Raw genomic sequence first — 67,182 nt, 5'->3', positions numbered from 1 at the left:
GAGGCATTGATGGGGCTGAAGTTGGCAGGGCGGAAGCCGAAGAGCGGAGAGGGTGAGGGTGATGGGGCGGGCGAGAAGGGTGACTGCGTGGAGACGGGGGAAAAGGAGGGTGTGCCCGAGCGCGAGCTGCCCAAGGATACCAGCATCACAGCCGCCTCACACTCATCGAACTCAAAGCGTGACAGATCAGCAGGGGCCACCAGGCGTGGGCGTGAGTCTCCGCGGGCTGCCACGCTGCTGGCCTCGCTGTCTCGAGACGTCTCATCACCCCAATCAAACTCAGTGCTGCCCTCACGGGCTGCCACGCCGGCTGGCCGCCCAGCCCCACCAGGGCCACTATCCGCCAGGCCCTCCATCTCTTTGGTTCGCATGGACAGGTGGCGTGAGCAGTAGCCCCGTCGCTGCGACTCCTTCATACAGCCATCTCGTGAGCACAGCCGTCGCCACTGCTTGCCATTGAATTTCTTGCGGATTCCATTGGGTGTGCAGACCACATCGCCCTTCTTGTATTTCTGCTGGGCGGCTGTCAGTGGTGTGCGGGCCCGGGCAGCTGGTGCGGTCCCCTTCTCCAGAGAGGCCACGCTGCTGCTACGGCTGCCACCCTGGCTCCCCTCCTGGCAGGGTGAGGGTTGCTCGCCAGGGCGGCCTGGGCCTGCAAAGGCTGGGGACTTGGGTGGCGGTGACAAGAGCTGGGGTGGGGGCAGTGGGAGCAGGGCCTGGGTGCCCAGGGCTGGCGGGTGCTTCTCCTCACCCTCCTCACAAGCCCCCAGGTTGCCACCAAAGCTGATCTTAGAGACCTCAGCATCCTCAGGCTGCTTGGGGTCCAGGGCAGCAGGGCAGGGTGGCAAGGTGGCCCCTGGCTCGGCCTGCTCCTCTTCGGGGCCCGTGGGGGGCTTCCTCGGCAGGGCCTCAGGTTCCCAGGGGGGCCGCAACAGGCGCAGGCTGGAGCGGGCTACCCACACGGCCTCCTCAGGCTCACGGTGTGGCGGTTGTAGGAGCTGTGGTAGGCTGGCTGGGGGGCCTGGCTGGGAGCTGGGGCCAGGGCTGAGGCGGACCTTGTAGGCAGCTGGCTTGGTGGTCATCACCTCCACCACCACACCCTCACGGTAGGCAGCGACACCGGGCTCCACACAGGTACAGACGGCTGTGCCCACCACCAGCGCGCCTGGTGGTGGCGTGGCATCCAAAACCACATCCACACCACTGCCAGGTGCCCCCTCATAGAATGTCAGGGCCCGGTCCCCAGGGAACTGCACACCCAGGTCCTGGCTTCTGCGCACCTGGCGCACCACAGCTGGCAGGAAGAGGCCATCCCCACGCCGAGCAAGCACCCGCTGGGACCGCAGCTGCCGCAGGTCATAGCCGCCACTGGTGCCACTGGGGGGCCAGGGGCCTGGCCCACAAGCTTCGGCTGGCTCATCCTCCAGGTCAGCTGAGTGCTCGCTGGCTGTGTCAGTGGAGGAGGAGCGGGTGGAGGTGGGTGGCCGTGGAGGCACACCCAGGGTGCTGGCCTCCTCGGGGGTCCGCGCCCGTTCTTCAGGGGCCCCAGCAGTCCCACTGCTGCCACTGCCAGCCCCATGCTCCTCCACATACTTCTTCTTGGGCGCTCGAGACTTGAACGTGGCCGTCTTTCGGCTGAGTGAGGGCTCCCAGCGGCCTGCTTCCCCCTCTACCTTGGGGTCCTCAGCTGGGCCTGGGGCCGGGTCATCAGAGTGCAGTTCCGGGGGCAGCCCCTCAGCCCCGGGGCCTCGCTCGGTCTCCTCCTCCTCACCCTCCTCAGCCTCCTCTGGGCTTGGCTGTTGCTGCTGCTGCGCTTCATCGTCCTCCTCCTCTGGCTTGTCACCCTCGCCAGCCCCTCGCCGCCTCAGGGCCTTGGCCCTGGTGGCTGGTGGAGACTTGCCACCACTGCCAGGACCTGGGAGGCCAGCGCACGCCTTCCTCATTGGCTTCATCTTTTGTCCACCTGCAGGGTGGGAAGGCAGACAGGGATCATCGGGAGCAACTCAGGAACCCCCCCAGACTCAGCATCCCCCAAGACTTCCCACTTGCTAAGGGCACCGCCTCAACTCCATGATCCCCAAGGCCTCCTTCCTGGCTGTCACCATCTCATGTGGGCTCCTGGCCAGATGCAGACACAGACTGGCATCCATGTCCCCTGAGCTATATACTCTGGCTCCTTGGGGACCCTCACATACATCTGCTCCCTCTGCAGAGGACACAGCAGGCACACGCACACACTCTGACTGCCCTGGGGGAAGTGAGAAGCAGTAACAGTTCACACATATGGAGCACTCACTTTGTGCCAAGCGTGGGGCTAAACTTGCCTTTATAAACCCATTTTGTCCTCCCAACAGCCCTAAGAGGCAGGTACTACTATCAGCCCCACTCTGTAGTAGAAAAAACTGAGGCACAGAGGGATCAAGCAACTTGTCCAAATTCATCCAGCAAGGAAATGGCAGAGCTAGGGTCTGAACCCAGGCAACCCGGCTCTAGAGGCTGTGCTCCTAACCATTTCAGTGTGTCGCCTGTCACATGATCCAGAGGGCACGCTTCCTTGCACTGTCACCGTCCAGAGAGCACATGCAGTCACACACACACACATGCACAGGCACACATGCACACAAAGGGAGGTGACTGGGCTGTGATGTGAGCCTCTCTCTACCTCCCCCCACCACTCTGGGCAGCCTGGCATGGCCAGGCATTGTGGGAAGGAGTGGGCAGCTGAGAGTCCCGAGGGACGGCTGCCCACTCTGCTCTGCACCCCGGGCCTGCCAGGTATAGCCATCTCCCCAGATCCTGGCAGGGAGCAGGCAGGGGCACGTCTGGGGCAAGAGCTCATACCCAGCGCTGCCACGGGGCCATGCATGAGCACACGCACGCGCGCACACACACACACACACACACACCGGCACACACACGTCATCACACAGTGGGACACAGAGCTACACCCCAGGGTTCCGCTGTCCCACTGGATGGGAGTGTGCCCCTCCCCCCACAGCACCCAGCGTGATACCCACAAGCCCAGCCCCCCCTTCTGGCCTGCATGCATCCCCGCCCTGGCTGGGCTGGCTCTGGCAGGGTGGCTGAGCTGGCTGGGCCCCCTGGCCCCCAAATATGCCCTCTGACTCCAGGTGGGGGTAAGTGGGAGAAGGTCAAAGAAAGCAGGACAGCCCAGCAAGCCAACCTCACCCACTTCCTGAACAGTCATTACTGCCCGCCCCCTTTCAAGCTGCCCTGAGAAAAGAAAAAGGAAAAAACTTTACTCTGAAGTGACTAAGAGAACCTGAGAGGCCAAAAGGGAGCCTTTGGGAGGGTTGAGGGGCCCAGGACCATAAGCCAAACACAATCAGAGGCACCCCTGACTCAGTCTTTAGGGTCCCACGGGACTCCTGACCTTATGCTCTCCCACTTGGGGCCTGCTACTCCCGTGGACCCTGCAGTCTCAGGCTGCCCCTTCTCTGGGCCAATCCTGGGATCCTCATAGGCAGAGCCTGGAGGGCCCGGGGCTTCTCACACTGGGGCAGGCACCCAAGTGCCCAGGAGTTGGGCGGCCACCACCACCTTCTCCCCACTGACCCGCTGGGCTACCATCCTGAGGACTGAGATCCGGCCCCAGTCCTGCCCAAACGCAAACCTTTGCACACCCCCCCACCCAGGGCCTACAACCACACGGCCTGACACCCTGGACCCTGCTGCCTGGCCCAGCCTCTTCACCCCAGAAGCCAAGCCTCTTTCTTTCCCCTGGGGCCTACTCTCTTCCTGTCCAGCCCACTCTGGATAACTCCCACAAAAGGCCCTGTGGGCCCTCACCTCCCTCAGAATCTGAGCAGCAACTTCTGAAGCCCAGGCCAGCCCAGGCCCTGGGTCTTCAGGGTCTCATGCCCTCTGCTCCCACCAGCCCTCCTGGCACCAGCTTCTCTGCCACTCTCTCTCCCATCCTGTCACCACCTCTATCTCTACCTCTCTCCTCACAGGCCCTAGGCCCCCTCCTCAGTCACTCCCTCCTTGTCACCCTCATCTATCTCTGTCACCTCTTCCTCCCAGTCACTCTCCTGTCAGCCATCTCCGGACCTGTCACCTTCTCTCCCCATCACCTCTCCTTGTCACCCCCTCCAACTCTGTCCCCTCCCTCTCCCTGTCACTCTGATCTAGTCCTGTCACTCCTCCATTCCTGTTACCCATTCTCTGCCCACCACCCCTCCCCGTCATCTATTTTTTGTCACCCTTCCTCCCAACCACTTCCTCCACTCTGTGCCCCCTTCCCACCATCCAACCCACCCCTTTCCCCCTTTTCCCCCTCCCCGTCCCTGCCACCTGTCCCCTCTCGGCCCCCAGCACCCCAAATCCCCCCTGCCCGTGTCAGCGCTGGCCCCGCCCCTCACCTCGGGCTCGGCGGGGTTTCGGGGCGGGGGGCCGTGGCCCCGGCTCGGTCCGGTCCGGTCCCTCCCCGCCCCCCCTCCGGCTCTCCCTCTCGATTCTCCCTTTTTTTTTACTCCAACACACAAAATGGTGAATGGACCTGCAACAGCTGGAGCAGCCAGCCAATCACCGGCCACAACCCCGCTGACCGGCGCCGTCCTAGACCAATAGATATTCGCAGCCTGGTCGGCTCCGCCGCTCGACGACGAGCGACGCTCGCCACAACCAATCGCGCCCACCCGGCAGCGCTAGGGGGAGGGGCCAAAGTCCAAGACCGGCCTCCCTCTGGGACCGACATCAACCTGAGCCTACGACCGCCCGATCTGCCTACAACAAGTGATGGACACCACCATTGGCCAATTGCAGGCCGTCTTAGTGCCCAATGACAAATACAGTACCCAGTCGCCTTGCACTCTAGGCCGGAACCCAGCCCCTGTGAGGGACAGTAGCCAATGAAACGCAAGAAGGTGGGGCTAAGAGACAGACTGTCCAATGAGCAGGCTTAGAAGGCGTGGCCTGAGCGTTTGTTGACCGGCTAGTCGCAATTCCTGCTGGGAACGGTAGTCTTTTTACGTCCCCGGGCCATAGTCGACAGTACAAGGCAGACTACAACTCCCATGTGACAGAGTGCCTGGAGCACCAAAGAACCCGGGCGAGGAGAAAAAGTCGAAAAAGGCAGTTCCTCGCGAGTCTCACTGGAACCAGGAGCATCTTAGACCCAGGGGCCCCAACTCACCCGGATTCCCGGCTCTGGCGTCGCCAGTGACTCCTCTCAGTGGCGGCGGTAGCGGCACGAGGGGGAGGTGCGAGGAGCAGCCAACCGCCACCCGTGAGCCCTGCAGCCAATCAGCAGCGGCCGGGGCGGCGCAATGACCTCACCGGGTTCTACTCTCTTACCCCTCCCCCACGTGGTTGTTCCTGCCGGTAGCCGGGAGTAGAGAAGTTTGGGGTGGGGGGAAGGGGAGGAGAACGAGTGATGTCACCTTTCCCCCGCTTGATTGGCTGTCGGGTGGCCGGGCCTATGACCAATCAACAGCCTCGGAAAGTCTGGCGCGGCCCCGCGGAAAGCCCTGTTGCCACCGGGAGGGGAGAGAACGTACGCGTGTGGGGTGGCGCGCGCTGCAGTGTAGTCAACGCGCGCGGCCTGGGGCTTGGGGGCCCTGGGGACAAGTCACCTCCCCCGCGAGTTTAACATTTAGGGCGGTGCAGTTTCCAGACAGCCCCCTAGGCATGGGGGTGTTACGACTGGGGAAATGCAGCGCTTTGTGGGGCTTCACGCTGCATTCCTTGGAGAGCTACACTTTGTGGGTGTTCACACCTGGCGGGAGCGAGATTTTTTTTAAGTCTTGGGGAGGGATTCACACTGGAGGTAGGGAGGAGAGGGATGTGCCCTGTCAATAGTAGATTCCTGCTGCCCAGATATGGGGTTTACACCAAGTGTGAACATGCCTGCTGAGCGTTCATACTCTCCACATTGGATTTGCCCTGGATAGAGGGTGATGGGGAGCAGTAAACACTGGCTGTAGCAGAGGTTTCTGCTGCTTGTGATGGGTTCCCAGTATCCACACGAGATTCACACTTGGTGTGCAGAATATGCACCCAGCCTATTGCAGGTCCATACTGTCCGTAACATTCACACTATCCATGAGAGTGTGTTGTGACATGTGGCCAGTTCACCGGCGGGGACCCGGGGCGGGGGTGGGGCGGGGGGTTGGGGCCTGGGAAGAAACATCAGTTGTGCAGTGGGGTTCACTGAGTATGAAGGAGATTCACATGATCCACTGTCCACAGAAGATTTGCCTTGATTATGGGGGAAATTTCGCTGTCTACCAGGAGTTCACAGTGGGAAGGAATCTTATACTATTACTTAGGCTATTGTATTATGACTTATACTATCATACTATTATTACTATTTTAATGTTCTAGGAGAGAGTTTGCTCTTCCATATGGAGTGGACCCTGAGTTGAGGGAAATTTTACAGGGCAGTTTATACTGGGCACATTGAGTAGTTGCTGGGTCTGAGGAAAGTTTACACTCATCAGAGACTTCCCACTGCCCACTTAGGTAGACCCTTGTTGAGTGGTTCATGCTGTCACCAAAGAGGTTCACAGCAGCCATAGAAAGTTCCCCACGCATGGAGATGTGCACTGTCAGTGTTAACTTCGTCATGGGTGTGAAAGAGATTATACTGTCCCTGGGGAGGCACATACTGGGCAGCAGTTCACATTGCCCATGGGAGCTTTTGCTGTATTGGGGGGAGATTTCCATTGATTAGGATGGTGTTTTGTGTTCCACAGTCAGTTCACATCAGGTGTGAAGGAGAATTAGACTGTCAGCAGGGCGGTCTGTACGCTCCACAAAGGAGCTCACTCTGCCCAGAGAGCACTCTGCTGTAGTGAAAGGGGGTCTCTGCTGTCCGTTCAGGAATGTCTCTGGCTGTAGTGTGTTTATAATGTTCACAGAGGGGTCCCTACTGCTTATTCAAGTTACACCATGCCTATAGGAGACCCGTCCGTGGGAGTTCACACTGTCCGAAGTCTGTTTCCCCTGTCATTGTGGAAAGGTGTGCACAGGGAACTGTACCCTGCCCCTGGGAGAATTACATAAAATGTTACACAGTTCATTACAATTACATTGTCATGTGGAGTGGAGGGTGACGTTGCAGGAAACAAAATAACACAGGCTTAGCCAGGCTGCTGGGGTCAAATCCCCACCCAGCTGTGTGACCTTGGGCAAATCACTTAATCCTTCTGTGCCTTGATTTCTACATCTGTAAGGGGATAATGTTTTGTTTTTGTTTTTTTTTGGTGAGGAAGATTGGCCCTGAGCTAACACCTGCTGCCAATCTTCCTCTTTTTGATTGAGGAAGAGTGGGCCTGGGCTAACATCTGTGCACATCTTCCTCTATTTTGTATGTGGGACACGGCCACAGCATGGCTTGATGAGTGGTGTAGGTCCGTGCCTGGAATCCAAACCTGCAAACCCCGGTGCTGCTGAAGCAGTGTGCGCTGAACTTAACCACTGCGCCACTGGGCTGGCCCCAGGATAATTTTTTTTTAACCCTATGGCATAAGGTTGTTACGAAGTTGTAATGAGTTAACATATGCAAAGCATTTAGGACAATGTCTCTAGCAGAGTAAACCCTCAAAAATGTTAGCTAGTGTTGTGATCACTATTATTCAGAAGGAGTTTATCACTCCCTGAAGGGTTAATGCTGTCACAATCCTACTGGTAACCTTGTCCATAGTTTGTATGTGTGGTGGTGGTGGTGATGCTTTTTGGAAGGATTTCAGGGTTCAGCATATCTGTGGGGCATTTGTCAATCCATCAAGTCTAGTGCTTCATGTCCCAGCTGGAATGATTTTCAGCTGTGTAGCCGTGGGCCTGCCACCTCTCTAAGTCTCACTCACCTTGTCTGAAAAACGGGGATCATTAGAGTACCTACCTCATAAAGTTGAGGTGAGGATGAAATGAGATGTTGAATGCAGGGCCTTGTGTATAGTAAGTGCTCAATAAATGGGAGTGCTGATTTTTATGTGCCCTGTCCTGCACTGGGCCCCGGGAAATCCCTGCCATTCAGGAATTCACCATTTCTTGGCCTTTATTTGGGGCCTCATTGTCCATGACAGGTTACACCACCCTTCAGAGAGTCATACTGGGGGCTGGCCCAGTGGCATAGCAATTAAGTTCAGGTACTCTGCTTCTGCGGCCCAGGGTTCATGGGTTCGGATCCCGGGCACAGACCAACGCACCACTTATCAAGCCATGCTGTGGCGGTGTCCCATATAAAGTGGAGGAAGATGGGCACAGATGTTAGCCCAGGGCCAGTCTTCCTCAGCAAAAAGAGGAGGATTGGCAACAGATGTTAGCTCAGGGCTAATCTTCCTCACAAAAAAAAAAGGGGGGGGGGAGTCATACTGTCCTAATGTGTGTGTGTGTGGAAGAGGAGTTGAGTAACTTTTAATGGGAGAATTAAGACTTTTGCTGGGGAAGAGGGGATAATATAATCTTATGAAGGTTACAAAGGCCTAAAGGGTTTAAATGGAACATGAAGTTTCTCCCTGTCTATGGCAAAGGGCTACATCATCCATGACTTAATAAAACTGACATAGTGACATTGGGGTTTATTGCACCCATTGTTGAATCTACACTGTTCACCGAGTAGTCCACCCAGGCAGGTGGCACTGTCCACGTGGGGGCACGATGTCCATGAATGATACTGCATGGAGCCATGTTCCGTATGGGGCTACACTGTTCACCTGAAGAGTCACACTGCTTATGGAAGGGACCTTGTTTATATGCTTGTCTACACTGCACATGTGGGGTTTACCCAGGTCGTGGGAGTTGACCCTGTGGATACGGGAATTCACACAATGTTAACACATTATGCTGCCTCTGTGGGGCATTAGTGGGGCACACTAATGAGGGAATATGCCGTTTGTGTGGGGGCGCACATTGTTTATTTGCTGTCTCACCATCTATATGGGGTTCACACTATTTATGAGGGTTACACTGCCTATATGGGGTTTACACTATTTATGTGGGTTGCTCTGTTATATGGGGTTCACACAGTTTATGAAAGTTGCCCTGTCTGTATGGGGCTCATATCATGTATGAGGGTCACCCTGTCTGTATGAGGTTTATGAGGGTCATGCTGCCTATATTGGGGTTCACACTGTTTTTGAGGGTTGCACTATTTGGGGTTTACACTGTCCATGTGAGAATCACACTGTATGTGGGGTTTATATCAGTTATGGACATTGTACTGTCTGTGTGGGCTCCAATTGTGGGGTTATACCAGCTGTTTATGGACTCAGTTCACTTCAGCAAATACATATTACCAGCCTGTTCTATGACAGACCCCGGTCTAGGCACTGGTCATAAGGCAGTGAAGAAAACAGACCAAATTCCTGTCTTTGTGGAGCTGACATTCAGTAGGACACGCACACCCTGTATGGGAGTTTCCTGTTTATGGGATTCACATCAGGGTTCGTACTCTTTAGGGGGTTGTGCTGGCATCAGCTGTCCCTGAGGTTTTCTCTGTGTGTACGGGGCTACATTTGTTGGTATTACATCAGGTATATGGGGGTTCACTGTCCAAAGATGAGTTCATTCATTCATTATAGATTGCCAGGCACTGTGCCAGGCTCTGGGGATACTGTAGGTGACAAAACAGGCAAAAATCCCTGCCCTCTGAAAGCTGACATTATAGAGGAAGATTCAGACAACAAACACATACGTTATGGAAATATACGTCAGACAAGGATAAGTGCTATGGAGAAGAATAGTGCATAGAAGGGTCATAGGGATCCAGGAAGGTCAGGCAGGGTCTTATTGGGAAGGTGGTTTTTGAGTAAAAACCTGAAGGGGATGAGGGACAGAGCTATGCAGATTTCTGGGGGAAAAGCCTTCCAGGCAGATGGAACAGCAGGGACAAAATCCCTGAGGCAGGAATATTCCTGGCATGCTCAATAAATAGCAAAGAGGGGGCCCGGCCCAGTGGCGTAGTGGTTAAAGTTCTGTGCTCCACTTCAGAGGCCCAAGTTGGCAGGTTCAGATCCCAGGTGCAGACCTACACCACTCATCAGAGGCCGTGCTGTGGTGGCATCCCACATACAAAATAGAGGAAGACTGGCACAGATGTTAGCTCAGAGCAAATCATCCTCATGCAACAAAAGAGGAAGATTGGCAACAGACATTAGCTCAGAGAGAACCTTCCTCACCAAAGAAAAAAAAAACAAAGAGGCTGGAGTATAGCTGGAGAGGAAATGAAGGGAAAAGTGGGAGGTGAGGTCAGGGAGGAAGGGCCTGTGGGCCACTGCAAGGAGTCAGCCCCCCTGGCTGCAGTGGGGCACAGACTGTAGGAGCCTGTGGCAGCAGGGAGACCAGTGAGCAGCCCCCAGACCAGGGGTGTGGCAGTGATGGTGAAGAGTAGCTGATTCTGAAACAGCTGAAGGTAGAGCTCATGGGAGTTCCCTTCAGACTGGATGTCCGATGAGAGAAAGGAGTCAAGGATGACTCCAAGGCATTCAGCCTAAGCCACCAGCAAAATGGAGTTGCAATTTCCTGAGATGGGGAAGACCAGGGAGGGGGACAATTTGAGGGAGCTCAGGAAGACCATTTTGACTTGACAAACTCAAGAAATCCAAATGGAGACACTGGTGAGGCAGTTTGATGTGTGAGACTGGAGTTCAGTGGAGAGTCCTAGGCTGGAGATGGACATTTGGGTGTAATCAGCATAGAGATGGTGTGTGAAACCATAGGACTGGAGCTGGCCCTGTGGCGCAGCGGTTAAGTGTGCGCGCTCCGCTTTAGCGGCCAAGAGTTCGCGGGTTCAGATCCCGGGTGCGCACTGGCGCATCGCTTGTCAAGCCATGCTGTGGCGGCGTCCCATATAAAGTAGAGGAAGATGGGCATGGATGTTAGCCCAGGGCCAATCTTCCTCAGCAAAAAAGAGGAGGATTGGCATTGGATGTTAGCTCAGCGCTGATCTTGCAGATGATCAAGGGAATGAGTGAAGGTGGAAGAGAGAAGAGGACCAGGGCCTGAGCCTGGGGCCCTTCAGCATTTCAATTCAGAGACATGAGGAAGAGCAATACTTTAGTGGGGTTACATTTTCTGTTTGGGGGTGGTCATACCCCATTTAGGTGGCTACACTCTCTATAGGATGGGTCATGCTATTTCTAAGGGAACTACAATGTTCATAGAGTAGTCATGGTTCATTATTGCTCATAAGGGTGATGGATGGGTTGTGATTATAATTTTTATTGTCCACACAGTTTCCTTTCCAGGAGTGAAGTCTGTGAAGTGTTGTGGCTTCTGTGGGGACAAGTTCTGTCCATGCCTTAGCCTGACAACAATAGGATAAATGTTATCTGTGTCAGGACAGTAAACTGGAACAAGAACTACTAGGTCCATGGGAGTAGGGGTGTCCTCACTGTTCAGAGTTGTTTTCTCTGTGGAGCGTTACACTGTTCATTGCGGGCACGTCTTAGGTCTGTGAGAAGCTATGCCTTTCACCAGCCCCAGGGCAATTTGTGGAGGCTTTCCATAGTCAACTGGGTGGTGGTGGTGGAAGGGGAGTGGTCCCCTTGTTCATTGGTGTTGACATGGCCTTGGTTAGATGGCATGTCTTCAAGGAATGACCAGTGGTGATGAAGTTTCTATCACAAGTTCACAATATCTGGGTATTTCATACAGTAACGGTGGGGTTCACTTTCCCTGGGGGTGGGTCTCAGTGTTCACGAGGCAACTGAACTATCCAAGAGGGTCCACGCTTCAGTGGTAGAGTCACACGGACTCCTGAAGAGTTACAATATCCGTGGACAGGTTTTCACAAACCACTGCAGGTCATGCTGCCCAGGGGACATTTTCACCAGGGACTCCCATTCTCTGAGGGTGGTTCTGACTCTCCCATGAAGTATGCCCACCATCCACGATTGTGTTTCATAGAAACAGTAGGATTGAGTTATCTAACTGGGTCAGGGTGGGATTATGCCATTAACAGGCAATTTCACACTGTCAATGCTGTGTGTTTATTGTCTGCAGCTGGAGTCTGTGGGGCGAGGAGTGCTTACATTATCCATGGGGTATATAGTTCATTTTGCCAATATTTATTGTGTACTTACTTCACATCCCTGATTTCTCACAACAACTCACATAGGGTCATGTAGGGTCTATAAATATCCCCATTTTACAGATGAGGAAGCCGAAGCTCAAAGAGGTAAACTCACTTGCTCTATGTCACAGACAGGAAGTAGCAGAGTTAGGGTTGCAACCCAGGTCTCTGTCTTGTTGGTGGGAGTGTGGGGGTCATTGAGGCTGTTACAGACCTATTATCTTTGGAACTCTGCAGTGTCTTTTTTCGATAGGGGACAGTAGAGGTGGTAGTAAAGCATAGTGGTTAAGGGTGGTGGTTTCAGATTGGATAGCTCTGGGTTCGAATCGTGGCTCCAACACTTCCTAGCTGTAGGACTTTTGCAGACTGATTTCCCCTCTGAGTCTCACTGTCTTAATCTGTAAATGGGGATAACAACAGTTATTCCCCTCCTTGGGATTTTGTGAGGATTAAATGAGAAGATGCCCCGGACAATGCTTGGCCCTGTGCCTGGCACATCATAAGCGCTAGGAATTCGGGAGCTGTTATAACAATGATGATGATGATTATTGCTGTACCACACTGCTCCCAGAGGGTTACAATATCCGTGGGGGAGCTGCACTGTCCATAGGCAAGGTTACATAATTCCCCGGGGAGATGACACTTCCCTGGAGGTCTTGGTCTCCCCGATGAAGAGGCTTGAGACTTCTTCTGAGGCACTGGTGAGGGACTGCTCTAACCCAGCTAGGAATCCAGCAACAGAGGCTGGGCTTGAGGCCCTAATAACCCAGAGCCTGACCCTGCAGGCCTTCCCTCCCTGTGGCCTGTTTGCCTCCCCCTGCCCATCTTCTGGGTGTCAGTCTCTCTGAGCATCCCTGCCCCCCATATTCCCCTCCTTTGGTATCTCAGAGTCTTTTCTGAGACTGTCGCCAGGCTGGGCCTGTGATTAGTATTGCTTCTATTTGCCTTCTACTCTGCTGCTGGCTCCTGCGGGCCATCAGATCAGGACTGATTTCCTGTTTCCCGAAGCCTCAGGCTCCATCCTTTTCTCCCGACTGCAGAGAACAGAGACTTAACACTGCCCCACGCGCTGGCTTTCATCCTTAAGCTCTGCCTTCCTCTCTCCTGGCGACCCCCCAGTGCCCCTTGGGAGCACATTTGTTCAGACTTCGGTCGCCCCCAGCATCCTGGCCCCACCTCCGGAACCCCCTGCCCTGGTGGTGGAGGTGGGGGTACCTCCGGCACCAGGCCTATCCCTAGGACAGCTGCAGCCTGGGGATGGAAGGGGGGGCTCCCAAATGCATTCTCTCTGGTCACTTCCTCCCCAGCTGGGATTGGGGATATCTGGAAGGCCAAGACCCCATCCCGGGAGAAGCGGAGGGCACAGCCGCCTCTCCATTTCCGATGCTGGGAAATGCTTCCCACCCATTCCACCCCACCCCTGGACAGCTGCCCCCATTTAGGCTCAGGGTTGGGGGGGTGGGCAGGGTAAGGCCGGGCTGGGAAATGTTGTGATCTTGATCATCCTCCAAGGTCTTGACCCCGCCCCCCCTGCAGAGAAGATTCCGCCTCCTCCCAAAAGGTCTATGCCTCCTCCCTACAAAAGTTTCTGACCCCCTCAGAAGGTCCCCCCTTCCCTCTTACAGACTCTCAAAAGAAACTCCGGATCCCAAAGTGGGCAGGAGAGGAGGAGGGGCGGAAGGTCGCGAGTGCCGCGGACTTAAGTTATCTGCAGACTTACAGCCTCCAAAAAGGGTCATGACCCCCGGGACCCCACCCCACCCCCGCCCCCTCCTTTCCTCCTCCCCCGTCGCGCGGCCCCTTTAAGCCCAGAGACGGCCGGTGCTCAGTGGCAGTGCGCCGGCAAGTGTGTGTGTGAGTGCGCGGGGAGGGGGCGGGCACAGTGTCTCCATGGCGACGCGGCGGTGACGTCGCCGGCCGGGGGGCGTGGGCGTCCCGGCCCCGGAGTGCGATATTAACCCGGGAGGCGGCGGCGGGGAGGGGAGAGGCTCTGAGAGGCGAGGCCGGGTGAAGCGGCGAGGGCGGCCCGACGGGCGCGGGACGGGACGGGGCAGCGCGGGCGCCGGGAGCTGCGGCCCGGAGTCGGGGTGCCTCGCCCTGGGCCCCCAAGCATGAAGACCCCGGCGGACACAGGTGGGGGCGGGGGCAGCACGTGTGGGGGAGACTTGTTGCCCCGGGAAACCAGGCGGAGAAACTTTGGGGGGGCTGAAGCGTTCTGGGGGAGCCGGGGTGATCCCCAGTTCCGGGGGACCCCCAAGCACTCGAGACCTGTTGCTTATCGCGGCGCGAGCGGGGGGTGCTGCATGGGACCCCCAATTTCTGGCTCTGGGCGGAGTGGTGTGGGTGCTGCGAGTCTTGGTCCTCTCCCTGCCTAGACCCCGAAAGCTGGGCTCTCCCCCACTCCCGGGATCACGGGGGTGGCGGGGTCCCTCCCCGCCGCTCTGTCACGTTGCACTCTGGGGGCCGGGACGTGTGCGGGGAGTGGGGGGGGGGGGCCTGTCCACGGGGCCCGCTATTCCCGGTTCCGCGCTGCGCGGTCCGACCCGTGACCTTCACCGCGGCGCGTGCCCCGCACCGGCTTAGAGGTGGATATGGGATGGCTTCTAGGAGGAGGGCGTGAGTGGGGAGCCTGGGACTCGGGGTCCGGGCCGCGCCGCCCCTCCCCCGCCCGTCTCCGCCGGCTCCTCGCTCCCCCGCCCGCGCCGAGTCGCAAAGTTCCAAAGCGCAGCCCGAACGTTCGAAAAAGGAACTTTTTGTTTCCGACCTTAGAACGCGCGGCTTTAAGGTGGCTCCGGGGAGACCTGGGTACCCTCCTCCCGCGCCGTCGGGGGCCCGGGCTTGAAGAGGGTGGGGAAGGTGGGGGGGACGCGGAGGCTTCCCCCTCGCCCCCCCTCCCTCATCCAGCTCTTGTCTTTCAACTGGCCGTCTTTTTTCTCCACACCCCCTCCCCTTCCCCGCCAACTTGCTCCTCCTTAAGGGGCCAAGGTTCCCCTCCCCCCCCTCGGTCGGCGGGCGGGGGGCAGCGGGATTAACCCCCCTTCCACTCGGACTTTCCCCCCTCCCCTCCCCCGCCGCCCCCGGGCTCGCGCGGGCTGGACTTTGCGCCTCAGCGCGCTGGGGGGAGGGGTCCCAGCCGCCCCCTGCCCGTCTACCCCGTCGGAATCCGGCCTGGGGCGGGGACGGGGGAGGGGGAAGGGGGCCGGGCGCCGCTGTTCAAACTTGTTTCCTTCCCCCGGCGGCGGCCGCGACTAGGGCTCCTGTGTGCGGGTGTGTGCCCCGACCGGCCCACCCACCCCGCCCTCCCGCTCGGCGGGTGGGGGCGGCTCTTAAAGGGCTCCGAGCGGGGCTCCGGCGCCTGGGGATTGGGGCCGAGGAGGGGGGCTGGGGGTGGGGCAGGGGTGCGGAGTGCTGTAGGGTCAGTCACGTGCGTCCCACATACTCTCCGGCTCCCACAAGCTCCAGGGCCGCCGGGCCTTGGGGGCAGCAGGAGCCTCCCCTCGCCCGAGGAGGGGGGGGCCGAAGCGCCCAGACAACCCCGCTTCATCTTTCCTCCCTGCTATAGGCCTTCGCCTGGTGGGACCGGCTGGGCCGCTCCCCCAACCCTGTCTTGGGGCCGAGCCGTGTGTAGGTTCTCAGGCTGGGAGAAGGGGCGGGGGCCTGGAATGGCCTTCTGATCGGTCCATCGGTCCGCCGGTCCGTCTGCCTCCTGGCCGGCCACTGTGCGCCCCTCTATCCGATCCTCCATCCCGGCCCCTCTCTCCTTTGCCGCGGCTGTTTCCCACTTCCTGTTTTCTTCCCGGCTCTGGCGCCACTGAGGGCTGCCTGGAGTGGGGGAGGTGGTGAGGCCCCCCAGGAGGCCGGCGTGTTCTTCCTCTACCACCACCGCTCCCTTCCGACCCCCATAGTCCCTTAAAAAAAAGTTTGGGCAGTCATGTGAATTTGGGGGGTGCCCAGGAGTTCTGCCTCGTAGGTTTCCACAGTCTGTCTGGGAGAATCCCAACCCCGCCTCTGTGGGACCCAGGTGTGTCTTCTGGGACCCTGCCATCCCAGCCCTTCCTGTCTGTCTGCTGCTACCTCTCCACCCTGTCTCGAAATGTCGTGAGCCCCACTTTAACTATCAGCTGCTCTCTTCCTGCCTCACTGTCCCCCCCTGCTCCAGAGGTCCTGCATCCCCAAGCTTTCTTGGTGCAGGCCCAGTGGTTCCGTTTTCAGCACGTGGACCCATACACAACACACACACACACACTCCCCTTGCCCGTGCCTGGCTCCTGGCTCCAAGGCCTGGGGAACAGAGCCCCATTGAGACACCCTGACGTCACCCCCCCTTTCTTCTCCCCCCAAAGCCGGGAACAGGCCCTCAAGTATTCCGTGTCCGATGAGGAAAGGGAAAGCCAGCATCGGGTGGGCCTGGGAGCGAGGAGTGTCCCTGCCAGGAGTGGGGGCCCGACCAGAGGGGGTTGATCAGGGAGGGGGCTTAACAAGGGGGCTTGGGACAGCCCCGGAATGCAGCTTGAGGCCTTTCCAGAGCCCCCCACCTCCCTTCCCAGTTCCCTTTGTGTTGTATGTAGTCTCTCTCACTCCTTCTCTTCTGCAAAGTTTATTTTTAGCCTCCTGCTCCCCCGCTCCCAGGACTGTCGCTGCACACACGTTGCCTGGTTACCGGGACAAGGAGGCTGGGGCGGGTGGGCTGGGAAGGGTGGCTTTAATTTTGGGGGAGGGTGGAAGTCAGTATACCCACCCATCCCCAGACTGATGTCTCAGGGGCTTTACCCCCCACTCCTGGGTCTGAGAGCCAGATGGGGGCTTAGGTGGGAGGAGCTTGGGAGGAGCACCAGGAGCTTGGTGCCCTGAGGGGGGCCAGTACCTTTTTGGAGGAGATTGGAGGGTACATGGAGCTGGTGGTTTGGTCACTTGGGTTCCCAAGGGCCTCTGGGCCCTGAAGAAGACCCTGAGACCTGGGTTCTTTAGCAAGGTGTGGATATTGGGGTGAACACCTGGATTCCTAAGGGAGAGATGGGGCTGTGGATGCTGGGGTCCACAGAAGGCGTTGTCAGGGGCTGTCATTTGTGAATGGAGCAGGGGCTGCTGGTGCAGGACTCTGGCTCTGTGACCAGCTGGAGGTCATATCCCTGGAGCCCTGAGAGGCTGGTTTGAGGCTGGGATTTCTGAATGGGGCAGGGACTAGGTGGGGAATGCTGGCCCTCCCATTCTACTCAAGGCTAGGGGTCATGGAGCTGGGTCCCTGTGGGTGAGAGTTCTGGATTTAGAGGGGATGGTCTCTGTAGGAGAAGGAACTGCTGATCCCGTGTGTCCCCAAAGGGAAGGATCCCCTGCTGGATTCCAGACTGGGGTGGAGTCTTTGGGGGAGGCTCAGCTTTGCCTCAGGCTTGCTTGGTACCTCCTGAGCTGAGGCTTGAGCCAGGGCCAGGGGAGGGAGGCTGACCCGTGCAGCCTGACTGACACTGTGACCTCGCCTATCTTTAGCTGTCCACCTTGGTCTTCTCCCTCTAGTGGCATCAGAGCCCCTGCCCTGCCTCCCCCCTCTTTCTTTCCTTCCCCTTCCCTCCTCCCACCCCTCCATTACCGGCTGCCTAGTGCTGAATTATTGATGGCCCTTGATTACCCGGGGGTTTGGGAAATGACAACAACCGCAGCCCCCCCATCTCTCCCCTCTAGGCTGCCCACCCCCTCCAGGGACCAGCCAGCCCACCACCAACCTCTACCCAAGGTTAATGCTGGGGGTGGGTAGGCAGGTGGGCAGGGAAGAAGCTGTGGATGGGAAGGCAGAAGGGGGAACAGGCTGCAGCAGTGTCTGTTCAATCTCCAGGCCTGGGCTGGGGCCCTCCAGCCAGGTCGGGCCCACGTGCCTGCGTCTGGGGAGGGCAGTGCAGCCCAGAGGGTCCAGGGCTTGGGGGGGGCCTCTCTCAGACAGTCTGGGTTTCACTCTCCAGGGAAGACAGAAGCCTCTGTGTGTGCAAGCGCTGACCTCATCGTCAACCAGCCACCCCACCCCTCCTGGTCCTTTTAAGAAAAAAAAAATCCTCCTCGCGGGTCCTGGGGTGGGAGTAAGGGCTCTGGTGGGTCTTGGGAGGGAGATAGTGTATGTTCCTAGGAGGGGACTAGAGGAGCTGGGGGGGGGGGTGGATATGGCTGGCCCTGAATGGGAGTGGAGGGGTGGGTTTTGGGGGGGGGCTCGCCCCAACTCATCTGGCCACGTGTGCCCCTTCCTGCCCCTCCCCCACTGGCAGCCCTCCCTGCCCGCCGGCCTGGCTTGGTGCCTGGCCCCCTGGCACTGGCCCCGGGACCCGCCGCCGCCGGTTTCCTGTTTCTCCCGGTGTCGCTGGAGCAGGCTCCAGCTTCCCCTCCCCCCAGCTCCCGTCTAGCCCCCTCACATACAGACAGACAGACACTGTCTCCATGTAACCCAGGTCCTGACTTGGCTGAGGGGAGAAGGATTTCCCCACATTGAGGGCGGGGTAGGAGGTGGACCCTGGGATGGGACCCAGAGCCCCGGACTTGGCGTCCTGACCCGCGGCCACTCCCCTGCTTCTGTCCCTAGGGTTTGCCTTTCCAGATTGGGCCTACAAGCCGGAGTCGTCCCCTGGCTCGAGGCAGATCCAGCTGTGGCACTTTATCCTGGAGCTGCTGCGGAAGGAGGAGTACCAGGGTGTCATCGCCTGGCAGGGGGACTACGGGGAATTCGTCATCAAGGACCCCGACGAGGTGGCTCGGCTCTGGGGTGTCCGCAAGTGCAAGCCCCAGATGAATTATGACAAGCTGAGCCGGGCCCTGCGGTGAGGAGGGCAGAGGCCCCTGGGCAGATGTGGACAGCCCCCACTGGTTGGGGAGCCCCTGACTCGTGGGAATAGGCTTTAGGTTTGATTCCTTGATTCTGCCAAATCATAGCTATGTGACCTTGGGCAAGTCCTAACCCTTCTCTGCCCCCGTGTCACACAGGTGTCCTGAGGAGAGAATACAGCCATGGGTGTTGCCTTTAGTCTGGCCCCAGACCTGAGGGGAGGGCTGGTCCCCACCACCCTCTGGGCACTTGATTTCTTTCGTGTGGCCCATGTTTCCTGGTCGCCCTTTGTGAGCAGCCCCTAACTAGGGGGATCTAGACATGGGTCCTCTGTGGCTGACCATCCGATGTTGTTTCTACACCCATAGCTATTACTACAACAAACGCATTCTGCACAAGACCAAGGGGAAACGGTTCACCTACAAGTTCAACTTCAACAAACTGGTGCTGGTTAATTACCCTTTCATTGATGTGGGGTTGGCTGGTGAGTACCAGGGCTGGGGGCCATGATTTCGGAGGGAGGAGAGGGTCTGTCTGTATGTCCAGGCTAGGCCAGAGGCCTTGACACCATGTCTCCCCTCTCCTGCCAGGGGGTGCCGTGCCCCAGAGTGCCCCGCCAGTGCCGTCGGGTGGCAGCCACTTCCGCTTCCCTCCCTCAACGCCCTCTGAGGTGCTGTCCCCCACCGAGGACCCCCGTTCGCCACCGGCCTGCTCTTCATCCTCATCCTCCCTCTTCTCGGCTGTGGTGGCCCGACGCCTGGGCCGAGGCTCTGTCAGTGACTGTAGTGATGGCACATCAGAGCTGGAGGAGCCACTGGGAGAGGATCCCCGGGCCCGACCGCCAGGCCCTCCGGAGCTGGGTGCCTTCCGTGGGCCCCCACTGGCCCGCCTGCCCCATGACCCCGGCGTCTTCCGTGTCTACCCCCGGCCTCGGGGTGGCCCTGAGCCTCTCAGCCCCTTCCCTGTGTCGCCGCTAGCCGCGCCTGGCTCCCTGCTACCCCCTCAGCTTTCACCGGCTCTGCCCATGACGCCCACCCACCTGGCCTACACTCCCTCGCCCACGCTGAGCCCTATGTACCCCAGTGGCGGCGGGGGCCCAAGCGGCTCCGGGGGAGGCTCCCACTTCTCCTTCAGCCCTGAGGACATGAAACGGTACCTGCAGGCCCACACTCAAAGTGTCTACAACTACCACCTCAGCCCCCGCGCCTTCCTGCACTACCCTGGGTTGGTGGTGCCCCAGCCCCAGCGCCCTGACAAGTGCCCACTGCCACCCATGGCACCTGAGACCCCACCAGTTCCCTCTTCGGCCTCGTCCTCCTCTTCCTCCTCTTCCTCCCCATTCAAGTTTAAGCTCCAGCCGCCCCCGCTGGGACGTCGGCAGCGGGCAGCTGGGGAGAAGGCTCCGACAGGCGCTGACAAGAGTGCTGGCATTGGCATGGGCGGTGGTGGCAGCGCAGGTGGGCTGCCTGAAGGGGCGGGGGCGCTGGCCCCACCACCACCCCCGCCACAGATCAAGGTGGAGCCTATCTCGGAAGGCGAGTCGGAGGAGGTAGAGGTGACTGACATCAGTGATGAGGATGAGGAAGACGGGGAGGTGTTCAAGACGCCTCGTGCCCCACCTGCACCCCCCAAGCCTGAGCCCGGCGAGGCACCGGGGGCAGCCCAGTGCATGCCCCTCAAGCTGCGCTTTAAAAGGCGCTGGAGTGAAGACTGTCGCCTGGAGGGGGGTGGGGTCCCCGCTGGGGGCCTTGAGGATGAGGGCGAGGACAAGAAGGTGCGTGGGGAGGGGCCCAGGGAGGCCGGGGGGCCCCTCACCCCGAGACGGGTGAGCTCCGACCTCCAGCACGCTACAGCCCAGCTCTCTCTCGAGCATCGAGATTCCTGAGGGCTGTGGGCAGGGGACCCCTGTTCCCCCAACCCCCATGCTTCTTTTGCTGCCTTAACCCCCCCATGTCCTGGAGGTGAGGGCAGCTTTCTAGTCTCTTTCCTGCCTCCTCCCTTTCCCCTCTCCACATTTTGTATAAAACTTTTAATTTTTTTTTTTTTAATGGTGAGGGTGGGTGGGTGCCTAGGGCTGGGAGCTGTCCCCTGTCTCTTGGGTTTCTAAGCTCCGGGCAAAGTGGTGGTGGGGGGAGGGAGGGGGGAGTTAAGGGGGCCACCTCCATTCTGGGGAATTTATATTTGAACTGAGGCTCGGGCCTCAATGCCCAGGAACTTTTTTATTACAATCGCTTAGGAAGTAAAGCCTTGTTTCCCTCCCTGTTCTCTGCCTCCTGTACCTCTCCCTCTCCACCCCTGGCTATCCTCAGCCCCCATTCTGCCTTCCCTGCCCCTCCAGGGGCCACGAGTGCCTGGGTTTCTCATACCCCACAGGGTTGCAGCAGAGGAGGGAGGGACATTTTATGATGAACCAAAAATTCCGTGTCGGGGATGGGGGGGTGGGGGGCGGAAGAGGGTGAGGGGTGCCGCCCATAGGCCACAAATCTCTACAAGTGCCTGCTGTCCCTCTCCCGCTGCCCACCCCAGCACCAGTCCAACCCTTTCACCCCCAGCTGCTCCTAGGACTAGCCCATAGGCAGGGGGGTAGGGGGGGTGGGAAAGGGGTGCCCTGAAACCAAACTGGAAGCCCCCTCTGCCTCCCACCTGGGGCCCCTGGGGTGGGGGTCTGTGGTCAAGCCTTATTCTGTATAGGGATGGAGGGTGGGGGGGAGGGAAGTTGGGGGCTGCTGGAGAATGTATTCAAAACAATAAAACTTTGGACCTTTGGATGCAGTGATCTGTCCTGGGTCCTGGGTGCTGGGTGCAGCTGCCACAAGGCCACAGCTTTCGCATGATTCTGAAGGACGGGCCCCGAATGGCCCCCCAGTGGATCTATGGCCGGACAGCCTAACTGCCTCAGAATGAGGCAAATTCAGGCTTGGGAAATGCTCTCCCAACCTCGGGGGCACATAGCCTAGCCCCCAGGGGCCTGATGAGTAAGGTCCCAGGCACACTCGTCCCCTCTGACTGCTCCCCTATTCCATGGGGATCTGCGCGTCCTTGGAAGCACTTTAGGCTCGTCACCACCACACCACTGTCCTTGCTCTTCTGATTGCCTGCAATACCTTTCCTCTCGCTCTGAGTTCCTACCCAGGACCCCAGACTGCTAAAGGCCTGAAACTCCTTTTGGACCACCTCTAGTATCCTGCCACACATCATTCTTAGGGCGCTTCTGAGTGCATTTGGGACTCCTTTGGCGGCAGGCCTGCACTGTCTCTTGAAATGTAGACTTTGCAAGGTCTTCCTATGGAACCATGGGAACACCCTCTGCCAGCAAGTTGGGAAGGGCCTAGCTTAATCCTGGTTGCTATTGATTGAGCTACTGTGAGCCAAGTACCTAGTACCTAGTTAGGAGCTGCAGTGCTTTATCTCCAACATCCAGCAAGGTAGGGGCAAGTGCCTCAGTGAAATGACTTGCCCAAGGCCCTAAGCTCAGCCAGGATGGGCTTAAATGAGGTCTGTCTCTGAAGCCCGTGTTCTTTCAACAACCCCTAAAAGCCAGGATGGTTGGATGTAGACCAGGGTCTCAAGATCATAGGATCTGAGTGGTGAGCTCATAAAGCTAGAAGCCCAGGTTGGAGAGTTCGAGTCAGGGATGAGAGAGTCAGAAGGAGGAATCCAGGCATGAAGTGCCCTTACAGACAGCTCAACCCTTTCAGTGCAGGTGAGGAGCCTGAGGCCCAGAGAGGGGAAGGAGTTGCCCCAAGGTCACACAGCTGCTAAGAGAGTGGGAATTGAGGGCTCAGGGCCTGTTGAACAGGCTGCACATGAAACCCCACCCTGTGCAACTCTGAGGGGAAAGAAACTGGCAACTCTTATCCACTCTTGATTCATCTTCACTTCATGCCAGCCCAGGGTGGGTGGTCCCAGATGATGTCGGTTGGCAGTGAAGAGAGGATCCAGGGCTGGGGTACTGGCAGGAAACCTAAGCTCCAGAGGCGGCCTGTGGGCAACTGCTCCCTCTCCTGGGTGATGTAAGGCACTCCCTGGGGTGGGGGCCACTGGGTTATTTCTGGAAGTTGGGATGAGGCATGTTTCTTGGCAACATAGATGCAGCTGAGTTGGTGGCGGTGTGATGGAGAAAGGGGGATGTCATCACTGTGGGGAGGGGGAGGACCCTGACTAGTCTCAGCCTCTGATGCCAGTGCCTTCAAAGCACCTCTAACCAGGTCTAATATGGACTCAAAAAGTGCTCAGCTCCAGAACTGCTCTCCAGGTCAGACCACAGCCCACCCAGACTTGCTGCCCCAAATTCTGGCTGAGTGGGATGTCACTGGTGCCATCTGGTCTTGAAAACTCCAGCGGCTCCTCTAATCTTTAATGACGCACTTAAATCTATTCACAGTTCCTGCAAGACCACACCCTTGCTCCCTTCCACATCCTCCGGGATCTCTGAGTCCAAGTAGAAAGCCTTTCGTAGATCTCACACGACTTCACCAACTAATTCATCCCATCAGAGACCCCCTTCAAACCTATAACCCCCAGCACCCTCACACCCCCCCAAACCTCCTTCCTGATGCTACTCAACCATCCCTCACCCCTTCAGGTCCCTCAGAGATCCCCTCAGTCACCAGTAGTTTCTCAGTGTCCCATAGACCTTTTAAAGACACCCTAAGTCCCCTGACTTCTCTACTGGTCCCCAGTAAGATCCCTTCACCTCTCCACGGACTCCCCTGAGCACCTTCAGATACCCATAGGCCCCTCAGAGACACTTAGAACCCACCCTAGCACTCCTCCACAAACGTTCTCAGCCCCTACAAACATCCTGGTAAGATCCCCTGAGACGGTCGCCCTCAGACTCCCACGGATCCCAATCCCTTCGCGGCGGTTGCCCACGCGTGGCCCATTGCGCATGTCCCACGGGTTCTGGCCGTTAAGTAACGGCCAGTTAAGTAACGCTGCGCTGCCTGCCCTTGTGGGCCTTCTTGGTCCGGTGTACGATTCCCCAGGCTTTGGAGCTTCTCTCAGATTTTTGCTTTTCGACTCCGAGCTGCCATCAGAGGGCAGCAGGCACCGGTTGGCTGAGAAACTACAATTCCCAGAAAGACTCGCTCCGGGCTGTGCGTGATGCAGCCACATTCATTGAGAAGGGAGCGGAAGTGTGTCCGCGCTTTGCCTTCTGGTTAATGTAGTCTGAAAAGGTTTTAGCGCTGCCTTCTGTCGCGTGCCAGCGGTCTACGTCCGCTGGGAATTGCAGTCAGGAACAGAATGAGTGGAGACTTTCTTCAGGCTTCAGAAAGGGCAGAGAGGGGGCCGCCCCAGTGGCATAGCGGTTAAGTGCGGCGGCTCCGCTTCAGCAGCCAGGCGTTCGCAGGTTCGGATCCCAGGCGAGCACACAGGAATGCTTGTCAAAACATGCTGTGGCGGGGTCCCATATAAAGTAGAGGAATATGGGCACAGATGTTAGCCCAGGGGGAATCTTTCTCAGCAAAAAGAGGAGGATTGGCATCAGATGTTAGCTCAGAGCTAATCTTCCTCACCAGAATAAACAACAAAAACAGCAGACAGTATGAACACAGGTTGGGATTAAAGTCTGGAGACTCCATTTCCCATCATTCCGCGAGGCGGGAGGGGCTGAGGGTGATTTTATTCCAGTTCCAAGTACTTCCGGCACACACACACACACACACACACACACACACACACACACACACACGAACTCTGTTTCCCAGCGTCCTTTGGGGCTACTGTCTTTCCGGATATTAATCGGTAAATGGGGCGACATAATGCGTGCACAAAACCCGAGGCTACTCCTAGCAGCCGGCTTCCTTGTTTTGGTCCCTCCAGGATCCTGTAACTAGGAAGCGAGAGAACGCAAAAAACTGAATGGGGGTTCAAGACAAATTGTATTTTCATCTTTTTTAACGCTTGGCTCAGCCTCCTGGTACAACCCACATTGCTAGAAAAAACTAGACTGTATCCGAAGACTATAGTGTTCTGAGAAACCGCGGGAAACTGTTTCCCAAATCGTTTGCGGGGTGTTTTTCCTTTCCGATTTGGGGAAACTTGGAACTGGAAGGAGTGTTTGGACTTCATTTTCCAGTAGCCCCTGACTGATTTCGGCTCTTCCTTGGGACCTGGGGGCGGGGAAGAAGGCGTTGAAACACTCGTCAGTCTCCCCAGGGTACTGCCGTCTTTCACCTTTCGCTCACGCTCTCCCGAGGGTTCCCATTGGACTCCACTTCCCGGCAAGCCTCTGCAGTCTCGCCTCACAAAGGCTCAGGATCCGGTCTGGACTGTTCCCCAGCATGTTTCAAGCTCATGGTAGATCCCTCCCCTTCAGTCAAAGGGGAGGCTGCCTTGAACTCCATTTCCCAGAAGACAGAAGGGCTCTCTGTAGCAACGGCTCGGAAGTCGTGGTGTTGACTACATTTCCCAGCAGGGACTGCGGCCTAGCGTACGAGGGAGGAGGAGCGCTGTACCTACTCCATTTCCTAGCCTATCTCCGGAACTGCAGTATCCACTTGAGGGGCCGGGGAGGGAGGCGCTCAGGGATCACAGGGGACTCCGTTTCCCGGCGTGCTTTGGGAGTCGCTTTACACCTGCAATGCGGTGAGGGCGTGGCGACGACTCCATTTCCCGGCTTGCCTCACAGCCCGATATCTGCGGGTCTACAGGCGCTGACTCAATTTCCCAGAGAGCACCTGGCGCCGGTCAGCATACATAGCCAATAGACTAAGTAAGCGACCTGACTCCGTTTCCCGGCGTGCATCAGACCTACATAGCTCACTGATGGTGTGGCTTAGACTACGTTTCTGAGGCACACCTAAGGGCTCGTCGTTGCCGCAATGGAGTGAGTGTGCGACTCTGACTCTGCTTCCCAAAGTGCTTCGAGGTCCGCTGTCGGCACAATCGGCCGACTTATTGCCCAGGACTCTATTTCCCGACGTGCAGCGCGACCCATCATCCCCGCGGTTCACTCTGAGGCCTTGGCGGACTCCATTTCCCAGCGTGCCTCGCGGCGCTCCGTGCGCGCCGAGGGCGGCGACCGCGGCGCGGAGGGCAGGCGGACTGCATCTCCCGGCGTGCCCCGCGGCGGGCGCTGGGCCGGAGCCGGAGCCCGAGCGGCGCGGCCTGGAAGAGGCCGGAGCCCGGGGGAGGCGGCGGCGGCGGCAGCGGCGGCTGGGGCAGCCCGGGCAGCCCGAGCCCCGCGGCCTGGGCCTGCGCTCGGCGCCATGAGCGGCGGCGCGCCTTCGGGGGGCGGCCCTGGGGGCTCGGGCCGGGCGCGAACCAGCTCGTTCGCTGAGCCAGGCGGCGGAGGCGGAGGCGGCGGCGGCGGTGGCGGCCCCGGAGGCTCGGCCTCCGGCCCGGGCGGCAGCGGCGGCGGGAAGACGTCAGTCGGAGCCATGGGTGGGGGCGTGGGGGCCTCGAGCTCCGGAGGTGGCCCCAGCGGCAGCGGCGGAGGAGGCAGCGGCGGCCCCGGCGCGGGTACCAGCTTCCCGCCGCCAGGAGTGAAGCTGGGCCGTGAGTACTAGCGGCGCCCGTGAGGGGTGGAGGTTAGGGTTCCTGAAGCCCCTCAAACGTCGATTAGCTTCTTCCTTATGCCAAGATAGGAGCTCTGGGTCGCTGTGCCTCCCAAAACTGGGATTTGAGCTCTCCGCCTCCCGGAGAAAGGGATTTGGGGGATTACCATCACTTGGAGTTTAGAATTAGAATTATTAACTCTAAAAGAAATAGGGATTACAGGTTTCTCTTTTTCCAGTAGCAAGGTCTTGGGTCCTTGAGCCGTAAAAACAGGGATCTGACATTGCCATCCATTAGAGAACAGGACCAGGGGTCATCGTCGCTTGCAAATAGGGCTGAAGGGTTATTGTTCCCAAAGAAAACAAGAATAAGATCGCCACCACCACTACCCAAAAAGGGGGATCTGAATTTGCTTCCCTTTAGAGAAGGGGAATTTGGGGTTACTGTGTCCCCAAAGAGCAGGGCCAGGGCTTTCCAAACTTGCTACCCAGGTCCTCTTCCCTTTTAAAACACAAGCCTTAGTATCATTACCCATCTATAATATGTACAATTGTATCCCCATTGGTGGAAATTAATGGTTGCTGCTGCTTAGAGATAAGGACAGATTGGGAGTCAGCATACCCTTCAGACCAAGTTCATAGTCACTGTTCTTCAAAAAACTATGACTTGGTGGGTCTCCTTTCACAAAAATGGAATGGGGGTTGGGGAGGGTCATAGTTCTGCATAGAATATAAATCTGAGGTTATATATCTCTTTCATTGTTCTGAGATATGGTATCATTGGCTCTGGAAAAATAGCTATGTAGGATCATCTCCCTCCAAAAGAAGGTGTCACTGGCCCCTCAAAATGGATTTGATTCATCAGTGACCCCTTTTCTTTGGGGAACCTTTCATCAGTTCGCTGAAGAAAAGGGGTCACCATCCCCTGAGAATGCCACCAAAGTTCACTGCCATTTGGAAAATGGAATGGGGAATTCTAGCTTTCCTTCAAAGGACTGAGGCTGAGTTAGCTCCCTGATAATAGAGATCAGGTTCACCATTCTCACAGTTGGCTTGCCCATTAGGGACCACCCATATACAGGAAAAGAGGTCTGGGGCTCTGAACCACACAGATGAGGAGGTCAGGTCAGTGCCTTTTCTAACCCCAAAGTATTTGGGTAAGGGTTAACTGACCCCAAAAAGTGAGTCAGGGCACTAGCACTCATAGCAGGAGGAGTCATTGATTTCTGTCACCAAAAACCAGTGGTGAAGTTACCAGCCCCACTGGGGAAGACTTAGAGGTCACTATCCCCAGAGCTGTGAGAAACATTAGTGCTTTCCCAAAGTAGAAGTACCTCAGGGTTTCTGCTCTCAAGTGGAAGAGGTTAGGTCAGGCTTTCCCCAGTCAGGAGGGGCCAGAGGGCAGTGAGCTGAGTAGATGGATTCAACATCTGGGAGAGTCAGTATCTCCTCAAACCAAGGGGGACCAGTGGTTTACTGCTTACTCAAAGTGGAAATTAGGGGTTACCAACCCTTGAACGGCAAGAGATTTAGGTGTCAGTATTCTCCCATATGGGAGGAGGCAGGATTCCCCTGAAGGGAAGAGGGGAAAGGGCACTGGTCCTCAAAAGCAAGGAAGGGACAAAGAGACCCCCAGTAGAGATTCCCCTCCCTCTCACAGCCCCACAATGGGGTGGTGGCCAGAGGGGAAAAGTCAATGGATTGTGTGTCCCCTTTGTTGTTCCCCAGGTGACAGCGGGAAGGTGACCACAGTGGTAGCCACTCTAGGCCAAGGCCCAGAGCGGTCCCAGGAGGTGGCTTACACAGACATCAAAGTGATTGGCAATGGCTCGTTTGGGGTCGTGTACCAGGCACGGCTGGCAGAGACCAGGGAACTGGTGGCTATCAAGAAGGTTCTCCAGGACAAGAGGTTCAAGGTAGCTTGCAGGGAATGGGGACAAGGAGGTTTGACTGGGCCTGACTGGTGAGAGAGCCCCAGTGCGAGTGCTGGACTTGGGGTTCCCTGGGGGATCTGAGCATGGGCCAGAGGGGAATGGAGAAAGCAGAGAGTGAGTTGTGTGGAAGATGGGATGTGGGTTCCAGGAGAGCCCAGAGTTGACAGTGTTGGTCTTTTGCTCTGTGTAAGTGCTTTGTAGGCAGTTCTTGTTTAATTTATGTAAAGATTCTTTGAGGGCAGGTACTGTTGTTATTTCCATTCTAAGTAAGCAGAAACTGGAAACTGAGACTCAGATAAGAGAATTGCCTGAGGTCAAGACTAGAATCTGCCCTCTAATTCCCAAGCCCTCCATCTTAACCAGTAAGTTACACTTCTGCCAAGAGGAGAAAGGAAGCTGGTGGGGCTGATGAGTATGTTTGCAAGGCCGAGCTCTGCCCCAGGGACTTGGCAAGTGCAAGGTGAGCCTGTCAGCGCTCACCAAACCATGTGCCTTGGTGTGGGGCTCTGTCCCCCTCAGGAAGGGGTGCCCTGTGAGCTAGTGAAGGCCCAGGGAACTAGGAGATGGAGGAGGTGGAAGTTGAGGGATAACTGGTGTTTGAAGGACTGGCATTTTGGAGCCCAGGTTAGTCTGGATGTAGGAGAACTGAGCCTAGGCTGGGAGGGAACCGGGTCAGGGCCTGGGTCTTGGCAGTGTGTACTCTCAGGGGCAGGAGGAGCTCCAGGTGTCAGTCAGAATTTGATTTGTGTAGAGTCCCAGAAGTGAGAGGGATCTGAGGGTGGGGAGTTCTGAGGCCCCGGAGGGGAACAGAGAATAGGGGAGAATGCTGAGACCGGGCCTTCTGGGAAGAGGCTGAGGCTAGATCCCTTCTCGGAAGATGAGAATTGGAAGCCTGGAGTCTGGGACTCAGAATCCAAGCCAGGGTTCAAGGGCTCAGATGCCTCCAGGGGAAGCAATAAGGAGGAGTGAGGACCAAGGTGAACTGGATGGCCACTACTTGTCTGTTGTTGCTGTGCCATGCGGGGAGGCGGGCCTCATGTGGCCACATTATCTGATTTTTCAAGAGAAGCTGGAAAACTGGATTTATACTTGATGTTGTTTGATTTTGAAATGTTAGCAATAAATCAAACATTTTTTAAAAGTGGGCTGCAGACGGCACATCTGTGGTCGAGATTTAGCCTATAGACCTCCAGCTTGTGTGTGAGGGGAATGGGTTGGGGGTGAGGAATTAGGGGCTCCCCCAGAGGGTCCTTGGAGCTGGGACCCAGGGAGTAGCTGCCTGGCTCTGTTGGCAGGAATGAGGGAGTAGGGCTGTGGTGAGGGGTGCTAAGGAGGGGAGGCAGAGAGAGTTGGTTGTTTTCTGAGGCTCTCTCCCTTTGCCCCCAAGAACCGAGAGCTGCAGATTATGCGTAAGCTGGACCACTGCAATATCGTGAGGCTGAGATACTTTTTCTACTCCAGTGGGGAGAAGGTGAGCCCTCCAGTATAGGGGAGTTCTCCACCTTGACTCCACCTGTTTCCTGTCTGCCTTTCTCATGATTGCCTGTCCTCCCCCTCATTATTCCCCACAAACCTTCCCTCCCCCATTTCTCACCTTTTTCTCACAGTGCCTCACACCTCTTCTTTGCTCTCTGCAGAAAGATGAGCTTTACCTAAATCTGGTGCTGGAATACGTGCCCGAGACGGTGTACCGGGTGGCTCGCCACTTCACCAAGGCCAAGTTGACCATCCCTATCATCTATGTCAAGGTGGGCAGGCAGGCAGGCTGCTGGGGCCCAAGCCCACAAAGCCAGCGGCACCCAACCCTCCTGCCTTCTGTGGGTTCCCTCATCTTCCAGGTTTACGTTGGTTTCTGGAGGCCTTGTGTTCCCTGCCATTGTCTCCATACCCCCGGAGATGGAGCTTGCCAAATGCAGGGTAGCCCAACCGGAAGCCTGACTAAATCGGGGAGATGGGCTGATCGGGGGCTAGGGAGGCTACAAGGTGCCTGCTCGATTCCACTGGGAGCCCAGTGGCACTAGTAGTGTTGGTGGGCTTAGCTCAGAATCGTGTTGGGGACCGAGAATACACAGGGGCAGATATTGACATCAGAGTCTTGGCCTTTGGAGCCTTGGCAGAGGGGGGTCGGAAGGAGGCAGGGTTGGAGGAAGGTTAGTGCCCACAGAACCAGAAAATCATGTACCTTCATCTATTGTCTGTGCAGGCTCATTCCCCAGTGCCTGGTGCTGTGCCCGGGGTGTTACTATCCCTCAGGAGGTGTATGAATGAATGAATGAATGAATGAGCCTAGGGATGGTGTGGACAACAGACGCTGGAGCAGCCTGCTGCACTGGGAGGAGGTGGGTGGGTTCAAGTTTGCTGGAGGTTGCTTGGGGCCCAGCTGCTCCTCCCGCAGCTTTAAGCACCCTGGGTCTAGGTGAGCCATGGGGTTCTACCAGTGGTTGGTGCTGTGGGACCTCATCTCTTGGGAGGGAGTTCTCTCGTTTGGTGAATTTGCCCTCTGGCTGCTTGTGTGCCAGGTCCAGCTGACTGAGACCTAGGCTTTGCTCCTGAAGCTCTCAGTTGAGCAGGGTAGACAGGTATCGTCACAGAGAACTAGAAAACTACTAGCACCTGCCATACTAGGAGGAGCACAGGGGATTCGGGAAACAGAGGAGGCCCCAGCCCTGCCTGCATTGGGGGTGAGAAGGATCAAGGAAGCCTTCCTTGGGAGGAGACCAGGAACAGGGCAAGGAAGTGGCATCTCTGGCCAAGGGCAGCGGGAACAGAGGAGGAGGGGGCCCAGGAAGCAGGCCTGAGCAGTTATTACGTGCCAGGCCCTGGTCTAGGCCCTGGGGGACATGGCAGTGATGAAAACACAAAGATCCCTGTTCTCTTGGCACTTATGTTCTAGTCAGCAGGAGGGAGAGTGGCAGGAAAACCCAGCTGGAGAGGGGTAGGGGGGTTTTGACTGGGAGGTGAAGGAGGCTGAGTCCTTCCTATAGCCAGTGGTTTTGGTGAGGGGGAAGCTGAGTGCCTGGCTCCCCATCTTTCTTTATTTTTTTTATTATTATTATTTTTTAAAGATTTTATTTATTTATTTATTTTCCCCCAAAGCCCCAGTAGATAGTTGTATGTCATAGCTGCACATCCTTCCAGTTGCAGTATGTGGGACACAGCCTCAGCACGGCCGGAGAAGCGGTGCGTCGGTGTGCGCCCGGGATCCGAACCCAGGCTGCCAGCAGCGGAGCGCGCGCACTTAACCGCTAAGCCACGGGGCCAGCCCACCCCACCCTTCTTTAAAACAGGCCTTCCTCAGGTCTCTGTCTTATTTATCAGGCTTCTGCTGAGGTGTGTGATTGAAGCAGTAGTTCTCAAAGTGTGGACCAGCACCAGCACTGGGGGGCTTGTTGCAGATGCCCCATCATGCACTTACTGAATAAGAAACTCTGGGAGTGGGGCCCAGCAGTCCCTGTTTTAATAAGGCTTCCAAGGGATTCTGGTGTATACTGAAGTTGGAGAACCAAGGGGCAGCAGAAGAGTTTTCAAGTCTGGGAGAATGGGCCTGGAAGGGCTCTTGAGGCCAGAGGGTGGAGCAGTGGCATGCTCTGTGGGAGAGCTGGGCTGGAGTTCTGCTGTCCCCTGCCTGCCCTAGGTGTACATGTACCAACTCTTCCGGAGCTTGGCCTACATCCACTCCCAGGGTGTGTGTCACCGCGACATCAAGCCCCAGAACCTGCTGGTGGACCCCGACACCGCTGTCCTCAAGCTCTGCGATTTTGGCAGGTGGGCCTGACCTGGGGTTTGCCAGGTGGCTGAAGGGGCGAGGAGGGACCCTGACATTTGCCTTGTGTTTACTTCTGCCCATTTCTTCCCATAGTGCAAAGCAGTTGGTCCGGGGGGAGCCAAATGTCTCCTACATCTGTTCTCGCTACTACCGGGCCCCGGAGCTGATCTTTGGAGCCACTGATTATACCTCGTCCATCGGTCAGACTTAGGGGAGGGTGGGGGTGGGGATTGGCAGTCATGGCAGTTTTTGAGTTCTTTCTGTATGTCTGCCAGGCTCAGTGATAAAAGCTTAACATCCGTTCTTTTATCCAGTCCTCACAAACTTAGGAGGGTGATGCTGTTGTACACTCGTTTTATAGATGAGCAGTCTAAGGCTTAGAGCGGTGAGGCCACCTGCTCGCAGTTGCACCGCTGGGACTGGGCAGGGCTGGGCTTTGAAAGCTGACCTGACTCCAGAGTCCATACCAGCTCTGGAACCTCCTGGTCAGCTCTCTGTTCTCAGCTGGAGGGGAGGGGCTGACAGTGAACTTGGGGGAATAGAGGTGAGACTATGCCACCATGAGGGTGTGACCTGCTCACAGGGCCTGTGTGTCCTTCCTTGTTGGTAGGGATGACAGTGCCACCTTCCAGGCATGAGGAGAGGGTGTGGAAAGTGTTTGGAAGAGAACATTCGTTAGCAGTTTGAGGAAAGCGTGTGGTCCTTAGGTGTGAACTTGTGCCGTGGGGGGTCAAGGTACAGACCAGGGCGGGGTGAGACTACTAGACTGCAGCTGTTCCCATGGGCAGGACAGGGGCTAGGAAGTGAGTAAGGCAGCCCAGAACTTAAGGCTTTACCTTCCTGAGCCCCAGAGAACACAAGTGCCTGTTCCAGGCCTGTTGGTCTGTCCTCCAGGCTAGAGGCAAAGGGCTTGTTGGGGTTGCTGAGCGAGGAGAGGCAATGAGGGCTGGAAACACAGAGATGGGAGAGTGCAGCGCAGTCAGGCAGACCTGGAGGTTCAAAGTCAGGCTCCAGTGTTCCTAAACTGTGTATGACCTTGGTGCTTCCTCTCTGAACTGAGAAAATGGGCCTCCTGGCACCTCTCAGGATGACCCCGAGGAATAGAAGTGTTTGTGAGGGAATGGACATGGTAGCCCTGCTTGCCTCACCCTGACCCTCCTCCATTCCCCTTCAGATGTGTGGTCAGCTGGCTGTGTACTGGCCGAGCTCCTCTTGGGCCAGCCCATCTTCCCTGGGGACAGTGGAGTAGACCAGCTGGTGGAGATCATCAAGGTGAGAGCAGGGCCAGGGCCAGGGCGGGCAGGGGTGGGGCTCAGGGAAGGGGCCTTGCGTCACACCGCTCCCTTTCCCTATAGGTGCTGGGAACACCAACCCGGGAACAGATCCGAGAGATGAACCCCAACTACACGGAGTTCAAGTTCCCCCAGATTAAAGCTCACCCTTGGACAAAGGTGGGGCAGGGCTAGGGGCTCAGGCAGTATGGCTGAGGTCTCCATTGGAGGCCAGCTGGTCTGGGGACCTGGCTACAGAGTCATGGCTTGGGAGCGGGTCAGTAACTTTCATCAGATTTCAAAGTTTATGGAATTTCTCATACTGTAAAAGTTCAAGATCCACGGTAAATTTAAAAGTCCCATTTTTATGGTGGGGAAACAGGCTCACAGCAGGGCCCAGCGATGAGACCTGGGCAGGCTGCTCACCCCATACAAACTGACCTCCCTTCAGTGGTTGTGCCTGTTTCCTCATTTGGAAAATGTGTTCATGGGAAGCAGGCAGTCATGTCTGCTGTGGGCACTGTGGCAGTGAGGTGCAGGAGTATGCCAGTGCCCGGGGCAGCTTACCCTCATGACCTCGTGCCTCCCCCTCCCCCCAGGTGTTTAAATCTCGAACGCCGCCCGAGGCCATTGCGCTCTGCTCTAGCCTGCTGGAGTACACACCGTCCTCGAGGCTTTCCCCGCTGGAAGCCTGCGCCCACAGCTTCTTTGATGAACTGCGATGTCACGGAACCCAGCTCCCCAACAACCGCCCGCTTCCCCCCCTCTTCAATTTCAGTCCTGGCGGTGAGGGCACAGCCTGGGATCTGGGGAGCTGGAGGGGCAGCCAAAGATTGCAGAGAAGAGCTTGGTGCGGAAGACAGGAGTGGGGAACTGAGGGTGGGTTACCAGGAAGGCCTGGGGCTTGGGAGATGCCCCTGATTCAGGGAGACCCAAACCTGCTTCACATGTGCTCTGCGATCTCCTGTGTGAGCCTATTTCCAGTTTTTCATTTAAAGCATTCAGTGACTACATGTGTCCCCAAACAACTGGCCTTGCAAAGAGCTGGGTCCCCATTTGGTGCCCCTTTATAACCCCAACTGGGTCTCCAGATGTCCTGCCCCCTGACTGGGCTTGTCCATTCCTGTCTCTAGAACTCTCCATCCAACCATCTCTCAACGCCATTCTCATCCCTCCTCACTTGAGGTCCCCAGCGGGCACTGCCACCCTCACTCCATCCTCACAAGGTAAGTTGGGCACCATTTGCTGCAGGTTAAAGCAGCTTTTCTCAGCCTAGGGGGTGGGCCTGTTCTCACAGCCTCTGAGTTTCCTGCAGGTATTTGAAAACTGTTGACGTTTTGATGGTATAGAAAGCATAGTTACAACATGTGAATGGCCTCCTTTGTAGGGCATTATTGCCTATATTTGTGTTTAAATACTAACTGGAAAACCGAAGACGTATGTTTGGCTTGCACAAACAAACAAAAAGTTGAATTTGTTGTCCACATTGAAAAACTGGGGCCATTTCACGTACAAATCCAGATTTCCTGTTTCTCTTGGGGAAGAAAATCTGACTGGACAGGAGTGGGCCTGCCTCTCCTCAGGGCAGTACTGTCAGCTCAGCCGAGTTCTGGCTGCCCCCTTTTATGTGGGGCCAGGCTCCGTGGTGTGAGTCACTCAGTGACCAGCTTGGCTCTTTGGCATTTGAGTTTGCAACCCTGGACCTAAAGTGACAGCTTTCAGTTTCTAACATAGCATCTCACACTGACTTCCTGCTCTCGGGGGTGGGCGGGTCTAAAAGGCAAAGGCTAATTTGCTCCTTCCTTCCCCTCAGCTTTAAGTGAGGCTCAGACCGGCTCGGACTGGCCGTCGACCGATGCCACAGCTCCCCTCACTAACTCTTCCTGAGGGCCCCGCCAACTGCCCTTCCATCTGGGAGCCCCAAGTGGGGCTGGGAAGGGGGGCCATAGCCCATCAAGCTCCTGCCCTGGCTGGGCCCAGAGACTAGAGGGCAGAGGTAAATGAGTCCCTGTCCCCACCTCCAGTCCCTCCCTCACCAGCCTCACCCATGTGGTGGGCTTTTTAAGAGGATTTTAACTGGTTGTGGGGAGGGAAGAGAAGGAAGGACAGGGGTTGGGGGCATGGGGACCTCCTACCCTCTTGGCCCCCTCCCCTCCCCCCAGGCCTCCACCTCCTCCAACCCCCGTCCTATCCTGTGTCCCTTGTAAATAGAACCAGACCACCCCATCTCCTCCTCTTCCTTTTCCTGGCCCCCGGGTGTAAATAGATTGTTATAATTTTTTTCTTAAAGAAAACGTCGATTCGCACCGTCCAACCTGGCCCCACCCCCTCCTACAGCTGTGTCCCCCTTCCTGTCCTCTGCCCCTAAGGTCTCCTCCCTCCTCTCCCCACCCTGGAGGGCCGGGGGAGTGGGGGAGCTCCTGATGTCTTAGTTTCCACAGTAAGGTTTGCCTGTGTACAGACCTCCGTTCAATAAATTATTGGCATGAAAACCTGCTTCCTGTCTGGCCACCTGTTTCCAGAGGTGAGGGAGGTGCCTGGGGGGCTGTCCTGGGACAGGAGTGGGCTGCTTAGGCAGGGGAACAGGGTAGAATGAACCCAGGCTGGGCTGTCGGAGGCCTGAGTTCCAGCCCTGGCTCAGGTGCCCAACCTTCCTGCGCCTCAGCTCTCCTCTACACGTGTGGTGTGTCCACTGCAGGGGCCCGGGAGGAGCCTGCCCCATGGACCCAGCACAGATCATCTGCTTTTGTCTAGGGAGGAGGCACTGTCATCTGCAGGTGGTCAGTGAGAGAGCTGGGGACCAGAGAGGTCAAGGCCACAGAGCAAGTGGCAGAGTCAGGACTTGAACAAAGGGCTGTCTCTCTCATAGCCCTATATCTGCTCCTTCTGGGGGACACAGGATGATGAGGGGTCACTAAGGCCAAAACTTAGCCTTAGTGGGCATGGACGGCGGCAGAGGAGCTGTCCGCAAACCTTAGCAGATTCCCAAGCCTTCATTTCTGTCTTAAACAGAGCACTTACCCGGCCCACTGTTTAGGGATGCTGGGAAGCGACAACCCTGGTAAGGTTGGCGCAGAGAGCCTGGCTTTTCTGTGTGCTTTGAAAACATGGGGCTGTGGGCAGAGGGAAATGGTATCTTGTCCACATGGTGCCAACAGTAGGCGAGGGCAGGAGGCCCCAGAAGTGGAAGGGGGCCTGGGGAAGAGCAAGTGACATGTCTTCCACTGGACTCCACTAGTGAAGAAAAAGGGAGAGGAGTTTCAAACATGTCCCAGAGGGAGTTCAAGGACTTCCTGTGGCATCTGGGCTCTCCAGTCTTAGGCCAGCCCCAGGGGCATCTGTATACTGTCTAGAACAAAGCCTGGCCCTCCCTGCTCAACACCATCAGGTTATCACCTTCTTCATAAGATGAATACATAGAGCAAGTAAACTAGAGAGCGGAGGAGGGCTGGTCTGGACAAGGGGCAGACCTCGGGCTCGTGGGGACCTCTTCCCCCCTGCTGCTCACATCTAGTCAGCCATGAGGTCACTGAGGGTGTCCTTCCCCCTCCTCCCACCCCACAGCTTCTGCCTAGTTCTGGCCCCATCCTCTCCCTCCTGGACCATCTTTAGCCTCCTCCTCACCCCACCCTGATGCCAGGGAGCCCTAATCCCCACTTATGACTCTCCCTTCCCTTCTCTCCAGCACTGCCCCAACTTTTTTTTTTTTTTTTTTTTTTGGTGAGGAAGATCAGCCTTGAGCTAACATCCGTGCTAATCCTCCTCTTTTTGCTGAGGAAGACCGGCTCTGAGCTAACATCTATTGCCGATCCTCCTCCTTTTTTTCCCCAAAGCCCCAGTAGATAGTTGTATGTCACAGTTGCACATCTTTCTAGTTGCTGTATGTGGGACGTCGCCTCAGCATGGCGGGAGAAGCGGTGCGTCGGTGTGTGCCCAGGATCTGCACCCGGGCCTCCAGCAGCGGAGCGCGCGCACTTAACTGCTAAGCCACGGGGCCGGCCCCTGCCCCAACTTCTTAACCTGGCTGTCTAGGCCTCCCTCCTTCCCTGCCTCATCGCCTCTCCTCTGCCCAGCCTTGTTCTGCCTCAGGCCCCCTGGACCTGCCATAAATCACCTGCTTCCCCCTTTTAGAGGGAAGGATTGTTACCCCAGATAACCTTTGGAAAGGTTGGGGATCCCTTCCTGTCCTCAAGACCTCTGATCCTTTGTGGCCCCATCAAACGCCAACTGTGACACCAGCTCACTTCCTCCAGTTATTATGAATCCTTCCATGAGCCCCGGGCCCCTGCATGGGTTTCAGGGAAGAAGTACTCAACAGCACTGGTTACAGACATGGCTGAAGTCTAGATTCAAATCTCAGCAATGCCACTGTCTAGCTCTGAGACCCTGGGTGAGTCTCTGTCTCTGTTTTCTCAGCTGTACAACAGGGATAATACTGAGGTCATCTCATAGGCTGGCTGGGATCATAATACATGTATAGTGCTAACTGTGGTGCCTGCCACAGCTAGGCAGTCAGACTGTCACTGCTGTCACTGTAGTTGTGAATAACTGGACAGTCTCCAAGTATACCAAGAACACACCCTCCTTGCAGTGCTGTCTGCCTGGAATGTTCTCTTCCTCTTCCACTAGCAGATTCCTACTTTTTCTTCAAGGACTACCTCCTCTAGGAAGTCTCTTGACTCCTGATCTCCCACCAGAGGTCTGTACCCTGCTCTAGGATCCCACTGGCCCTGCACGTCCCCATCACAGCCCTGAGGATCTGGGGCTGAGATCTGTCTCTCCCCCGAGGGGCAGGGCAGAGGCCTGACATCTCTGGCCTCCAGCATCATCCAGCACATGTGAGGGAGGCCATAGGACACCCAGGGTGAATGAATCAACAAGACACACTAGAGAGCAAGGCCATCTATACTTGTGTTCCTCCTACCCCACTGCGTGCCTTCTGGGGCAGAGCTGGTGTTTGACTCATTCCTGGGCGTCCAGCATCACTCAGTCTGCAGCCGAGCACCTGGGTACCTATAGCTTTCCTTCCACATTGTCAAAAGTGAGATTAAGGAAGCCCAGAGAAGTCAAGTGCCCTCCTCCACCAGGGAGAGCCGAGTCCTGGGTGCCCAGAGTCGAGGGAAGGCTAGGGCCGGGGGACAAGCAAGGACTTGAAGAGGTATGTGACAATGCCCAGCAAGGACCTGGCACACGGTCAGGGCTCAGGAAAGGTTACCTGATGTTGCTGGGGACCAAGGTGATGAGAGCAAAGAGCCTTGGCAAACCCCACTTTTGCAATGCAGCGGGGTGACCTGGGACAGATCATACTGCATCTCAGAGCTTCTGTTTCCCCTCAGGCAGAGAAAGATGACAAGAGAAACTGTTCTGAGGAGCCAGTGGGTAAGAGGCCAGGGTGGATCCTGGCACCGGTGGGCACCAGAGAGGCTTGCCATGGAGCAGTCCCCCTTTTCCCCAGAGGTGCCCACACTTGCTGTTGCAACCAAACTCTTTTATTGTTGCTCTTCAGCTGGGTCACACAAAGGCCGTGTCCAACTGCAACAGCCCGCTTGCTTCACTGGCCCCCAGTGCTGCCTGGCACAGCTGCAGTGTGTCCTCAAGTGCCAGTGGCTGGGATGTCTCAATGATGGCGATGGTCTCCCCGAGCTCTGTGCACATGATAGTCTGCTGAGGCTCGGGGGGCGGGGGCGGGGCGGGAGGCGGTGATCTGGGTGGCTGCAGCGTCATTGTCCGTGCTCGGGCATGGACCCGCTGATGCAGCCGCAGGCCTGCCATGGCGCGGAACCAGCGGCCGCAGGTCCCGCAGTAGTAGGGGCTCTTGTTGTAAAGACCGGTGATGGGGAGGCGGGGTGCGCGGGCGAAGGCGACTGGCCGCAGGTGCAGCCTCCGGTGTTGCTGCAGGTTGGAGCTCTGTGTGAAGCGCTTGCCACAGTCCAGGCATTGGTAGGGCCGCACTCCTGTGTGGGTCAGCTGGTGGCGGCTGAGATTGGCCAGAGAAGCAAAGGTCTTGCCACATGAGTGGCACTGGAAGGGCCTCTCGCCGGTGTGCGTCCGCAGGTGGTTGCGCACATGGACCAGCTTCTTGAAGCCCTTGCCGCAAACACCGCAGCGGTGCCGCCGCTCAGGGGGCCCATGGACCGCGCGCCGGTGCCGGGAGAGCCGGGAGGCCGAGGTAAAGGACTTTGAGCACTGTGGGCAAGGCAGCTGGGCAGGTGGGGCAGGGGGCGGTGGTGGGGGTGTGGGCTCAGCTGGAGCTGGGGAGGCTGCTGCTGCAGGGGGCGCCCCACTCTTGCCAGCATGGGTGCGCCGGTGATAGAGGAACTTGGTCATGTTGCTGAATGTTTTACCGCAGCGGCAGCGATGCAATGGGTTGGCAGTGTGGGCCCGCCGGTGGGCCACCAACGTGAGTTCTGTGCTGAAGCCACGGCCACAGTCCACACAGAGGTAGCGGGCTTCACCGCGGTGCAGCCGCAGGTGCTGCTCCAGTGAGGCTGCTTTCTTGAACACCTTGGAGCAGGTTGTACACTCGTGTGTGCCACCAACATGGGCCCGCCCATGAGCCAGCAGACGGTTTGCTGAGCTGAAGCTGCGCTGGCACTGGCTGCAGTGGAAGGGGTGGGCCGCTGATGCTGGGCCCCGGGATGCCCGCCTGTGTCGCCGGCGCGCCCCTGCTGAGGTCCAGTGTTGGGGACAATCCCCACAGCCCTGGGCCCTGCTGGCTGTGGACTTGTCGCCTCCCATAGCATCACTACCATCCTCTTCTGCTGCCTCCTCCTCCTCTGTCTCTTCATCATCATCTTCATCTTCCTCCTCATCTTCCTCCTCCTCTAGCCCGTTGCGCTCTTCTTTCTCTAGGGAGTCAAAGTGGGTGCCTTGATGCTCCAAGAACTCCTCAGGGGTGGCACAGAGGGTAGAGCACTCAGGACACTCATAGGGCTCCATCTTGACTTCGAGTGGAGCAGTGGGTGGCAGTGGTGGTGTCGGGGGAGGCAGAGGCGGCAGCACTGGTGGTTCAGCTGCTGCAGCAGAAAGGTGCTGGGCCTTGCGATGAGCCACCCACAGCTCAGGCGAGGGGAAGAGCTCCTGGCAGTCCCCGCACTGGTACTGGATCTGGCTTGCAGACTCCCGGAGGTGGGCATCCTGGTGAGCCAGGAGCTCACTGGGGGAGAGGATGAGCTGGCTGCACTCACCACATTGGAAAGGCCCATTTTCAGTGCCTGGCACTAGCTCCGGATCCAGGCCAGCATCCTGGGTGGTCAGTGCCTCCTCCTCTGTGACAGTGGGCACATGCTGCTCCTGGTGTGAGAGGACTTCCTCCAGTGTGTTGTAGAGGCTGCCACACTCAGAGCACATGAACTGGTGGTGCTGGAAGAAGAGAGATGAGGCAAGAGCCTCCCCAGGTGTCATCTCAGTCACCTCTGTTGATATCTCTGTCATCTCCCCTAACACTGGTGTTGACATCTCCATTGCCCCTGGCGACATCTGTGTTGGCATCTCAGCCACCTCAGCTACCACCTCTGTCATCGTGGGGAAGACAGTGCCTGAAGAAAGAAGGGGGAGCTGGTGAGACACCAGAAACCCAAGAGGAGGGGGGATGTCTCAAGGAGTTCCCTTGCCCATCCTGTTACTCACCAGCCTCTATCAATCAGGGAGTCTGGATCCAATGTTTATGCCTCAGTCTTCAATGAACCTGAGACACTGCAGCCGACATGCACCCCATGGTGGCCAGGCATCTGGAGGAGAGAGACAGCTCTCCTCAGTCTGGCCTCTGATGCCACCCTCTTTACCCAGAGGTCCAGTCACACCCCTTCCAAGAACACAACATGTCTTTTCGGGCCTCTCGGCCTTTGCCTGTGAAGTTTCCTCTCTGTGAGGCACCTTTCCTCCTTCTACATGTACACACAGAGATGCAGCAAAGCAAAGTGTCTAAGAGCAGAGGCCCCTGCTCCTGGCTTGAGTCTGAGCTCTACCACTGTCTCTGAGACCGTTTTCTTACCTGTGAAATGGGGCTAAAAGAAGTACTGACCACAAAGTCCGTCCCTGGTACTTGATAAAGGTTAGAAAGAACCATTACTTGTAGTTCTTCAGATATGCTGTTTTGGACCCTAAGTCTTTGATGCTGCTATTCCTTCTGCCAAGGAATTTCTCTCATCTTCTTGTCTAGCAAACTCCTATCCAGCATTTCCTTTGTAAAGCCTTCTCTGACAATGTGTCTCTAACCTCAGGGTGGTGGCCACTTCTTCTTCCTCAGGGTTCCTAGAATATCCTGTGTCACCTCTATCATAACAAAGATCATGAAGTTGGGATAGAGTCTCTGCTCCTCTCTGGACTGAAATTGCAGACAGGGCAGGTCTGATTCATTGCAGGGTCATCCACAAAACCACTGACCAGGGGCAGGGATTTTAACTTTTGAACTTCCCTCTATGTGCCCCATCTCCCCTTCTCCATGTGTGAACTCAACCCAACCCAGGCCCCTTCACACAGAAGGCGCTCAAAGTCTTCAGCAAATAACTGCCCCCTCCCACGCCTAGGAGCTAATTTTCAGAATCCAACCCCCACCGTCTCTATCTCAGTGCCAGAGGACAGGTGGAGTTCAGCTTACAGCCTGGCACACAAAAGCTGCTCATATTAAGCTCCAAGAAGACAGGGATTTTAGTCTGTTCATCACTGATGTATTTCCATTGCCAAGAACAATGCTCAACACACAACAGGCACCCAGGAGATATTCAGTGAATGAATAATGCTCCCTCCAGGAAGTGAGGCCCTGGGAGTTTAACTGTCCCTGTGCACATTCCGCTTCTCCCAACAGACCAACTCTTCTATTAGATTGTGAATTCCCACAATAACGCAGCCCAGCACAGGACCCAGCACAGCAACAAAACACAGGGCTGTTTTCAGCTAGTGTCCAATAAATGCTCCTTAAATAAATAAATCGCTAAAAGCCCACGAGCTAAACTTTCCTTAATTACCTATTCCAACTTGCTCACTAACTTTTGAGTTGCCAGCGCCCTGTACCCATCAGCCATTCAAGAAAGGACCTTCCTGGAAGTTGTCAACCAGGGGCCTGGGAGCTCAATTTTTCCTTGTTTACAGCCCCACTCCAAACAGAGAACTCCCCTGGGCGCGGCCCAGTGCCTGGTGTAAAGCTTACACAAAGTAGGTACCTAGTAAATGTCCCTATAGAAGGTAGCCTGAGAGACCTAAAATTTGTACTTTCCTCGTCTACATTCCCCCCTTCCCAATCTTGATTGTGAATTATTGGGGGAGGGATGGGGGCTTTTTATACAGTAGATCAGTAAGTCCTTCCAGGAAAGAACCCACCGGGGCCCTGAAGTTCAATTTTCCCGCTACACATCCCTTTTCTCCGACCAGACTTCTCAACGCCGCACGCAGCCTGGGAGATCCTCGCAAGGGGTAGCGGGCCGACGAGCTCAAGCGTAGGGTCCTGCACACCGCAGGAGCTCAATCAATGCTCCAGGGCACATAGGAAGGAGCTCTCTCCTCCCACTCCGCGCCGCTCCCGCCCCAGCGCAGGCCCCAAAGCTCTTGGACCCCCAGTGGCCCCTTAGTTCTCCCTCCGCCCTCTCCGTACGCCCAGCGCTCTCTTCCCGGCCCGCCCCGCGGCGCCCTCACCCGTCTCTCTCGCCTCCTGCAGCCCCCGCCGCTCTTGACACAGACCCTCTCCTCCAGGCGTGCGGGACCCCTTACTATCCACACCTCCCATTGGGCGGCACCCTTACCCGTGACGGCCAATCAGAGCCGGCAGCGGAGGGCACGCGCCCTTGCGCCTGCGTGTTGGCGCTCAGGCGGGGCTCGGCGAGTTTCTCCACGCACACAACTGTGCCCTGTGGGCGGGGCTCCGGGCTCGGAGGAGCGCCTGCGCAGTTCTCCCGGGCCGCTCCTATGCCAAAAATCTGCAAGTTAGCAGAAGACAAGTGGGCGTCGTTGGAAAGCGGGGGCCTATGGAGTGGACTGGGCTGTGGGAGACCATGACAGACGTGTCATTTCATAGCTGAAGAGACTGAGCGTTTCCGAGAGCAAGGCTTTGGAGCCAGACACACTTGGGGTACTTCCCCTTTCCGGGCCTCACTTTTATTCCCGTGTAAAATGGGCTTGAATCACATCCATCTCAAAGGCTGCTGAGGGGATTGGATGAAATCAAAGACGTAAAAGCCCTCAGCACAGGGCCTGATACACCATGAGTGCTCACTATAACCCATCTAACATGGACATAGTCCTTCCTAGTTTGTAAAATTGCTTTCCTTTCCCTCCTACTCTTCGGTTGATTTAACGGTATTCACTTATTGGGCGCCTACTGTGTGTCCAGTCCAGGACTGGCTTCAATCGGTGACAACTTCCATCAGAGAGAAGAACGCACTCTTCCGAGCTCACTGCTGCAGCCCAAGCAGAGCCAGTGCTGATCCAGTGCCAGGCCGGACCTAGATCTCCCGCCTCCCAAGGGGTGATAATTCCGGGGGTGGGAACAGGTCCGGGGAGGGAAACTGTCTCAAGGCACGTGTGTGGGCTCTGACCTTGAGTCACCTAAGTGGGGGACAGGGTAGCCACCACGCCCAAGGCCCTTCGGCTGGTGAGGGGCAGGGGGGACGCTCAGACACGCAGCATCTACGCCAACTCTCCTGATAGAGGCCTGCTGTGCCCAGAGTGAAACTCGTAGGTGCAGGTTAGACAGGGGGTATTGGGAGGCCCCGTGACCTTGGAGGGCAGAGATTGGAAGGGTTATGGGGGGGGCTGTTCGAGACCCTGGTGGGGGGGGTTGTCTGACTGTAATGGGAGGGTCATGAGGGATGCCATTAGGAGGAGCACAGTCGGGAATGGAGGGGCCTTTTGCAATTAGGAAGGAGGTATTGATTCTAACATAAGATGGGGGAGTCCTGGTCTTGATCAGGGGAAGGAACTTAAAGATGGCGGGTTTCTGTTGGATGAGGGGTAGTCTAATTGGAATCATGAGATGGCAGTTGGGATGTAGGTTCTTGGTTGCCATTAGGAATAAGGGGCAGTCTAATGGGTCCAAGTCCCGATCATAAGGTCCCTGGGCGCAACTGGAAGCCAGGACAGTCGTGATTGTGGTCCTTCGCCATGGGCAGCTGGGGGCAGTGGTAATGTGGGCGTCTAGGTCGTGATTAGGAGGGGGATGTATTCCATGAGACGAGTAATTCCAACAGGTCGTGACGTGGGGCGACAAAGACCCGGCGGCTCAAGTCACCGGCGGGCAGAAGCAACCCTGTCACGGGGTCCTAGATCCAGCCCAGACGCGGCACCACTCTCGCTCTGCGCAGGCGCAGCAAAGGCCAGCCCAGACGCTACGGTTGGGGGCGGGCCGGGCCAGGCGGGGCTTGGAAGCCTCTCTCTGCGCTTGCGCCTAAGGGGCGTGGCGGTCGCACCTGCGCGAGTTGGGGTAAGGAGGAGGGGCGAGGTGACGCAGGCGTAATAATAGAGAAGGTGCCAGAAAGATCCAAAACAAGTGGCTGCGCCCGTCGCCCAGGAGTCATCAGACGCCGGAATCCGGTGAGGATCCAGAGAGGCCTCAAGGCGACTGGCGGCGGGTAGACGGAACCACCTGGGTGCTGGGGAGAGGGCGGTACCGCCCTTCTAGGGCGAGGAGGTCGGGTTTGCATGGTACCATCTGCGTGGAGCGGAGAGCTGCTGTGGTCGGTCCCACTGGCAGAAGCAGAGGGTCACTTTCGGACGGTACCACTTGGGTGGAGCCGTGGGGCCGATCGGACGGTACCACTGGCTAGAGCGAAGGGGCACGTCCGGCCAGTGCTACCCCGAGTCAAAGGGCAGTCGGCAGGGTGCCCCGGGGTGGGCCTCCAGGGTCGTTTGGACCGAATCGCTTGGTTGGGTCCGAAGGCTGGTTCGGAACATACCACCTGGGGAGGGGCGTTCAGGCTCGGCCGCCCGACTGTTCGGAGGCGGAGCGGGATCTGGCGTCTCGACTTGTTACTAGGGGACCTGGGTGATACCATTCCCTTCCGGGGCAGGGGGAGGCTGAGGCGAAGGGGGCGTGAGGGTGGCCGTGCCCGGCGGGACGAGGAGGGGGAGACGCACAGGCGGGGGTGGGGCTCCGGCCCCCGCCTCGCTGACCACTGCTGCCTCCGCGCTGTGTAGGTTCTAGGCCCTGCTCCTGAGCTTGTTCCGCCCCCCTCCCCCGGGTATGGCGCTGTCCGGGTCGACCCCGGCCCCGAGCTGGGAGGAGGATGAGTGCCTGGACTACTACGGGATGCTGTCACTTCACCGTATGTTTGAGGTGGTGGGCGGGCAGCTGACCGAGTGCGAGCTGGAGCTGCTGGCCTTCCTGCTGGACGAGGCCCCCGGCGCTGCCGGCGGCCTGGCCCGCGCCCGCAGCGGCTTGGAGCTGCTGCTGGAGCTGGAGCGCCGCGGGCAATGCGACGAGAGCAACCTGCGGCTGCTGGGGCAACTCCTGCGCGTGCTGGCCCGCCACGACTTGCTGCCGCACCTGACGCGCAATCGGCGTCGGCCAGGTATGCTTGAATGGGACGGTGACAGACTTCCGGTGGGGAGAGGGCCTTGCTCCCACTCGGCCCCCATGATGCCCTGATATGGACAGTGCCGTATCAGACAGCCTGTGTCCCATCCTACTCCACCCTCCTCCCAGAGTATCAATGAGAAATACAAGAGGGAGGAGGCATGGCTTCCGGAGGGATGAACTTGAGAAATTTGGCCACATCAATAATGATGTTTGTGGCCACCGTTTATGGAGGGTTTATTTCATGCCAGGCACAGTGTAAAGCCCTTCATATGAGCTATCACCTCATATCCTCCCGGTAATCCCATGAGAAAGTCTTGTTACTGTCCCCACTGTACAGGGAGAACAACAGGTTCAGAGAACTTAAGCAGCTTGGCTACGTATAGGAACTGAATCCTATGTGCTGGGCACAGGCGACGCAAGGTGACAGGACTGACAAAGTGTTTCTTCCCCTGTGAAGCTTATGTTTTAGTGGGGGAATCAGACATTAAGACAGATAATTTGTGGGGCCGGCCCTGTGGTATAGTGGTTAAGTGCGCGTGTTCTGCGGCTGGCGGCCGGGGTTCGGATCCCGGGCGTGCACCGATGCACCGCTTGTCAGGCCATGCTGTGGTGGCATCCCATATAAAGTAGAGGAAGATGGGCATGGATGTTAGCCCAGTGCCAGTCTTCCTCAGCAAAAAAAAAGAGGAGGGTGGATGTTAGCTCAGAGCTGATCTTCCTCACACACACACAAAAAACCCCAGATAATTTGTTTTTAGATGTGGTTATAGAAAGACTAAAAGGAGTGCTTCAAAGTGAAAGGAGGTCCCCTTAGATTGGATAATCAGTCAGGACCTTGCTGAGAAGGTGATATTTGGACTGAGGCTGCAGTGCTGCTCTGCGTAGATCTCAGAGGAGAAAATTCCAGGCAGAAGGAAAGATAAGCTTTCAAGCCCTGAGGCAGGAATGAGTTTGGCATCATCAGAGGCCAACATGCTGGGAGCAGAGGGGACCGAAGCAAGGATAGAGAGGTAGGAGAGAAGCCATGTCACACAGAAGCTTGCAGATAAAACAGCTAGAAAGTGTGGGAGCCGGGATTCAAACCTGGCCGACTTGTCTCCAGAAGTGATGCCCTTAATCTTTGTGAGAGAAGTACTCCTGGAGGACAGCAGTTCTGAGAAGGTGAGGAGCTGGGAGGGTTTAAGGCACAGGAGCCCCATGTGTGCAAATGCCTCAAGCTGTTGAGCCTTTGGCTGGGTTACTAGAGGTGCAGTGGCTAGTTTGGGGAGGGGCATTGTGAACTTCCCCTGCCCAGAGTAAGCCCATGAGATTTGGATCACCAGGAGAAGGGCAGCGCGAGAGAAGAACTGACAGCGTTTTTGGAAAAAAATGTCTGAGGGTCAGGCTCTGGAAGAGAAGATTTGGGGAGCCTACACAGAGGCCTGCTTACTCCTTGGGGCCTCAGGGATAGCTGGGGGCAATTGAAGGGGGGTAACATTGCAGGGATCCTGACAATGATTCAGCTTACAGAATAACCCTGACAGTTGGAGCTGCTGTAGACATCAGTTGGGTGGCCCCAGGAGGTGACGAGTCCTCTATCTCTGGAGGCTTTGGGCAACTGCTGGGCAGGAGGTGTTTGAGAGGGGTTGGTATCTGGGCTCTGACCTCTGGAGGACTTGGGCATCCTGTGTGGCAGGCATCCATCTCTGGATGGGAATTGGCAGCTGGGAGGGACTGGAGGCTGTGAATACTTCTTCCTATTTTTTTTTGCCGCAGTGTCTCCAGAACGCTACAATTATGGCACCTCTAGCTCTTCAAAGAGGACAGAGGCCGGTTGCCGTCGCCGTCGGCAGTCAAGCAGTTCTTCAAATGCTCAGCAGGGTCAGTGGGAGACAGGTGAGCCCAGCTGGGTGGGCATAATGGCAGTGTCCCTTGCTTCTGTCTGAACCCTGATGAACCTCCGCCATCCTGGCTCATCAAGGAAGGGGCTCGAGGAGCCATTCTGTCTCATTTTTGCTCTGTGTATGTGTTTATTATTGCTGCAAAAGCTTGTGTCCAGAAGCAACATATGGAATTGTTTCTCGTGGTTTTGTATTTCATCTAAATGGCATCACATCATGGGTATCACATGGCTGTCTTTGCTGGATGTGTGTCTGAGATTTATTCACATTGAGTACCTCTAATTGGTTTCTTTTATTTTTTGTGAGGAGATCAGCCCTGTGCTAACATCTGCCAATCCTCCTCTTTTTTTGCTGAGGAAGACTGGCCCTGGGCTAACATCCGGCCCATCTTCCTCCATTTTTATATGGGATGCTGCCACAGCATGGCTTGCCAAGCAGTGCGTCGGTGCGCGCCTGGGATCCGAACCGGCGAACGCCGGGCTGTCGCAGCAGAGCGCGCACACTTGACCGCTTGCGCCACTGGGCCGGCCCCGAATTGGTTTCTTTTAATTGCCCTGCCATTGAATTTATTCAGTCTCCCTCTCCCCCATTTTTTTTAGTTATTCAAACATAATTTCAAACATACAGAGAAGTTGAAAGATAGTACAGTGAACATGCTCATATCTTACATCTTGATTTGGTAATTTTAACATTTTGCCACTTTTGCTTTATGTGTGTGTATACATAATTCTGGGATTTTTGTTGAACTCTTTGAAAGTAAATTATGGCCATCAGGACACTTTACCCCTAAATCAGCAGGCATTTCCTGAGAATAAGGAGATTCTCTTGTACATTTCAAGACCATTGTCATAGCTAGGAAAGTAAATATAATTCTCTGATATCCTAATGGTCTGTTTTCAGATCTCCCCAAGATTGTCTCCACTTTCAAGATCTGCTAGTTGAGTTGCTCTGCATTCAGTTATCATGGCTCCTTAATCTCTTACTATAGAACTGAGCTTCCTCCCTCACAACATACCTTTTTCTTTTTTTCCCACGACATTGACTTATTGACCCTACCAGTCCAGTTGCTTTGTGGAATGTCCCAATTGTTTCCAGAAGTGTTGGACAATTTCCTGATGGTGTCATTCATCTTGTCCCTCTGGCCCCTGTATTTCCTGTGAAGTGGGAATTGGGTCTGGAGGCTTGCCTAGAATCGGGTGCATGTTTTTGGCAGGAGTGCTCCTTGGTTGATGCTGTGTGCTTCGTACTGAAGCACATCAGGAGGTGTAAGGTCTGGTTTTCCTGTCGTGAGAGGGCAAGTTGGATCATTTGGCTAAGGTGGTATCTGCCATATTTGTCCTTTGTTTATTTATTTTTTGTGTGTGTGTGAGGAAGATCAGCCCTTAGCTAACATCCCTGCTAATCCTTTTTTTGCTAAGGAAGAGTGGCTCTGAGCTAACATCCATTGCCAATCCTCCTTCTTTTTTTTTTTCCCCCCAAAGCCCCCCAGTAGATAGTTGTATGTCATAGTTGCACATCCTTCTAGTTGCTGTATGTGGGACACGGCCTCAGCATGGCTGGAGAAGCGGTGCGTTGGTGTGTGCCCGGGGTCTGAACCCCGGGCCGCCAGTAGTGGAGCGTGCACACTTAACCCCCAAGCCACGGGGCCAGCCCCGTATTTGTCCTTGGTAAAGGGAGATTTTTTTTCCCTCTGTGGTTAGTAGACAATCTGCAGGATGACACTTTGGCACGTCCTGTTCCCCAGCAGCATCCGCAGTGGGTTTAGCATCCATTGGTGATCTCTCCCTGAACCAGTTATTACACTGGTGTTTGCAAAATGGTGATTTTCTAATTCTGTAATTTTTCCACATCTGTTAGCTGGCATTCTTTAAAGAGGAGTTTTCTTTCTCTGTCTCTCTTTGGGGGAATGGGGAGAGAGTATCACTGTGGACTCATGTATTGTTTATTTACTGTGTTGTAGTCAATTAGTTATTACTCCTGATGTTGAAATTGCCTAGTTCCTGTGTCATTTGATGTGTCTCCTTTGGTCTTTGGCACTTCCTGCTTTGTGGCACCACAAGGTGTCCTGGGCTCACTTGTGCTTTCCCTTCCCCAGCCGTGGAGTCAGCTGTTTCCAGAAGCCTGGTTTCTTTTAGAAGCAGTGGTATTTAGAGACCAAGATCTGGGTGCTGAGTGTGTGCATTGTTTCTAGGCTCTTTCAGTGAACAGAGCTAGAAACTGTGCTTAAAAAAAGTTTATATTAGTATTTTCAATTTAAAATTAACATTACAAGGACCTTTTCTCTTGCACTGAAAATCTTGGTTCTTAACAACATTGAGATATGGATTTATTTGTTTTATTTTACAACAATAATAAAATAACTTCAAAATTATAATGTCAATAGCACTGCGGACTGTGTCTGCTGAATGTAACATAAGATTTATTTGTGGTTCTAATTGTCCTGGGAGTATATCCTGTGGAGAGTTTACAGTCAGAATGTTCTTCCAAGTTACTTGAAAGAATTCTTTTTTCTTCCTATTCATGTTACCAGTTATGTATACACTTAGGTTCATTTTTTTCTGCTTGTATTTAATTTTATGGTTTGTTTTTGTCTCAAATTTTTTGAATATGTGAAAGTTACATGACTGAGAAGTCAAAATAAAGTATATAAAAAAGATGTTCTTGGGGTTGGCGCAGTGGTGTGGTTAAGTTTGCATGCTCCACTTTGGCGGCCCGGGGCTTGCAGGTTCGAATCCCGGGCGCGGACCTAGGCACTGCTCTTCAAGCCATGTGTGGCAGCGTCCCATATACAAAATAGAGAAAGATGGGCACAGGTGTTAGCTCAGAGCTTATCTTCCTCGGCAAAAAGAGGAGGATTGGTAACAGATGTTAGCTCAGAGCCAATCTTCCTAACCAAAAAAAAAAAAAAAAAAAGATATTCTTAGAAGTATCATTACCACTGCTTTTGATCTGTCTAGTCAATAGGTAATCAATTTCATTCATTTCTAGTTTATGTTTACTGTGTTTCACCTTGCAAAAATAGCAAATAGGTATATATTCTTGTTTTCCATCCTTTGTTATGCAAAGTGTAGCAAACTAGACACTTGTTTTACACCTTGTTCTATTTCACTGAACAGTCTATCCTGGAAATTGCCCTGTAGTCTTCTTGCCAGACGTTTACCGTTTTCAGGTTTACCTGGGTATAAACTATGAACAGTGGTTGTCATGCTTGTCTCCTGGTGTGAGTGTGCAGGGGTTTCTCTAGGGTCATGCCTGGAAATGGGACTGTCGGGTGGTGGGGCGTCTGTCCTTCTACATGACACTAGGTTGTACTCCTCATCTTAGGGACAGGGCCACTGAGGCCCAGGAAGCAGAGGGGCTCACCTAGGGTCTCAAGGCATGGAGAGCAGCCTCGAGCTCTTCCCCAGGCACCCACCTGGGTGCTCCACGTATCATCCTGGTCCTCACCTGTTCTGTCTTTCTTTCTTCAGGCTCCCCGCCGACCAAGCGGCAGCGCCGGAGTCGGGGCCGTCCCAGTGGTGGTGCCAGACGGCGGCGGAGAGGGGGCCCAGCCGCCCCCCAGCAGCAGCAGGAGCCAGCCAGGCCTGCCTCAGAAGGCAAAGTGACCTGTGGTAGGTGTCTGTGGGCCTCGGGGAATGCATGTACAGTTCCTGTGGCAGGCAGCAGAGCAGAGGGTGGGAGAAACAGGCACTCGTCGGGATGGTGACCCCTAGCGGGTGGGCAGTGGCTCCCGTCTATCTGTTGAGCACAGTGGAATCCTTGACCTTTCAGTTGCCATTTTGCTTGTCTACATCCTGCCCATAGTTGAAGGATCACGTCATATGTCACCTCCTCTAGGAAGCCTTCCCTAACAATCCCCTGCCCCCAATTTCATTTGTTTATTCAGCAAACATTTCCTGGAGTGTACTTACTTAACAATTATGTCTTCTGTGGTGGTGGAATAATGCAGGCGTCAAAAACAAGGACCCTAGGACGGACTGCCCGATTCACATCCTGGCCTTAGCACTTAAATAGGCTGTCTGATCTTGGGCAGGTGACTGAACCCCTCTGTGCCTCAATTTCCACATCTGTAAAATGAGACTGATAATGGTACCTTCCACCTAAGGTCGTTGAGAGAGAAAATGTGGTAACCCCTGTAATACACTCGGAACAGCGTGTGGTCCAGTTTGCTCTTCTCACTGTTACTGTGCCACGTACTTGGGGCGAGAACAGCAGTGAAGGTGCCTGTCCTTGTGGAGGTGACCTTCTATAGGGTGACAGCAGTGAAACCAAAGCTCGCTTCAGACAGTGAGTGCCGTGAAGAGTAGGTGGAGGAGCCCGGCAGGGGCTGGGCGTGGCAGGCCTCGGAGTGGGTGGGGGTTTGGTTTTATTCCATGCATCAGGTGCTGTCCAAGGGTTTGAAACAGGGAGTGGGGTGATCTGATACCTGTTTTGAAAGGATATCTGACCCCATCTGGAAAATCAGTTAATAAATGAGTTATGATTATGAAGTACTTAGAACAGCACCGAGCATATAGCATGTGCTCTGTCAGGTGCGTCTTAAGTAAATGGAAGTGGAAGCAGGGAAATGAATGAAGAGGCTGCGCAGTCCAACAGGAAGGAGAGGGCAGAGGTCTGGCCTGGGGTAATCGAGCAGGGGTGGACTAAGGAAATAAGGAAACAGTTTGGACAAATGACTGACGGGACCTGCAGACAGGTTGGGTTGGACGGGTTGGGGGCTTTGCTGTGGAGACTCATGCTCAGACCTTGCCCTCGAGAAGTTCCACCTGGTCCTGGGGGAGGACACAGGCATGGGGTGGGCATGGTAACTCTCTCTCACACACCCGCCTACACCCCTCTGGTGCCTCCTCCTCTGAGATAGCCAAGCCTGGGGACACAGAAGGGATCAGCTACTAAGATGCTCAGGCTGGAGTGGGAGGATGGTGGAATTATAGGTGGAAAGATTGAGGTCGCAGCAGCTTTGCATTCCCCAGGAGACTTCCGCCCAGGGGTGCTTCCTCCCAACGTCTGCAGAGGCTTCTCCAGCCTGCAAGGCTCGCACACCTGCCTCCTCCTGGTGCCCCATGTCTTGGCCCTCCAGGCTGAGGGTGTCACAGCCTCATAGATGAGGCTGCAGATACCACCTTCAGGAGGAGCAGACCAATAGAGCCAGCCTGTGTCCTCAGACAGCCCCTGGCGTGAGGGGGTGGCTGCCCAGGGTGGTGACTCTGCAAGTCAGGTGGTAATTACCAGAGCCACCAGGCTGGCTGGGCTGCCGAAGTAGTCCCTGCCTCCCTACGGAGCAGGCCAGGCTGAGGCTAGGGAGGGGTCTTGCCAGTGGAGACTTCAGGTCTCTTCCCTGAGGGCAGGGAGGTTGTTAATCAGGGTGTGGCTGGCTCTTGCTAGGGGGGGATGGGTGAGCAGGTCTGACTGCTGACTCACCAGGCAGGGTGGGGCTGGAATGAGGCTCTCCCCAGTAGGGCCCTGGCTTTCCTCTTTGAAATGGTGATGGCTTATCTTTAATGAAGCTTAGTCCCAGGGGTGGAAGGAGGCCCCTCCAGACCTGAGTGAGGAAGGGGCCTGCCATTCTTGCCCCCTCTTCACCTGTGACAACTATGGGGTTGCCCCCCAGTTAGATGTCTTCCACTGAGGGATAGAACGAGACTAAACTCCTGAGGGCCCGACAGTATGAGGGAGTGGGCAAGAGAATCCTGGGCTTGGACACAGGACCTCTGAGTTTCTGTGTCCCTCTGGGCTGTCCACTGGGCACTGTGCTGGGCATAGTACTCGCCTGACCTTGATTTCTGAAGACAGCCATTGCGGTAGGGGTGATGTCCCCCATTGTGCAGAGTGGCAGGGGTGAGGCTGAGCTGAAACTTTGGTTTGTTCACTGGTTATTCCGTGTGTATTTATAGAGCACTTAACTACATGCTTGGCACAGCGGAAATGGAAGCCCCTTGTCCTCATGGAACTTGTGTTCTAGTGGGAGGAGAAAGCCAAGAGACAGAGAGAAACTTCAGATGTCAGCTGTGAAGAGAAACACAGCAAGGCAAGGGGGTAGAGAGTGATAGAAAAAGTAGTTTTAGATGTATTTTCAAGATAGGGTGGTCCAGGAAGTCCTCTCAGAAGGGACTCTCAGAGGGAGTCCTCTCAGAGGGAGCAAGGAGGAGGCTGCCAGGAGGTGAGGGCAGGACAGGTGACCAGGGGCCCATCCTGCACAGCCTGTGAGCCATGGGCCAGGGCTTTGCATTTTTTCAAATGATGGAAGGCAATCCAAGGATTTGAATGACAGGATGAGCTCTGCTTTTTTTTCCACCAGCATAGAAGCAGACAGGTTAGCGTAATGAGCCCCGGCTCCCCATCACCCAGCCTCAGCAGTTGTCAGCTCGTGGGTGATCTCAATTCATCACCATGCTGTTTTGGAGTCAGTTCCAGGTGTCCTGTTATTTCATCTGTAGATTTTTTACTATGTACCTCTAAAAGATAAGAATTCCTAAAAAAGAAATTATTGCACCAGAAAAATTAACAGTATTTCCTTGCTATCAAAACATCTAATCGTTGCTTAAATTTCCAATTCTTATAAATATTGGTTCTCTCAGGTCTCTCCTAATCCATGGGATTCCGTGCCATCTCTCTTTTCTCTCTTTCCCTTCCTTGCATTGTGTTTGTTGAAAGTAGTTGGCCCCTAGCATTTCCCAGAGACTGGATTTTGCCAATTCATCCTGCTGTGGGGTTGATTGAACGGGTTCCTCTGTCATCTGTATTTCCTGAAAATTGGTAGTTGGGTCTGATGAGGCTTGATCAGATTCTGGTTTGATGTTTTGTTTTTTCAAGCTCACTTCCTAGGTAGTATTGTGTTCTTCCATCAGGAAGCAGGCAGTGGCTGTGTATCTTTCTGACGTTGATGCAGCTTCTCATTGCCTCCATCCATTAGTTTAGTAGAAGTTGAGGAACTTGATACTTGACACAGTGACTCTGGCAGTGTCTTGGGGAAGAGACTGGAGCAAGGGAGGGGTCCCGCCCTTGTTCAGAGGAGGGTGCTGCCGGCTCTGGTGTGGCAGCGGAGAGCAGGGCTCTTTCCCTTGGACCTTACTGGCTGCCTCTTTCCACCACACACCATGGGAGCACAGGTTCTCTGTCCTCAGCCCCCTTTACCAGGAACTCCTGGAGGGGAGACCTGAGGTGAGAATCATCCCTGGTCTCTAGCCATACCCAGCATAGGTTCTGGCATGCAAGCCTGCTCACCTGGCACAGGACCTGTCCTTCATACCTTTCCTGGTCCCCACTGGGAAACCTCTCCCATTTCTTCCCATGTCTCATTCTGCCCCAGAAGAGAGACCACTGGTGGAGCCTGGGGTTGGGGGACAAGAAGGCGCTGGGGCCCACTCGAGTGCAGGAAGCAGGAGCAGCTCTCCTCTCTAGGAAGGCGTAGCCCCAGCCCCTGCCCTGGGGGCAGGGAGCATTACCCTCCAGCTGTCCAAGTGGAGAGGGACCCTTGACAAATGCTTGGTGTTCCTGGTCAGAGAAAACAATTCATCCATCGCTCAGCCCGGGTCACACGGGTACTGGGTCTCTTCCTGCCTGGCCCCTCACTATCGCACGTGGGCCAGTCCATCTACTTCTCTCCCTGTCTTCTGCTTCCACCCTGGACCAGCCACCTTCAGCCTTCCCTGACTGCTGCCCTGGCCCTGTTCCTGACCACCTTGATGCTTCTGCAGAGCAGTGGGAGTCGTCTCAGTGTCAGATCCTATCTCTCCTGCCTCACTCGCAGGATGCGTTACATGCCAGGCACTGGCTCCAGCTTTTTACCTGCATCCAGCCAAGTAATCCTCACCGTGGCCCCACGAGAGCAGGTGCTGGGGTGAGCCTCGTTTTATGGAGGAGGCCCCTGAGGAGAGTCACTTCAAGAAGCACCAGACTCCGTGGCTGGGCCTCCCAGGGTGTGGTTGGCCCCACCTGGCCCTACCCCTCCAGTTGTCCCCTTGTGTCCCTCCCTTTCTCCATGGTCCAGCCACAGTGGCCCCTGCCTATGAAGGCCCCAAGTTCATTTTCTGCCTCTGGACTTCCATGCGTGCCTTTCTCTTTTCTGGGAGTGTTGCTCTTCCCATCTCCCTCTTCTCCTCTCTCGACCTACTTGTCTTCCTTCACATTTCACTTCCAATGTCATTTCCTGGAGAGGTCCTCTCTGATCGTTTCAATCTAAATTACAACTCGCGCTCTATAATTTTCTCTCTTGGCCCTAGGGATGTCTTTTAATTATAGATTTTTGTATATGGTTGTGTGAGAGGCATCTAACAGCGTAGGGGTAGTTAAGAGTTCGGGCTCTGGAGCCAGGCACCTTGGCTATAATTTCAGCTCTGCCACTTCCTGCCTGTGTGACCTTGGGCAGGTGACTCATCCTCCATGCCTCAGTTTTCCCATCTGCATAAAGGGGCTAATAGCTCTGCCTCATAAAGTTGCTGGGATGATCAAAAGGGTCAGTAGATGTGAAGTGTGTGCCAGTCTGCAGTAAGTACTATATAAATGTCACCTATTGTTAGTAAATTATTTTGGTGAGGAGTAAAGGAGAGATTGTGTGTAACGCATGTGATTCAGGGTCAGGGATGGAGCGGTGGCTCAGATAATGCACATCTTCTCCTTTTCCCCAGTGGAGCTTCCCTGTCCTCTTCCTCTGTGTGCCGTCCTCTTGGGTTCTAGATCAGAGGTTGGACTGTCGTCTAGTGAAGGATTTCCTCATCTATAAATGGGGATCATGAAAGTACTCTGAGGATTCAGGGGGCTAAGACAGGGAAAGCATTTGGGTAGGGCCAGGCCCATGAGAAGTGCTCCCTGACTGGGCGTTACATGTCTTCCAGTCCCACTTGTGGCGGGATGCTCATATCACCCCAGCATTCCTGGCACTTAGTAAATCTGTCTGTTGAATGAGAGAATGAATGAGACACACACAAGTCCACCCTGGTCCTGCCCCCACCCCAGTGTCAGGAGGCACGCTCTGAGTGAATAGACAGTTTTCACCACAGGTCCAATGGCAATCCATGCTGAGGAGAAAGGTGATCTGAGTGGGGATTCACCTGGGCGGGACGTGGGGTCCTGTGAGCTGGGCCTTAGGGGGTGAATGGGGACCTTCTGGGCAGAGGAGGTGGACAGGTCATTTTGTGAGTGTGGAAGGCTTATGCTGGGAGCACTTCCCTTGTGACTGGCGGGCAGGGTGTGGAAGGATGTAGCCGGGACTGAAGGAGGAGGTGAGGGAGGAGGTTGGCTCAGGGCCCAAGCGAGAGAGGGTAAGGCCCGGGCAGGGGCTGTGGGGTAGAGAAGTGGGTGTTGAAATCACAGTTCCTGTTTTGGGGGGCCTTCTGTCGGCCCCAGGTCAAGCGCTTCATGAGTTGCCTCATTTAACCCTCATGACCCCACTGTGCAGCAGGGACCTCTTGTTTGTCTGTTTATGTTTTTCAGATGGGGAAACTGAGGCTCAGAGAGGTGAGGTTACATGCCCAAGGCCCCACAGCTAAAGAGTGGCAGAGCTGGGACTCGCCTCAAGGTCTGTTGGACTCCGCCACCTGGCTCTGTGCCTCTGCCACTGAGCAGCCCCGTGTGGCCTTGGACAGGTGCTGCTCCTCCCAGTCCCCTGCTCCCCGGCCCACTCTGATTGAGGGCATGCTCAGAACCTCAGGAGTCAAGGATGTGGGTCCACAGGTCTTATCTGGTCCTTAGGATGGAGGGAGCTGGGCCTGAGTGCCGTGGAGGTCCTGGGGACCGAGGCCAGGCAGGTTTCCCTGGGCTTCAAGCAGAGAGGGTGAGGTTCTCTTCGAGGCAGAAAGAGGAAGGGTTTGGGGTGGGAGGAGGAAGTGGGTGGCGCTGAGAAGTTGTTTTGGGGAGCAGGGACCTGCCTTCTACTTTCTGCTCTGCTGCTGACATGGTCCGTGAAAGGTGAAGGGAGTCCGGGGCATGACAGTTCCCCTTGAGAGCTTCAGTTTCTTTCTTTTTTTTTTTGTGAGGAAGATCAGCCCTGAGCTAACATCCATGCCAATCCTCCTTTTTTTGTGTGTGAGGAGGACTAGCCCTGAGCTAACATCCGATGCCAATCCTCTCCTTTTTTCTTGAGGAAGTTCGGCCCTGGGCTAACATCCGTGCCCATCCTCCTCTACTTTATATGGGACGCTGCCACAGCATAGCTTAGCAAGTGGTGCGTCAGTGCGTGCCTGGCATCTGAACCTGCGAACCCCGGGCCGCCACAGCGGAGCGCGCGCACTTAACCGCTGCACCACTGGGCCGGCCCTGCAATCCTCCTCTTTTTCCTGAGGAAGACTGGCCCTGGGCTAATATTTGTGCCTATCTTCCTCCACTTTATATGGGATACCGCCACAGCATGGCCTGACAAGCGGTGCCTTGGTGTGTGCCCGGGATCCAAACCCGGGCCACCAGCAGTGGAGCACGCGCACTTAACCACTACACCACAGGACTGGCCCCGAGAGCTTCAGTTTCCTCATCTGTCAAGGGGCTGAATGTGGCCCCTTGCCCACAGGGCCGATCCTGCTGAATCCCCGAGGGTAAAGCCTTTGGCATGTCGGAGCTGTTGGCAGCTGCCATTCTCAGAGCACCTGTTGGGCACCGTGTACAGTGCTAGCCAGTTCCTTTCTATCCATTGCTCTCTTTTGAATCCTCTTAACAGCTCTTCACAGTAGGGATTGTCCCCCAGTTTAGGCAGGAACCTGGGCTCAGAGAGGTCATAATTTGTCCCAGATCACACAGCTAGTGCCTGAAGGCTCCTGGGTTGGAATTGGCTCCATTGACCTGAAACTGCTCTCTGGAGCATAGGAGATTCAGTGACCTCTGTTGGGCATGGCCACTGCCTGGCCCTGTGACCTTGGACAAGTCACTTCACTTTGCCTCCATTTTCTCATCTGTAAATTGGGGGTGATTATGGGGCTGGCCTCACAGGGTTGTTTGGGGATTAAATGAGTTCATCTGAGTCTAGTGCTTGTCATTTCCAGCTTGTAGCTGACCCTCAGGGCAGCTTGTGTTGTGTGTGGAGAGGAGGTTCTGCTAGTAGCCTGATTCATAGGTGGAAATTCAGTAATCCCACAGGGAGGTGATGTGCCCAAGGACATGTTTACAGGGATAGCCTCAGAAGTCCCGTGTCTTGTCCCCTACACAGAGCTGCCACCTCATTTGGGCAGATGTGGGCAGGGTTGTAAAGTGACAGAAACTCAGACTGGCTTAAGCAAAACGGGAATTGATTGTAGCTGAAAATCCAGCTGCTCCAGGTCTCATGTGATGAACTCAGGAGTCTTTTCCTCTCTATTGTTGGCCCTGTGTAGGCATCATTCTCTTGCCTCCTGGTGGCAAAATGGACCCCAGCAGCTCTGGGCTTACAGTCCACTGTCTTAGCAGCCTCTGTGGAAAGAGAGCACCTGCTTCCCAGTAGAGCCAGCCCAGTTCCAGCTTGAGTCTCCTGGGCTGGTGCTTGCTTGGTGGGTGAGGGGCTGGGGATGTCATTGGCCGGCATGAATGTCACTGTTGGAGGGTGGGAGATGGGTGAGGCTGGTTGCCTAAAGGCAAGTCCATTTTGTTTATGCGTTGGTTCTTTTACAAACACATATTGAGCACCTCGTGTGTGCCACAGGACTATACAAGTGAGCAAAACAGACCACCATCCCTTCCTTCAGGGAGCTCACACTGCGGGGAGACAGTGATGAGTATGACAGACTGGAAAGCATAGAATAGGTTAGAAGGTGAGAAGTGCCTTGGGACGAAATAGAGCAGGGGGTGGGGAACTGGGAATGCGGGGGGCTGGGTAGGGGTAAAGTTTTAAATAGGGAAGTCGGGATCAGCCTCCTTGGGAAGGTGGCCTCTGAGCAAAGACCTGAAGGAAGTGAGGAAGCAAGTCCTGTGGAGACTGGGGACAGAGCGTCCCCAGCTGAAGGAGAGGCAGCACCGGGTGGAACCTGCCTGGTGTGGGGGTGGGGGGAGCAGCAAGGAGGTGGTGAGGCTGGAAGTGGGGCACGTGAGGGGAAGAGCAGGAGGTCACAAGGTCAGGAGGTGATAGAGGCCAAACCACACGGAGGGAAGCCATGTGAGGGTGTCACCCGTACTTGGGTGTGGTTACCGGAAGGGGAAAGGATGTGGGGCAGGTGCAGTGCAACCCACGGGGCAGTAGGAGGAGCCTGTGGAGGAGGCTCGAGGGAGGGAGGGTGGCTGGCCCCTGCTCAGGGTGTCCGGTGTTGGCCCCTCCCTGACAAGTCCCTTTTTCTCCACAGACATCCGGCTCAGGGTGCGAGCAGAGTACTGCGAACATGGTCCCGCCCTGGAGCAGGGCGTGGCATCCCGGAGGCCCCAGGCGCTGGCACGGCAGCTGGACGTGTTTGGGCAGGCCACAGCAGTGCTGCGCTCTCGGGACCTGGGCTCCGTGGTGTGTGACATCAAGTTCTCAGAGCTCTCGTATCTGGACGCCTTCTGGGGCGACTACCTGAGTGGTGCCCTGCTGCAGGCCCTTCGGGGTGTGTTCCTGACTGAGGCCCTTCGTGAGGCCGTGGGCCGGGAGGCTGTCCGCCTGCTGGTCAGTGTGGATGAGGCCGACTATGAGGCTGGCCGGCGCCGCCTGCTGCTGATGGAGGAGGAGGGGGGACGGCGCCCTACTGAGGCCTCCTGATCCTGGATCTGGCAAGACTGACCCCATCTTCTAGTCTCTGGGCCACCTTCTCCCCCAGAGGATGACCATCTCTTCCCCTAGAGGACTGTCACTCCAGCAACTGTGAGGACTGTGGACAGACGGCCAGGCCCACTGACAGCCTGGCCCCTTGACAGCCCCTCCCACAGGATGTGGACTCTGAGGCCTAAACCACTTCCAGCTGAGTTTCCTCCCCTGCCCCCCCCCCCCCAATCCTCCCCATCTCCACTCCCAGGTGTGATCCCTTAGCTTCAGGAGGCCAGGGTCTCAGGCATGCAGATCCCAAAGGGAGGGAGGCATAGCCACACACTCACCAAAGGCCCCCTGCACATCACGTCCCCAACCCTGGGCTGTGTGCACACACACACACTGCTCCTCTGAAATCTTGCCCTGGGCTCTTGCCCTGGCCTGTCTCACACACTTCTTTGGCCTAAGGGCTTCTCTCTCAGGATCTCTGATTTTACCGCCCGCAACCCTGGGCTTCAGCCACACTGGGCACTGGAGCTGGGGTGCACACAGGGCCTGCTCACCTTGCCCACACATTTCTGCAGCCAGCCAGGGCTCTGCCCAGCTTCCACACACTGAACCTGGCTCTCCACCTCCTCCTGCTCCCCAGAGCTGGACGCAGACTTGCACATGGACCTGCCCCCACGGTGTCAGACTTGTGTTGCAGCAGCATTAGACCAAGTATGCTGTTGCCTGTGAGGCCAGGACCAGAAACCAGCTGCCTTCTCAGAAAGGGAAGGCAAAGGCGTGGGGCTGATGGGAAAGGCCTTTTACAAATAACACCAATAAAACTGCCCTGGAAGGGGCATAGGTGGGCATCAAGGCTCCTTAGGACTCTTTCTTTATGGGCTGGAGGAAGGAGCTGGTGAGAGCCTGGGCCGAGTACCAGTCGTCGAGTTCCTGGCCCAGTATTTTGGGCTGGAGGGTGGGTAGGATGCTGGATCACCACCTGCCAGCTGCTGTCACAGGCTTGCCCTCCTCTCTGGGCCTCAGTTTCCTCATCTAGCAAAGGAGGAAATACTGCCTTGGAATCATAAACTCGCCCAACCCTATTTGCCCATGCTTTGCTCCCGTATGTCCTTGGGAGTGCCAGCATTTTTAACTAGTTCAGTGAGGTGGGCCAGCTATCTGCAAGGCTGACAGAGCCCAAAGGGTTTGGAAACCGAAACATGAGCTGCCAGGGTTCTCTGCCTCGAACCGCTCTCCAGGGGGCTGCCCACCTGACAGTCACCACCTCTTAAATCTGGATCTCCATTCTTCCTCCTCCTGAGGGCAAACACTTCTTCCTGCTGCCCTGTGGCAACAGCTGAGGTTGTGGCCTCTGGCTCTTTCCCCACTCATTGTTTAAGGACTTAGAACTCAAGTTTCTTACCAGGGCTGGAGAGTTGGCGGTGGAGTGGGCAGGGATTCCCAACTGCTGGCTTTTCCTTGGGGAAGGGATGCACCTGCTCACACCTGGGAACCTGTCCTGGAAGCCTGACCTGTATTGATGGATAGGGATAGGGTGGCAAGTCTAGTTGTCATCCAGCAGTCAAGACCTGGTCCAGCTAGTTGCTGTGTGACCCCAGACTGTCCCTTTATCCTCTCTGGGAGGGAGCTAACGTTTGCTGGGCACGTATTCAAGATCTAGTTAATACTTAGACACTCTGTGTAAAATAAGCATTTACCCCCATTTTTGACAGGAAATGGGCTCAGAGAGGGTAAGTGACTTGCCTGAGGGATAGAGAAGCAGCACTGAGATGAAGAGCAGGTCTCCGCTGGTGGACGAAGTTAGGTTGGGGAGGGAAGTCGGGGCTTCCAAGCCCTTTCTCCTTCCCTCCAGCTGGGAGCCTCTCCTTGGCCTGGGCGGCAGCAGACTTTCTTTTCATGATCTTCCAACATTTGGGGCTCTCTGGGTTTACGGTGGTGCTTGGGGGTGGAGCTGCTGCTTGTCCTCGTTTCCGCGGCGCCAAATTCCAAGATTTGCCCCTCCCTCAGGCCCTGGGATCTGTCTCTCCCCCAACTTGTGAGTAATAAACCCCGCCTCCTTACTGGGCAAGATTGAGGCCCCGCGCTCTTCGTCAGCCCCGCTCCACTCTTTAGGCCCCTCCCTCTCTACTCTTTTCAACTGGGGGTCCTCCGCTTTTGCTGGCCGGTGCGGTGCGTGCCGGAAGTAGGGGAGCCTAGCCGCGAAGCCGCGGAGTCTGCGCAGGCTCAGTGAGTGCCAGGAGTCGGGTGGCGGGAAGCCTGAGGCAGGGTCTCGCGCCTCCAGAGCCTCTGTGAGCCATGCGCTGTGGAGGTCTCCTGGGCTTGCCAGAGGCCGCGCGGGGCGTCAGGAGTGACGGACAGACCCCTGAGGCCCAGAAGTGGGTCAGTCTCAGGCCATGAGGACAACCCAAGGAAGTCAAAGAGCTTTGGAAGTTGAGAAACAGAATTCTGTGGGGCAGGGCCTGGATAGGCTGCAGCCAAGGGAAATGGGAGCCTGTGAGAGTTCAGAGGAAGGCAGGCCATGGTTTCACAGAGGAGAGGAGCCTGGGGCTGGCTCTTGAAGGAGGATGAGTAGAAGTTCAGCAGAATAACAGAGAGGGACATTCCAGCCAGAGAGAACAGCCCTCGTGAAGGCCTTAGGAAACATGCCTGAATGGGATGTGGAGAGACAGATGAACAGAGTCAAAGGTAAGTGGCAAGGCAGAGCCAGCCACTCCCTCACTGGGTCAGCAGTCACGTGCTACCACATGCTGGCAGACAGACAGGGGCCCCGACAATTACAACATAAGGTGGTAACATGAGGCAGGCCCAGGGGGCCTGGGGCATGGCAGCACATATTCCACGAGGACTCCCGAGTGCCAGGCCCTGGGCTGTCCTCTGTTGGGGACCCTGAGAGGACTCTAGCCTGGGTGGTGGCTCTGGAGAGCTCCTGTTCTGGTGGGTGAGCCAGACTGGGACACCGTGGGTCACAGCCCAGAGTCAGTGACTGAACAAGCAGCTGAGGCTGGGGGAGCCCAGAGGACCCTGGGTGGAGGGACCCAGGAAGGCTGCATGGATTGGGAAGCTCCCTGTTTGTTCTATTAAAATTTACACCACCACCACCATCACCACCAAGATACATTTTAATTAGGAAAAATAACATTCAAAAAAGTGCATGAAACATAAATGTACAGTTAATAAGTTGTTGTAAAACACCTATGCCTCCCATGTTAAGAAATACATTACCAGCACCCCTAAAATGCCCCCTACACATACCATTCTGTCATGTGCCCCCTCCTGAACACAACCCCCCTCTTCCCCTAGCTGGGAACACTATCCCACCTTTCACAGTAAGAATTCCTTGCTTTTCTTTAATTTTCTAGTTTTACGTCACTCAATGACATAGTTAATTTTATCTTTTTGAACTTGATATAAATGGAATCATACAATATGTTTTCTGTTGTATCTGGTTCCTTTTTTCAATGTTGTGTTTGTGAGATTCTTCCATGTTGTGTTTATTTGTAGTTGACTCATTCTTATTGCTGTATAGTATTCCATTGTATGAACATCCCACAAGTAGTTCATGCATTGCACTATTGACAGAGCATTGGGTTGTTTCCAGTTTGGAGCTGTGAGGAATAATGCTGCTGTGAACATTCTTATGCATGTTTTTTTTGATGAACAAATGCTTACATTTCTGATGGGATATACCTAGAAGTGGAATTGCTGGACATGGATGAGAATATGTTCAGGTTTGGTGGATACTGCCTGTATTAGTCTCCTCCAGCTGCTGTAACAAATGACCACAAACTTGATGGATTAACACAACAGATATGTATTCTATCACAATTCTGGAGGCCAGAAGTCTAAAATCCATTTCACTGGGGCAAAATCAAGGTGTTGGCAGGCCCATACTCCCTCCAGAGGCTCTAGGGGAGAATTTGTTCCTTGCGTCTTCCAGCTTCTGGTGGCTGCCAACAACATTTGGTTAGTGGCACATCACTTCAATCTCTGTCTGGTCACATTGCCTCCTCTTCTGTCTGTGTCAAATTTCCCTCTGCCTCCCTCTTATTAGGACATATGTGATTGCATTTAGGGCCCACCCAAATAATTCAGGATAATCACGTCTCAAAATCCTTACTTTAATCGCATCTGAAAAGTCTTTGCCACATAAAATAATATTCACAGATTCCAAGGATTAAGCTGTAGACATGTTTTAGGGACCATTTTTCTGCCTGTCACACTGCCAAACTATTTTTCTAGAGTGTTGATACCAATTTATTCTTCCACCAACACTGAATGAGAGTTCTCTTTGCGTCACATCTTTGCCAATAGCCAGTATTGTCAGACGCTTTAATTTTACTAATCTGATAGATGTGTGGTAGTATACCATTGTGGTTTATTTTTCTTTTCCCTTATGGTTAATTTCTGCTTATTCTTGAATGAGGAGTAGGAGGTCTTTGGGTGGATAGAATGGGCAAGGGTATTCCAGACAGATGGAATAACATGTATGAAGATCTCTGGAAACATTTGTTTAAATTGAATAAAAGTTTTTTTGTTTTTTTTTTTAAAGCATTAGGTTATTAAAAGTAAGAAAATACAGAGAGATAAATGGAACAAAATCAAGGGTAAATAAGATGGTCCAATATGAGGCTCTGGCTGGGCAGGCAAGGGAGAGAAGCCAGAAGGGGTCTGGAAGACTGGCAGAAAACAGAGGGATCAGGAGAGTGGGGTTTTTAATTTGGGACTCAGAAAGTCCTGTGTTAGAATCCTGGCTCTGCCACTTCACTAAGTGTGTGAAGTGACTTCACCTTCCTGAGTATGTATCCTCATCTTTAGAATGAGGATACTAATACCAACCTTGCGGGTCTGTGTGAGGGGTGAACACAGGTGAACACATTTGGCACAGTGTCCAGCATGTGGTATAAGTGCTCGGTAAATGTTTGCTATGTGTGCTGCACTTCCGGGTAATGACTCAGTCCAAGGTGTGGTCATGGGAGTGGATGGCTGGAATGGGATGAAGGTCAGCACAGATGAGGTGGGAAGAGACTGAGAGGCTGGATAATTGGAAGGATGGATCATCATGGGGAAATTAAGTATCCCAGTAGGACGGCAGGGGCTGGGGTAGAGAGGAAGTCTGTGAGGAGGTACTGGAGTCTCCAGGAATGAATGGAAGTGACCAGGGGCTCAACAGATGTCAATGAGGAAGTGGGACAGAGGGTAGAACTTGAGGACATAAGGCTCAAGGAAGCCTGAGTTCTGTGAAGCCAGATTAGAGACCATGTCTGCCTCATCCAAGCTCCCAATGCCCCTTGTATGTCCCTTTGAGATGCCCCCAGTGGTCATCTCCCACACTAAGCCAGAGCTTGTCAAGGGAGGGATTGGGTCTCACCCATCCTGTAGTAAATAGTTGTTGAATGACCTGGGGGGTGAGGGAAGAAGAAAAGTCCTGGGTGACACATTTAGTAAAGTGGCAGAGCCGGGATTCTAACACAGGACTCTCTGGTCCCAAGTTAAAACCGCCTGGTTTTAACCACAACCCAGTACTGTCTTCTGTGTTTGAAATCCAGTATCCTGTGCTCTGATCCCAGCGCCTGCCTTACAGGCCTGGCAGGCCCTCGCTGCCATCACACCTGTGGCATCAACTCATACAGAGCTCCATTCCCTTGATCCCTCTGTTTTCTGCCAGTCGGCCAGACTCCTCCTGGCTTTTCTCCCTGCCCTGCCCAGCCAGAGCCTCACATTGGACCATCTGATCTCTCTTGCTAGCTCTCTAATAGTCAGAGTCCCAGCAGGAAACAGAGGGCACCACAGCTGGGATTTTGGAGATAATTTAATGAAGGGACTATTTGCAGGGATGTGAGCAGGGTTGAGGGAATCAACAAGGGAGGCAGAGGCTGCAGGAAGCTGTGACCCTCCTTAGGTCTATAGGGGTAAGGAAAGGAAGTGGTATTACTGGAACATGCCCGAGAGGCGCCGGAGTTGTGGAGGGTACAGCCACTGCCAGAACCACGGTCATGACAGAGCTGGGAGCAGGAAAAGAAATATCCAGAATGCCAGAGGGCAAGGGAGCCTGGATGACACTGTCCGTATGGGTAGAGAAGGGTGGAGGGTGGACCGGGAAGGGCACATGGAAAATGACCAGCACATACTCTTGATTCTCTTAGACCCCTGGCCTTCTGCCTCATCTACCAGCTTATCCCTAACCTTGGTGCAGGGGTTGAGCTTGGCTCAGAGAAGAATGGCGGTGAAGTGGTGCGTGTGGGTGCTGCTCCAACGTCTCTCAATCCCCACTCTCCCATGAGTATGCCCCTCAGTCCCCACTCTCCCGTGAGTATGCCCTGTCCCCACCCTTTCAGTATCAACAAATAAAATCAAGGCTAATCCATCGTGATTTCCTTCAGCTTCCTATTCACACCTACATATATCCACACCTCTCCACCCAGTCTCTCCACCCACGCCTTGCCCATCCCATCATGACTCCCAGAATATTACTCCATCATTCTTCCCTTCCCTGTTTCGACAGTCCTTCCTTCTTCTCTCTCCTCCTTCTTAGCCATAAATATATCCAAATTTCTATCATCTTAAATACTAACAAAAAAACCTCTACCTCCTTTACTCTGTGCTCCCTCTAGTGCCTGTCCTTTGCTCTCCTCATCATCCCATCCAGAATTCTTGAAAGAACAAGCATGAGCTAGGGTTCTTTGGCTGCAAGCAACAGAGGCTGACTCTTGCTAACTTAAGCAAGTGAGGAATTTATTAGAAGAAAGTGAGGGTGGCATACACAATGGAAGGAGAGACTGAAGAACCAGGTTTTGGGAAGGACTGGAACCAGAGAGTGGTGGGAATTGAGATAGTAGGAAGGAATGGCAGTTTCATCAGGGCCC

At 55.4% G+C, this 67,182-nt stretch overlaps 5 protein-coding genes across 16 annotated transcripts in view; 3 read left to right on the top strand and 2 right to left on the bottom strand.

The window, feature by feature from the left end:
• CIC (capicua transcriptional repressor) overlaps positions 1-5,237 on the bottom strand; it is a 26,759-nt gene extending 21,522 nt beyond the window's left edge. For 5 of the 6 annotated variants that reach the window (XM_087421664.1, XM_014795144.2, XM_014795147.2 and 2 more), the window contains exons 1-2: positions 4,383-4,462; positions 1-1,963 (exon numbers count right to left, since the gene is read on the bottom strand). The exon at positions 1-1,963 is cut by the window's left edge and continues 845 nt beyond it. In XM_087421664.1, coding sequence (XP_087277790.1) covers positions 1-1,952 — 1,952 coding nt within the window. In that variant the 5' untranslated portion in view covers positions 1,953-1,963; positions 4,383-4,462. Of the gene's footprint in view, positions 1,964-4,382; positions 4,463-5,155 lie in introns of those variants that run through there. The other variant, XM_087421666.1, reaches the window with a different exon arrangement.
• An 8,786-nt stretch (positions 5,238-14,023) lies between these two features.
• ERF (ETS2 repressor factor) lies at positions 14,024-21,099 on the top strand. The gene is made up of 4 exons (XM_004440090.3): positions 14,024-14,170; positions 18,597-18,831; positions 19,205-19,320; positions 19,427-21,099. The coding sequence occupies exons 1-4, from the start codon at positions 14,149-14,151 to the stop codon at positions 20,719-20,721; spliced, it is 1,668 nt and encodes a 555-aa protein (XP_004440147.1). The 5' UTR covers positions 14,024-14,148; the 3' UTR covers positions 20,722-21,099.
• Positions 21,100-25,959: 4,860 nt separating this feature from the next.
• On the top strand, positions 25,960-35,805 carry GSK3A (glycogen synthase kinase 3 alpha). Of its 2 annotated transcripts, none has more exons than XM_087421663.1 (11): positions 25,960-26,339; positions 28,067-28,254; positions 29,660-29,743; positions 29,910-30,020; positions 31,907-32,037; positions 32,132-32,238; positions 33,213-33,310; positions 33,394-33,489; positions 33,909-34,188; positions 34,443-34,535; positions 35,123-35,805. In XM_087421663.1, the coding sequence occupies exons 1-11, from the start codon at positions 26,051-26,053 to the stop codon at positions 35,194-35,196; spliced, it is 1,551 nt and encodes a 516-aa protein (XP_087277789.1). In that variant the 5' UTR covers positions 25,960-26,050; the 3' UTR covers positions 35,197-35,805. The 2 variants fall into 2 exon arrangements, with proteins under 2 accessions (XP_087277789.1, XP_004440148.3); XM_004440091.3 differs by having other exon boundaries at positions 25,972-26,339; positions 33,909-34,095.
• A 1,095-nt stretch (positions 35,806-36,900) lies between these two features.
• On the bottom strand, positions 36,901-43,030 carry ZNF526 (zinc finger protein 526). 5 transcript variants are annotated; one of them, XM_004440092.3, is made up of 3 exons: positions 42,940-42,955; positions 40,939-41,039; positions 36,903-40,847 (listed from the first exon to the last, which is right to left on the bottom strand). In XM_004440092.3, exon 3 carries the CDS (start codon positions 40,828-40,830, stop codon positions 38,821-38,823), a length of 2,010 nt encoding a protein of 669 aa, XP_004440149.1. In that variant the 5' UTR covers positions 40,831-40,847; positions 40,939-41,039; positions 42,940-42,955; the 3' UTR covers positions 36,903-38,820. The 5 variants fall into 5 exon arrangements, with proteins under 5 accessions (XP_014650600.1, XP_004440149.1, XP_087277787.1 ...); XM_087421661.1 differs by lacking the exon at positions 42,940-42,955 and adding an exon at positions 41,303-42,842; XM_087421662.1 differs by lacking the exon at positions 42,940-42,955 and adding an exon at positions 42,628-42,842.
• A 1,683-nt stretch (positions 43,031-44,713) lies between these two features.
• DEDD2 (death effector domain containing 2) lies at positions 44,714-61,167 on the top strand. 2 transcript variants are annotated; one of them, XM_004440093.3, is made up of 5 exons: positions 44,714-44,832; positions 45,436-45,809; positions 47,573-47,692; positions 51,168-51,308; positions 59,934-61,167. In XM_004440093.3, the coding sequence occupies exons 2-5, from the start codon at positions 45,482-45,484 to the stop codon at positions 60,323-60,325; spliced, it is 981 nt and encodes a 326-aa protein (XP_004440150.1). In that variant the 5' UTR covers positions 44,714-44,832; positions 45,436-45,481; the 3' UTR covers positions 60,326-61,167. The 2 variants fall into 2 exon arrangements, with proteins under 2 accessions (XP_004440150.1, XP_087277785.1); XM_087421659.1 differs by having other exon boundaries at positions 44,726-44,870.
• The last annotated feature ends 6,015 nt before the right edge of the window (positions 61,168-67,182 follow it).

The sequence above is a fragment of the Ceratotherium simum genome, chromosome 33 (assembly GCF_057802395.1).
Source record: "Ceratotherium simum simum isolate JZ-2026a chromosome 33, ASM5780239v1, whole genome shotgun sequence".
Classification (NCBI taxonomy): domain Eukaryota; kingdom Metazoa; phylum Chordata; class Mammalia; order Perissodactyla; family Rhinocerotidae; genus Ceratotherium; species Ceratotherium simum.
This window is presented reverse-complemented; position numbering and strand designations above follow the sequence as displayed.

Excerpts from the sequence above, each read along its gene's own strand:
- DEDD2 (XM_004440093.3), top strand. The coding sequence starts at position 45,482 with ATGGCGCTGTCCGGGTCGACCCCGGCCCCGAGCTGGGAGGAGGATGAG. Across the intron at positions 45,810-47,572 it reads GCGCAATCGGCGTCGGCCAG|TGTCTCCAGAACGCTACAAT; the intron begins GTATGCTTGAAT and ends TTTTTGCCGCAG. Across the intron at positions 47,693-51,167 it reads GCAGGGTCAGTGGGAGACAG|GCTCCCCGCCGACCAAGCGG; the intron begins GTGAGCCCAGCT and ends TTCTTTCTTCAG.
- ERF (XM_004440090.3), top strand. The coding sequence starts at position 14,149 with ATGAAGACCCCGGCGGACACAG. Across the intron at positions 18,832-19,204 it reads AAGCTGAGCCGGGCCCTGCG|CTATTACTACAACAAACGCA; the intron begins GTGAGGAGGGCA and ends CTACACCCATAG. Across the intron at positions 19,321-19,426 it reads CATTGATGTGGGGTTGGCTG|GGGGTGCCGTGCCCCAGAGT; the intron begins GTGAGTACCAGG and ends CTCTCCTGCCAG.
- GSK3A (XM_087421663.1), top strand. The coding sequence starts at position 26,051 with ATGAGCGGCGGCGCGCCTTCGGGGGGCGGCCCTGGGGGCTCGGGCCGG. Across the intron at positions 30,021-31,906 it reads TCCCTATCATCTATGTCAAG|GTGTACATGTACCAACTCTT; the intron begins GTGGGCAGGCAG and ends TGCCTGCCCTAG. Across the intron at positions 32,239-33,212 it reads TGATTATACCTCGTCCATCG|ATGTGTGGTCAGCTGGCTGT; the intron begins GTCAGACTTAGG and ends ATTCCCCTTCAG.
- ZNF526 (XM_014795114.2), bottom strand. The coding sequence starts at position 43,030 with ATGGGAGGTGTGGATAGTAAGGGGTCCCGCACGCCTGGAGGAGAGGGT. Across the intron at positions 40,848-42,939 it reads GCAGGAGGCGAGAGAGACGG|GCACTGTCTTCCCCACGATG; the intron begins GTGAGGGCGCCG and ends TTCTTTCTTCAG.